Below are 72089 nucleotides of genomic sequence, written 5' to 3' on the forward strand. Positions count from 1 at the left end.
TTCTCCATGGAAAACTCCATCTGCAAAACAAAACATCCCTATTTACAAACTACAGCCACAACTTACTAACAATTCAACACGCACTTCTGTAGCAATCCAAAACGCAAATCAGCAGCAAAGGTGAATAAAACACCTAAACAATAACTAGAACTGAATACCGATGGAGTTGGGATGGGATCTAATTATCTCATTAACCACTGCCATCGGTTTGAACATCTACCAATTAATGTAGATACGGATGAAGAGAATGGACTTTTATCATCCCCTACACCTTCGACGGAGAAAAAGGATCACTAAGATATCTTCCTCTGATAAGAACGATTAATATTTTAATAATACTTTCTTAATTTAATACCTATATATGTCAGATAAAATAAACAAGTGGAGCTGTCGTGGACTAAAGGCACATTTTAAGGAAATTCTCCTCATGTTGTCAAAATATAATCTCTCCTTGATGTGATTTAGTGGAACATTTTTAAGAAAATGACTAGACATCCTTTAAAAGTTACTTAATGTATAATTTCATTAACAAGAAGACTGTAGAAAGAGCTTCTGGTGTAGCGTCAGTTTGAATGAATAATGCATACCCATATCTTTTCCGCACCTGTAACGTAATAAAACGTATTAACGTCTGATGGCCCTTTCACGCTTCCGTAGAATCAACAACTATTACACGAGATTCATTTTGAAATTATCTCTGAAATGTCTAAGTCTTGGGAAATATCTGACATCAGAGACATATACTGACACTTTCAGACAACATCAAAAACGACCTTTTAAACGATTAGACGAAGTTCAAAAAAATCTCCATATACACTTGCTCCGTTACAGACCCATGTGGGATTTGTGTTTGTTCTGTGTTCAGATATTTTCTTCGTAGATGAAAAGCTGACATGTCGTGCTAAAGCCCAGGTATTTCAAATCGTCAGAAAGTGATAAAAATTTACTCCCATTAACAAAAATGGGGAACGATGGCCTAGTGAATAAGGTGTCGGCCGCTCAGTCCAGAGGTCGTGGATTCTAGCCCCACTGGAGTAACGACCATGACTTCTCAAATGATGCCAGTACTTGTTTTTCCAGGAAACGGACTCGAGAGTGGTTACAATAAGTTTAAAGCCTTCATCACAATCGAGCTAAAACAAAGTACTATAAACTAAAACAAAAAAAAAATGATGTCCACGTGCATACATTTAGCGGAATGAACCCTGCGCGTGACCCCTGGCTATTGACTAATGCAAACGCGTCTTTCGTTTTCAAGCTTAGCCTGTCTACTTTCATTTCTTTATTTCCGGGAAAATCTGAGGGTCGAGTGACGTCATTTTTCTGTGTTGTCAAAAACACACTTATGCCTGGCGAGATTGCATGAAAATGCCCGGAGTCCTAAGAATATTAGGAAAATCATTTTTTTTACTAAAACTGAGTGTATTTTTTTTCGTCATTTCAACGTGTTTGTACGAAAACAGATGTTTGAGACAAAATAGCTATAAAAATGCATTTTCGGAAACGGGTATATCATTTCCTGAATAAAAATTCAACTCTGTGGTTTCAGTCATTATGAAAATGTTTATATCTTTTTACTTTCACACACAAAAAATGTATTGAAAGCTAACCTTGGGAGCTTTCATCCATCTACTGTGGACTTCATCAGCCAACTGACATTGACTGAGGATTAAGATTAACATCACCCGAGGGTGTGAGCGATGTTCATCCTACCAATCCTCCCATACATGAAAGGAAAGAGTGAACATCTGAAGAGAATTTTCAATAAACACAAGATAAATGTGTGTTTCAAACCACTCTCAGACAAATCCTTGTAAAACCAAAGGATAAAACGAGTAAACAAGAAATCAGTGGCCAAATTTACCATATAAAATGTGAAGGACATGAAAAGTTTCAATGTAACAAGGACTACATACGTGAAACGGAAAGAACACTGAGAGCGAGATTCATGAAACATAGGTGGACGGACAGCTCAGTGGTTTGCACACTGGCCTTCCAATCCGTTCAATCCCCGGCAGCTACTCGGGAATTTTCAGAAACGCTTTTCAGTGTTTCCCACCCAACTAGAGGTGCACTGGTCAGGAACCCGGGCAATTCTTGCGTGTATCAGTGCTATACACTGGGCACGTTAAAGAACCAGGCTGGCTATTCGCAACGAGCTAGGCTAAGTTAGCCGGACAAGCCTGTGTCTGATTTCCGATCTCTCTGTCGTGAGGGCTTTGTCTCACTCTGTCCCTCTGAATTATGCGCCCTGTGTGGCTGCATTTGAACTATGTAAAGCGCCTTTGAACGTGAAATTGACCATGAAAAGGGCGTTATATAAATCTGGTATAATAATAATAACTAGAGCTATCACTAAAGGTGATGAATGTAACCCCCGCATGCATTGACACAGTACATTGCAATTTGATGCACACACGATTGCATAATTATGTGGACTGTATGTATACAGTATAGTAACAAAAAACAAAGTCCCATAACTATGCAGAATATTTATCTAAAAGAACGTAACATGCACCATGCACAACTAGGGTTGGTACTGATCAGTTGTGTGAAGCTTTATTAAATTGTGTGCAAGTGTTCGGAAGATTAGGTGTGCACAAGATTGCATATGCAGACTGTATGTACATAGTATTTTAAGAAGAAACAAAGGCCTATAACTTTGCAATTTTTGTCGTTGAAAGAACCTAACATGCGCCATGCACAACTACCGTTGTTACTGATCACTTTTTTGAAGTTTATTAAATTATGTCAAGGGGATGAGGAGAGATGGTGCGCACAAGATTGTGTCTATGTATATAGTATAGTAACAAAAAACAAAGTCCCGTAACACTGCAAATCTTTTTTCTGAAAGAACCTAACATGTCCCATGCACAACTACTGTTGCTACTGATCACTTGTGTGAAGTTTCATTAAATTGTATCAAGGGGATGAGGCGAGATGGTGCGCACAAGATTGTGTCTACAGACAACCTGAAACCAGTATATCACCCCCCCCCCCCCCTCCCCACTTACAACATCGCTCACACCCTCGGGTGGTGTTAATCTTAATCCTCAGTCAATGTAAAGAAAGCATCTACATATACTCCACGTACTAGAGAATTTTGAAAGCTGAATTTGAAACAGTTCACTTAAGATAATATTGCTTTCTTCCTGAGTCTGCAATACTGTTAATATTTCGTTTTTAAGGGGGTTTATTAGAAATGTGGCTCAGTGTACGTTCAATTGGTGGTAAAATCGTTAGATTCTGCTAGCATATTGAATAAAATTATATAATCAACCTGAAGCACTGAAAGGTTGTCGATAAATAGGCAGCAACGAGACTAAATGTCATTTGTCCGTCATAGCTCTACATTGCTTGCCTAGTTGGGTTTAACATTGCACCAACGAATCTATAGAGCATATGACGACTTTCAGCTTCGATGGCTGACGATGACCTCAGGCGCCTCTCTGTGCATTATATTTGTGCGTTTTCTGCTTAGTACGATAATGGCACGTAACACAGCTTATCGTAGTTTTCAGCCAATTTTAACAGCTTTGATTTGGCCTTAGTAAACATATTTTCCAAAATGGAACAGCAAGACTTATATTGAAATCTGAAACAATGAAAAACGCTATATAAGCAACTGCTTTTAATATTTACACTAACAGTTGGTGAGTGTGTTAGATTGTACGGCGAATCAAAACAAAAAAATGGCCATATATTGCCCTAAACAAGTTGTTTTTAAAACGTAAATTGTAAAGCATTTGTAACACGACATATCTCTAAAAACGATGGTCGGCGAATTGTAATTCAAGATATTTAAGAAGTGTATGAAGTTTTCATATCCTTTGTATTATTCTATCACCTATCTAACAGTTTTAAAATAGCAAAACTAAACATCACATTTTAACAATTGAAATGGTTCTCTTTTAATTTTCACAAAGATTTCGTAATCACACCCTTATTAGTGTGATACGCAGACTGTATCAGCTTTTTCTGTAAATTGATATATGTTGATATTTGAACAGGTTTTTATTATATTTATTAAATTTACCTATCGTTTTTTAGATATATCAATATTCTTCTAAATATTCTGAGTGAAACGTAGCTGTACTAACGGTACCCTTGATCAGCGGTCACCTCCGTTCAACTGTCATTTTGTGTACGCCCCTGATAGAGTTTCCACTATTTCATCACTTTATTCAGCGGTCTCCTCCCATCCGCGGTCAGCGGACATCTGGATTGCCTCCCGACTACCGTTTTAGACCCATTTCAGCGGCTATGTTTCTTCGAAAACCAATTTTCAGGCTAGAAACGCCGAAGATACCCGATTTTTGAGAAACACGTTATTGCTAAGTTTCGCGTGACCTCACGACAAAAACGACAAAATGGCATGAGAAAATTCTCAATTCAAACTGATAACCAAAGGTGTGATCATCTTCTGTTACGATCAAATGGCCAGTAATTATCGGTAAACAACGTGTCACCTCGTGTCAATTTTGTTCTCAGTTAAAGGTAATACCCGATCTTAAATATGTATCATAACATTTGTGATTTTTTTAAATATTTCTTTCGTCAGAAAACTATGAAATTTATTTTGTTTGAAAGAAATATAAACCACTCGATCTTTTACGGAACGTAACGGCAATCTTAGATTTTAGCGTAGATAATAAGCACGGAGAGTAGCTTTCCTTCATCAAAATGGCAAAAATCGTAAACAAACTTGTTTCGAAGTTGGAAAATAGTCTCTGACAATTTTTGTTGTGAAAATCACGCCGGAGTTGATTGCTAAGAAGGCCATTTTTATTGCGAAGGCAAATGCCTGTCAATGTATCCTTGTAAAAATTGAGAGTAAAAAAGAGTTAATCTGAACATTTTACATTTCAAAATACTTGAATCATAAAGTACACTAGTAAGGTTTTAAAGAACAGTTACATATTTCCAGTGTGATATCTTATCCCGCCTCCTACAAGTGTCTTACATTTCTATTGGTCAATAGACGTCACATGGAGACAGGGTAAATTCCATATCCTGCAAGTACATTTCAGATATGAATTTTGATTAAAACAAAATGGCTGTCGCATCTCTGGCGTAATTGGATCAAGTCAGATTATTAAACAGCTCCAGCTATAGATATCGTTTATTGCGTAAAAAGGTTAGCCGTACAGAGGAACAATAACTCCTGTTTCAAGTTAAATCACTTTAATACAAAGGAATTAATATATCAATTTTGTTACATAGCAGTTTGTTGAAGGATAATTTAATCTAACTGCAAGATAAAGGATATAACAGGAAACGGGATGAAAGCCAAATTTTCAAGAGATACCTGACATTGTGAATTCTGATGATTTTCGAAAGGATAAAACAGAATATATCTAAACCAGTTTATAACCTGAATAAATGAGCTTTTGTGTTTTGTGATTCAGCCAAAATGCTGATCATTGTGCATTTTATAGCTGGTGTTAATCAACTGTAAACAATATAACCAAATGATGACCAAACAAATGATTGCAGAATTCGAGTGTGCACTGTAAGTAAATTAATGAGTTAATGAAACACAATAAATATACCTAGCTGATTTTCGATATATCAGCATTATGTGTTGCTGAAATGATATATTTCATAATTCAATGTTTTACAAATGGAAAAATACATACACTCTTTCCAAGTTTGTGTCTGCTGTATTCTCAGTAGATTCCAGAATACGTCGTCCTTTCGATTGAGGTTCAATCCATCAGCCGGTATGAGATCAGGATATTCCTTATTCGGCCCGGCACCCCCAAAGTGCTTCAAGACGAAAATGGTTGCTTGTTGAAATATTGTATATAGGTAGTTGAGTTAATATACAGTCAATTGCCAAAATATAGATCATACTTTCATCTACGAGAAAGAAGGTAAGCTGTTACTCGTACTTTTGTATGAAATAAGATATAATTTTTTAAATGACTCTTGAACTGAATCATTCCGTCATCGGCCTTGATCAAAATATATTGAGGTAATTCAAGTTAAAATCAAGATCACTGACGAATGAGTAAGGCAAATGTATGTTATTACATTAAACCACGTGCATTACTGACGCACAAGTTTTAATACAAAGATTATAAGAATTAATTTTGAGCAGATTGCTTTGTGTTTATATTTCCGTTCCACGTTCAGCTACTGTTCGTGCTTTTATCCAAGGCTTGCATTTCTCTGAAACTGCCTTCTTTTTAGGGAACAAAATAAATCTTCTCCCTTTTAGTCTTTCCGGGTACCGCTAGTCCTCGTTAACACCCAAGTTTGTGTATCAAACTTACAGGAATTAATCAGTAACGGTTTTTAAGCCAAAGCGTGTGAGAATGAATGGCTTGTTAGCAACAAGCGAAGTGCACTGAATAATCCGCGATATCTTATCATGCTTATTGGTCAATACAATAGATAACAATTAGTTTGATTGACAGCACGGATCCATCCATACGTACTTGTGATATAAGATCAGCAACAGTAATAAAAAGCTATTGGAACAAATAAATAAATTGCTTTATAGATCTGTTGAAAATGTTATCTTGATTTAAGAACGCAACATTTTCCGGCCAGCAATATCCAGCGAAAGTGTCTACAGTTTTTCACTCTTTCTTTGAGAACGCCAACATTTTGCGCTAATTTCTACCGTTAAGTTTAATATCATGTACATATCCTTGAGCAAACTAATTAAGTCACGTTGACAAATTTCTTTGTGCAATCTTTTACACAGTTTGGTAAGTATTTCACAGAAAAAACATTTGATATACTTTCTAACTAGTCCATCGCAACTGTACATGAATCCGCCATTTTGAAAGAAGCTTGTGGGAAGCAGCAACAGTAACTAAGGGACGGAAATTATTGGTAATAATGTAATCTCCTTTAATTCCCTTACAATAAAAGACACCATAATAAATGTAGCGATAAAGAGGTAAGTGCTGCTTGGTTAAAAGGAAACACGTGCATATTTTGCGGTCTCCGTGCGAAGCAAAATATTAAATAAAATGCAAATAAGCATGCCAGTATACCAGTTACCAGTTCGACATTTTTTTTTTTTTTATTTTACATATAAGTTAGGCAATCTTTTAATATCCGTGCTAACATCCGAATTATTCTTTGAATATTAATTAAAAGGAATGATATCATGATAATTACGCATATTCACTTGCACTCTTAATTTATAATTAAACGTGCATACAATGTATTTTATTTTATTTATGCTCCAGGCGTTTGACTATTCAAAATGCTAAAGTTATAAATGGTTAAGAAGGAATTAATATTAAATACCGATACTATCTTTTCGGGGGATAAAATCTACAGTAGGCCGAATAATGCTTAAAACTTAAAAAGCTTTAAAATTTAAAAACCGTATACGCTAATTAAGTTCGGATGTGCCCGATTTAATAATTATTGGTGAAGGGTACACGCCTCCAAAATTAAAATAAAAAGGCACATTACTTCTGAAGTGGTTGTAGTTTTTTCATATTTTTGATTCCCTAAAGGTTTTAGAGTACAGACTATACTCAGTTAAACAATTTTGTCTCTTGTTCATTTTTTTCTGGCTGTTATGATAGATTAATATTGAAACACACTTCACAAATTAAAGTCTATCGAATAGTGACAATAATCTGAGATTTGTTTTTATTTTAATTCCTGTACATATAATACTATATTGTTATACTAAACACTACAATGAAGACATAACAAAATACCAAATGTCAAATCTCAAAGACCATATTTACAATAAGCATTAACACAAAATCATTAGTGAAAGAACATTATAGAGGTTTGTCTTATTACATATGAGAAATACGTACACAGAAATATCGCGAAGATGGTGTCATAGATTTTTTAATCTTGAAATTTAAAACATTTGTAAACTACATATAAATAAGAGAAAGTACTTTTTCAATCAAGGACTGCAAAACCTTTTAGAGTAAAAAGCAAACGTTTTATCCTTTGGAGATGTTTCCATTATTACTACGTAACGTCAGTAGATTTGTTTTCGTATATATAAGGCAAAAGTTTTGCATTGATACTAAAATACACAGTTTAAGCTTATCAGAACTGATAGTTTTCTGAAAATTACATTAATATGATAACCAGATACCTTATGACAAGACGTAATTCACATAGATACCATTCTCAATAACATAAAATTATGCTTAACTGAGGTCTTCTGACAGATCATAGATACTATGTTACTACAGGATCTCGAATAAATGCAGGGATCATTAACAAATACATTGAAATTCACATAAACACTGATATATTCAACATCATTAGATTAGACGAAGGTTAGCAACATCTTATGGGATATATATTTCTCACAAAAGCTTAGAATATGGCTTTCCCTGCTGGATATTGATCATTGTTATGTTATTCATACAGATGATACAGGGAAAATTTAGTAAAGATAATTGGTAAGGGTAGATTCCTTGGAAGCACAGATCACTACATACACAGCCTCAGAGCCACGCATTTGCACAATAATAAGATAGTAATAACACTCAAACAATTAATGTAATGATTATTCCAATTCTTCCTAACAGTTTAAGAATGATTTGTAGAACACGGTCACAGGCGAAGAATAACATTTCATGATTCCTAGATTTGCAGATTCATATAGTCTGTGTTTCCAGGACTGACCATACCTGAAAAAATGAAAATATTCAGTTAAAAGTATGATATATTGTATCAGCATAATATAATTATCATTGGTTGCCTGTCATATAATCGATAGTATAACTGTTATTCAACGCTACGTTATCGTATTCATGTTTACACAGCATCTAACTAATCCAACAACGTTTGTAAATACCACCACCACATGACAGACTGCACCACAGCATCTAAGCAAATGTAGTGACAAGTGACAAAATACAAGATGGGCCTGCGACCTCTATGTAACAAGTTCGGTGCTCTGCACAAACACCACTAGTGACAATAGATATGAAGAACACATAAAACATTCAAGAATATTTCTAGATATAAGTATATGTAAAACTGGCGACCACTGGACGGGGCCAATATTAGCACAAGAGGGTACAGAATCCCTCAGTAATGCTACAATATCACAATGAAAACTTTGTGGCTTGTAGTTTTGGAGAAGATTGTTTCAAAGTGTTTCCTTTTTGTCGCCATAGCAACCAGACTTCGGCAAGAAATGAATTTTTTAACAACTTCAGTATATGACAACCCAAAAACATTCCTGTAAGGCAGTTTAGGAGCAGACATCAACCGATCGTAAATGCTCATCATTAGTGCTATGTAGTATATTCTAAGGCGTGTTTCGGTATTTTGATTAAATTGAGGTTATGATATAAGTGTTTTAATCAACTTTCTTATAGGATCCATTAATAATATGGAAAGGTGCTTTGTAAAGATAGAGGCGATACTTACTTTTAGGTGCACTGACGGAAGCTGTATGATACAGGTGTTCAGAGGCTACAAATATATATTAAACTTTATCATTAAAACATATTTTATAAACTGATTTAATAAATGCAGACTGAACACACAAAATTCCATAATATGATTCAAAGGCGTCAGTAAAGGGATTTCAATACAATCAGTACAGGAATATTATGTTATCAGTGTATGATCATGAAAACTATTACTAAACTATAAAATGAGCACAGTTTTTACTGTATTGTTTAGGCCTTAAAATGTGTTATACAATGCAAGTATGTCATACTTACCACCTTGAGTTCTATCAAGAATCTCATAAGCGGAATTATCTGCTTCAGAAACTGAAATAAACACACGAATTTAAACTGATCCAGTAATGTAGTCATCAATCAATAGATAGTTTTTACCCAAACGCTTTTCTCCGAGCAAGACAATAATGAATTGTTTTTCAGCAATACAGTATAACAAACTAAGGAAATTACGATATAAAATTAGAAAAGACAAATCTGCAAATATAAGATTATAATAGCTTTTCATGTAATCTTGCGGGGTGGGATGATATATTATCTGTGACAACCCGTTGGTTGAAATATATATAACGCTCGTACATCCTTAACAAAGGTAGTATCGTTGCCGTTTTAGTGAATTTCCTTTGCTATTTATCAATTAAACAGTTTTCACTTTCGTAGATCGAGCACAGGCTTAATTCTATGTTATCCGGGTAAATGATGGCACGTTATTACTGCCGGATGGCAGACGTTCAGAACTACAGACGTACTTATTTGCTGATTCCATTTAAGTATATCTGACGATAAAACGTCAAAAATAGTTTTCTAAACGTGTAGATTTCATATAGAAAACTCGGCGTTGAGTTATATTATCACTTCAATATGTGTCTTCGCGATACACGGCTTAAACCCGTTGATCCTTGTTTCATTTGCCAGCGTCTAGGAACAAAAGTATATTATGTGTAAGTGTAAACAAGTGTATGATAAACGGATAATTTTTAGCTATACATCGAGAAGTATGTGCTCATAAGTTCGCAGATCATTATTTCGCTCCGAAAAACTCACGCAATATTCCCGCTCCAGAACTTATGGACATTTCCAACGAAGCCCATAACCAGTAAATTTCTCTCATAATACATACCACGAAAATTTTCGTATACATGTTTGTCTCTTGCATGTTCATCGTCGTTCTGCTGTTCAGAAGGTTTTCCCGTGCGCCTAAGCATAGACAAAGATTGCAAGTTTCAACACAGGACATTTGCGATGATAATCAGCTAATGAAAGCCAACTTTTATCAGCTAATACAGATATTTAAATGGCCTTTAATATATTGATGGTAAGATGTATAGCAATAGAACAGATGAGTCATTTGAAAAGTCCTTAGAAGCATTTTACAAATGAGCTGCATTTTGAGGAAACCAACATAGTGCGTTTGCGACCAGCATTGATCCAGACCAGCCTGTACTTCCGCGCAGTCTGGTCAGGACATATGATGTTTGCTAATGGTTTCTCTAATTGCATTAAGTTTTGAAAGCGGACAGCATGGATCCTGAGCCGACTGCGCGGATGCGCTTTCTGGTCTGGATCTATGCTGGTCGCAAACGCATTATGTTGGTTTTCTCATGGCGCAGCTCATTTAAACTCACATTACACACTACCCTGAACTAACTTGGAATTCAGCGATGATCAATATCAACAAGGCGCTTTTAAACCAAATTCAAACAAATGTAAAAGTGTTCGCAGAACTTACCTTCGTTTGACGGTGAATACTGCAAGCACAATCCCAATAATGATAACAACCAAAGCACCTGAAACACCTCCCGCGATAGGACCAATAGAGGGTGGAGTAGTAGACGTTTGACCTACAAAAACAAAGGCCCCATGTAATAAAGCAAAGCATCCATAATAACACATATAAACTACTTTATTAAAAGTCCATTTGTAATGATGTTTGCCAGAAACTTTAAAATAATTGAAAATAGTATTGATATTAAAACATTTTAAACACTGCAAAGCCATTTTTTCATTCATTTGACATCATAGCAAATCACAACAAGAGGGTCACTGACCCTTAATCGCTCACCTGTGTACAAGGCTTCAGGTGTATAAGTACAGAGTTAGGTTTCTTCTATGTTAGCCTTTATTATAAACATGTCACACACACTTTTGAACATAGGGCAATAATTTGTAAAATTAAGGTAGATATTTCAAATCTGATATCACACACCAAATATCAAGGCTCTAGCTATTATTGATTCAGAGAAGAAAAGTGACCACGCCCCACTGGCAGCCATGTATTTTGACGAAACGGAATAATTTGAACAATCTTGTTAGAGGGTCACATGAGAATCAGCTGTGTAAAATTATTTTAAAATCGGGCTTGCAGTTTCAAACAAGAAGTTTTTTTCTTAATTTCCACTAAATACATTCAGGGAAAAATGACCACGCCCACTAGATCTGCCGGCCATGTATTTTGATGAATCAAAATAATTTAAACAATCTTGGTAGAGGGTTACACAAGGACCATTTGTGGAAAATTATTCTAAAATCGGGCCAGCAGTTTCACAAAAGAAGATTTTTAAAGTTTCCAGTATATACCTACAGGGAAAAGTGACCACGCCCTCTGGCCGCCATGTTTTTTGATAAATTGAAATAATTTGAGCAATCTTGGTAGAGGGTCATACAAGAACCATTTGTGTAAAATTATTTTAAAATCGGGCTTGCAGTTTCTAACTAGAAGACTTTTAAAATTTCCATTAAATACATATAGGAAAGAGGCATCACGCCCTCTGGCGACCATGATTTTTGACGACTCAAAATAATTTGAACAATATTGGTAGAGGGTCACACAAGGATCATTTGTGTAAAATTATTCTTAAATCGGGCAAGCAGTTTCATACGAGAATATTTTTAAATTTCCCACTGTTCACATATAGGGAAGAGTGACCCTCTAGCGGCCATGATTTTTGACGAATCAAAATAATTTGAACAATCTTGGTAGAAAGTGACATAATGACCATTTGTGTGAAACTATTTCAAAATCGTACCATCGGTTTAGGAGGAGATGTCATTTGAAATTTTATCTATTTTTAGCTCTGGCAGCCCCTATGTGCAACCAAGCGGAACCGTTTGAACAACTTTGGTAGAGGACCACCCAAGAAACATCATGGCCAAAATTCATCAAAATACATATATTGGTTTTGGAGGAGATGTCGTTTAAACATAAGTGTTGACGACAAACGTACGAATTGACGGACGCACGCACGGACGCACGACGGACGCCGACACAGCGTGATCACAATACTTCACCATGAGCACTATGTGCTCAGGTGAGCTAAAACTATACTCAAAGATTAATTCATGACACTGTTTTTGTTGCAGAATAGTCAGATCAATGCAACCAACAAAGAAACAACAGCAGATGAAGTTGCACTTACGGAAACACTACAGCAAGCACTTTGTTTTATTCATACCTTATTCATAACCAAGGGCTTCTTTTGCTCGTTGTGGATAAATTTGGAATATATAAAAAATAAATACAGACAAAGTTATATAAGTTCAAGACATGTTTCTGGTGTATTTCAATTTTTCTCCCTTTAACTTTATCTCTAAATCAGGTTACTTTAAATTCTTTCTTGTGGATTTCGAGCAGTATTGTAATTGTTTTAAGTACAACAATTTGAAAAGTTCTTTAAGAAGTAGTTGATTATTCAAGCGTAGTATCGTTTAATACCCCAGTCACACAAACGGCGTCGATAGCTACGTCTAGCTACGAATAGAAACGTAGTAATCCGTATCGATCCGTACTTGAGCCGTACGGATTGATACGGTTTGATACGGATTACTACTTTAAGGTACAGATGGATACGAATTTTTACGTTTCTATCCGTGGCTAGACGTAATTCTCCGCGCCGTATGTGTGACTGGGGTATAACATGATTAACATACTTCCTCTTACTTTCATCTTTAATTGGGTAAAACAATTAATTGTTTAATTTAGATAGACTGGGCTAGACCCTAAGTCACAAGAACATTCAATCCGAGTACAATGAACGTTTCATGGAAAATGTGTGATTCGATTGTTTAATTCGTTTTGTGTGTTAAATTTCATATTATAGTTTATACTAGCCTTCGATTAACATGACATAGCTGTAATGTTAACAATAATATATATCATTTAGGCTTAAATTGCTGTCATATCTGTTGTTATCGATTATAAAGGGTTGCTGTCATATCTGATAAACATGTTGTTATCGCATACAAAGGGTTGCTATCATTATCTATTAAAAATATTGTTATCGCATATAAAGGGTAGCTATCATATCTGATAAACATGTTGTTATCGCATACAAAGGAAAGACATAATGTTTATATTGAAGGTGCAATCCTGCTTTCGTTTTTCATTTTTCACTTAATCAGCAATTCACAACTGCTCCACATATATATATTATATTCTATACCAGACGATTCGGCTTTGGTTCGAATTTCGTTGTTAACTAAACGGTAGTAGTTGTAAACCGTTACAATTGCCTGTCTGTATGGAATGAATAAGCAAAAATTTAGAACAACTATAAATCTTGTTCGTGTACAAAGTGGTATATATTTGAACTAGTGCTCATCGAAACTGCACAACAAATATTTATCTAAATTAGTTACAGGCACAACTATTATATGGTTTATTAGTACAGTAGCTCGATCTGGGATTCGGTTATTCGGCTAGAGTGCCGAGTGCGATCCGACCTTGCAAAATCCACGACAGCCGAATACAAAATCCAGATCTGGTTACTGTTATAATGATCCTTTTCTTATATACCTTGACCTTTTTGGGTTTTTTTATTGAACGAAATCTTATAACGAGATTTTATGTGTGCTATTTATAGAACTGTGCCAGGTTATGCATGTTAATGCAACAAGTCAGGCAGGTTACTATACGGAAAGTACAACACGGAATTTAAAAGGTACAATACGCTGGTTTTTTCTGCCTGTTCATATTGAATTTTGAAATACAAGCCAATCGTCTTACAGACTTTATATAGATATATAATAAAACAACATATTATACAAGATACAAAAACCACCGGGTTCTAGATAACAGTTAAAAGTAACACGATGCGTTCGGTTAAGTGGACTTAACATGGGACTGTTGAACCGTCCAAATACGTTAAAAATACAGGTTTATTTACAATCTACTTTGAACACTGTATGGTAACTACAACGGCAGCCGTGTGTTTGGATTTGTCCAATATGGCCACTCAAAGCAAGAAACACTGAAACATCATGCAAGTTCTTAACGATATTTGATACGTCTTTCTACGTTCGTTATCAAACTTTGTTCAGTAACCCTGGTAATGTCTAAATAAGTAATCACCGGACTGACAAGGCGATCAAAATCGTATTTAGCATAATTATATTTTATAAACGCATGGAAATTATTTTCAATGTGCGTCAGATGTTCCAAAATTTCATTTTTATTATCTATAAAATCAAACTATTTGGACTAAATGGATGTAAATATACTTTAAGATAATCTCTAGTTTAAGTATGCATAATCTGTGATATGTACAAAGCACCTAAAATTCAAAAGGACACAAAGCGTGTAATGCCGTGAAAACATAAATGCAACGGTTTGGATGACAAGTGTACACCGGTTTGGATGATTTAATTTCTTTGGATGTTTGCGGTTTAAACTTACACATTTAACTGCGCTAGTTTTAGAATAATGTTTGTTTCTATGAAATGTTTTCATATTTTGCGATGGTACATGTTTAAATATGTCTTCCGGATAACCAAGCATGTCCTTCAAGCATTTATTTCAGATTACTTTAATTGTATAATTTATGCTTATAAAATAGGGATGTATAATTCAAAGAAAAAACACTCATATGTTGATCAATATGAATGAAATATTTTCTAGTGTATTTAATCAAACTGATGTTACTGCCAACAATTTTGAAACCAGTCTTTTCAAAAATTGTCGAAAGGAGTATAAAACATATCTTGCTGATGAGCAGAAAAAAAAATGTATTAAAACTGAGCAAGTGATCGATGCATGCTGATGAGTGTTTCAATTCGCTACACACTGACATACACCTCACAAGCAATATTTGCTTTTAAATTAGCACTAGCCAAAATGAAAACACTCGTGGAAGGCATAGCTACATGATCTGCCGGAAATACGTTAAGCGGCAGGTTTAATATATAGTCTTTGCTATACAGGGCTAACATCTTATCGCCTTTCAGTATGTACTAATAGGTTTATACCCCAGTGGTGGTTTCGCTACTGACAGTTCAAAAGCGACGCCCAGATGTTTGTTTGTTTATTTTTGTTCTACGTTACATATACATGTACGTTACAATAAGTGTTTATATCCGGGTAAACTTTAATTATGTACACATCAATGCATACACAGCTGTAGGCTTTCGTGTTTTTCTCCTATATGCATATGATTTCGTTTCTCAATCGAAGCAGTGAAATCACCTTTGGGAGAAGAATGGCCACGAAAAGCAATTGTCAGCACTATTCATCTTTGTGGGAAATGCAAACACTTAGACCTAGCACTACGTAATATAGGCCGTACGTGCAAGAATACAAAATACTGTTAATTATACATGTTAGTTTGTTAATTAGTAGGGCCCCATTGAAAGCTTTGTGTCCTATGTTTCAAAACAGAGCTTTTAAAAGGAAATGATTCATTTGCTTATTTACTTGCTTACTAATATACTGATTTCTAATTTCACCACTGATTATATAAATTTAGATGAAAAAGGGAAAATATTAAGCTTGATAGAGAGTAATACAGATCGAGTATTCAAATGCCATGTCACTAAAGAAAGTTAACTGAATGAATCAGTGACATAAACACGTACAACAGGGCCAAGCATTTTGGTAAGACGTATGTTTTAGTTGTAGAAATTTCCCCTCCTCTGCAGCTAAATAAGATACCTACTTGCATACATGAACTTGACCATAACTTGTTAAGTCGAGTAAAAAAAGCGATATTATTTCTTTGAAATCCTGACGCATGTGCACTGCATGTCGGATAATCAGAGTGAACAAGTGTCATTCTTAAAAATGACATGTGAGGTACCTGCTTATATACCAAAGCTACAACAGTATTTGTTAGCTCAAGGAAGCGGAATTAATCTGCAAAGAAGGTAAAGTCGTACTTGCAGATCCTAACTTAGCACGTTTGATCATCACAGATAATTCATTCCTACTTTTGATTATTGAGATTCCGGCGTACATGTACGTACAAAAAGAGGTACACAATTCAATTTTAGTGAATCGGGAAAAGAGTCATACCTTTGTAAAAAGGCATACTATGATTATGGAACATGTGATCATCACATTGAGCAACATAGTTTGAATAAATTTCCACTAGTCATTACTAATATAACATCTTACAAATAATTAATAAAGAGTACGCCGAAGTCGACGAACGGATACGTGCAATAAATCATCTTGTGGAACTAACTGATGTGTTGCTTTTTAGTTGGTAGGTGAAAGGACAAACGTTTTTGGCATATTTTCTATGAAATTACTAATTCCTCTTCTTAACAAGCAATCGCCAAATAATATGATGAAAAAATGAACATTTATTTTAGAAGAATTTAAATCAAATCACATTCGAGACAGTAGATGTAACCCAGGGTTTCAAAAACGAACGACTTGAATATCTACTTAATGTCCCCGGAAATAAATTCGTTATTAAACGTAACATAACTAGTAGCATCATTGATCTTAAACGTTGCCACTGACGCGAAAAGCATATGCAGCTGAAACAAATATGTTGCGCAAAACTAGGGATTATTTTGTAAAGCATGAAAAGAAAAGACGAAATTCAGAAGTCCTGTAACACTTATTTGTAGATAGCAGAATTTTGATTTCTAAAGATCATGACCTAGCTGTAGATTTGTCTATATATCGCTAAGCCAAAGCCCAGGTCAGCACCATTTGCATCTTTAAGTAAAATGTCTTAATTTTTGTCAATGTAAAAATAAAAAAAATAAAAAATAGAAAATCAGATTTTCAAGGACAAATAATTCAGGATTAACGCAAGAGAACTGTGAATTTTAATTCATATTTCCGTCATCATTTACAGTCTGTATGCAAAGTTGAAAGAAATCCGGTCCATGGAGAGACCAGCATTTTGAGGTATAATATTGTCACGTCATAGTCAAGGACATTTGCCACAGTGTCTACACTGACATGGGGCAAACTATTTTACAGAATTCTGAGTGAATTTCTTCTTTAACCTGTGTTTACTGACAGCGAATCAAATCAAAAACAGAACTATAAAATGAACAAGATCATAGGTATCCAGCCTTGTTGATAAATTCTGCCCTTGAAATTAAGATAAAACTGAAAAATTCATTTTCAATGGTAGATAAATCAAGAACTGTTTAAAACATATTTCCATTTTAAACTTAATTCTCAGTCAGTACACAGAGTTTAAAGAAATTCTATCTGTAGAAAATATCTGCCTATATACATATTAGAGATAGACCCTAAAATTTTCATTGATAGAAATACGTTAAATAAAGTATAGAAATTGATTTCCAAGTCCTTGAAATTAACAAAAATGATTTCACAAATGTGCAATGTATGATAATTTTGCTAATATTAATAACAGAAATTTTAAGATTTAATTCAAAGTTGTGATCCGCAAAAAATGTCAACTCTTGCCTTGGGCTAGTACTTTAAAGCAGAGATATCTATTAGTTTACTTCCCTTGCAATTACACAATAGAGTAGAAAACGAAAACGGTTTAAGACACATTATTATACATTTTTGCACAACAAAATCGTTTAGGATTTATTAATATGTGTTTGATTTACCCCTGAACCACTGGTTCCTATGATTTTGTCAACTTAATTATGGTAAAAATTAACTTTTAACAAGCCGATAATAAAATGAAATACCATTAAGTATTTTATAGTGCAGATAATACAGTTTTGCTTGTATCGAAGTGTCACAATAGAAGCACTTTTGTATACAGAACACCTGGTAGGATTAGTAAGGTGCAATTATATTGATCTCTTTTTCCTATGCCTATACATATAGAAAACTGTCGGATGTGTCTTAAATATTACCTCCCTTTACTTATTTTCGTTGTGCAACCAAGGAATCTTTGAATTAGGATGATACACACCATTTAAGAACTTACCTTTTGGTTCAGAAATATCTCAGTATCTATTAATTGCAAATGTAGAACTAGAATTGTATTATAATCAAATGATAAGATGCAATTTTTGAAGACTTTCGTATCACAGAGGAGTAAAATATCATAACAGATAATATATCACTATCAGAACATATAGTACAATAAATAGAGAGAGAGAGAGAGAGAGAGAGGGGGGGGGAGGGGAGAGAGAGAGAGAGAGAGAGAGAGAGAGTATTTAATGTAGAAAAAGGATCGTACTGTCTTACCCAAACTGACAGGACACGCCGGATCCTCTTGTGAGCCGCTACACCCATTTATGCATATACCTTTTTCTCGAGAACATTCATAATCAATGCAAAAGCTACTGCATGTTTGATTACAAGAATCACCGAAGAAACCATAGTTACAACCATGCACACACTTTCCGTCAGTAGATGCACAGCGGAGTACATTGCTCTGTGAAACATTGCAATTATCAGAACACGTTTGGTTGCATACTGGACCAAAATGGTTTATTATACAGTCCTTGCAAACGCCTGTTGAAAACTCGCAAGATTCTTTGCAGTTTTTTGGACAACTGTGTTCGCATAACTTTTGGAAATAGCCAGATTTACATTCTTGACATTCGGTGTTTGACGAGCAATGTATACAGTTGTTATTATTAACGCAACATTTGTCTCCAGAATAATTAGTTTTACATCCGTTCATACATGATCCTGATATTTTGTCGCAAGAATTATTTAAGCAATTCCTAGAACAATTTTGATCACAGCTTGAACCATGAAATCCAGGTTTACAACTATCACACTTATTTCCGTCGAAGTTGCCGATACACTGGAAACAATCGCCTGCCTGCATTTTGCACATGTTATCTGCACAAGTATCTGGACAGTGGTATTGACAATTTTCTCCGTATCTTCCATTGACACATTCGGTACAAGTTGTCCCATTAAAATGATTTTCACATCCATCGGAGCAGTCCCCGCTGTCTTTATCACACTTTTTATTTCTACAGTTTGCAGAACAGATCTTGTCACAAAGGTTTCCAAATCTTCCAACAGCACATCCATAGCATTTTGCGCCGGAAATATTTTCATTTACACAGCCTTCAGTGCAGTTACCTGAAAACCTGTGACAGATTCTATTTTTACAGTTATTCGGGCATAATAGTTCACAGAGGTTCCCATATTTTCCAGCTACACACTCTCCACACTTTTCACCAAAGAAGTTAGAAGTACAATTGCATTTGCCTGTTTCTATCAAACAAATATTTTCTTTGCAGCCGAATGAACAGGTTTCTTGACATTGTAGTCCATACTTTCCAGCTGGACATTTTACGCAATTATAGTATGAGGAACAACTAATGCATGCATCTCTGCATTTGTAGGTACAGTCATTTAAAAGGACGTTGGTGTCACTATGAATTCCGTAACCATTATAAAATCCATTTTGACATTGAGTACACTGTTCAAAAGTTGAGCAAGTCAAACAGTTAAGCGGACATGCTTTGTTGCAGGAGTTTTCTATATCATAATAACCATTTTTGCAACCAACGCAGTTGATTTCATCACATTCACATTGTGTAGGACAAATAGAATAGTCACAGGTAGAAGACCCGTCCTTGTCGTAGAATCCTTCCTTACAAGTATCACAATGCAAATTCGAAGAACATGTTTTACAGTTAGGAGGGCATTTCGATGTACAATCCTTACTGTTCCCTAGGTAGAATCCATCATAACACGACTCACAGACATCAGTTTTATCTTCGCAAGACTTGCAATTATATTTGCAGAGTTCATAACATCGAGCGCCTCTGTGGCCATCTATGCATCCATATTTGCATTCGTTAGGAAAGTTGCCAGATGTACAAATCTTGTTAACACAACAAATGCTGCACCCGTCAGTAACACAAGTTTGGTTGAATACTGAAAGAAATCACATTGCGAAAAAGCAGAAGTTCTTTGCCTTTTTAGCTACTTTGTTTAGAGGAGCTTAACGCTTAAAGTAATTTTAGTCGCTAATGTCTTAAAAGGTTTTATCACTTTTTATAAAATGTAGAACATATATAAATCATATATTTTAGGTAAGGTCTTTCAAATATCTAAACAAAGGAATCATACATAGTTACACAGAGAAATAATGGTCGTTTCAGAGAATATAATGTTTATTCGACAATGGTTTGTTGCTAAATATGATAATCTTTACCAAAATGTGTCACTGCAATTTATACCCAATATTCAGTTTTAAACATTTCACAGAATTCTAATATCTCCCTTCAAATTAATGTTTTGCCTTTATATGTACGTTAACGAATTAACCATAGAAACCATGGAAATTAAACGTAAAATTGTAACGAATATACATGTTTAAGAATTTGATACATGGTCCTGTAAAGCACAGAAAAGTGTATAAAATGCAGTTTTGCTTTTGGTTTAGGAAGTTGCCTCTAGCTGTTGGCAAGCAAATCTTGATGATGTACAAATTATATTAGTCCCTTCCGTGTCCAATTTCTTATATTAGTTATACGCTCAATGGTCTAATTGGTCAACAATTCTTAGTAATAAGGACAACAGATGTTTGCTCATGAAAACTAAAACACACCTCTTTGACTGTCTTGTTACTAGTATGTGCACATATACACAAAATGTTTTATTGATATATTGCAAATAATTCTTTCATCTGGTGTGTTTTGTTTATTTATTTATCATATAAGTACACTTTAACAGAATTATGTTTTGATAAACACACGCGTAAACACTTGAAAATGGTAGTATACATGTTCGAACCTATTATCTCCTTCAATTTGTTGGAATTTGGAATATCCACTTCTCAACATAACGACAGTGTGAAGCAGTATCCAGGGTGATCGGCATTTCCCTTTAGCAATGTGATACTGTTCAATTACAAACTAGATTAGGTAATGCACGCCTGGTAAACAACAGAGCTACCTCTTTCAGAGATATATGCTTAATCGCTCTGGCGCAATTTCTGAGCTAGTGCACTTCGCGATAAAAAAACATTAACAAAGGTGAGTGTCATTATATTTTTTGCAATTTTAAAAGTATTGTATCGAATAACAAAAATCGGGCTATGGTTGGCGATGTAGATATGATTTAACTTGACAGAAAACTTAAAGTTTGCTAATTTATTCTTAATTTGTGGTCGTGGTGATGTTTACTAGCAAGCTGATTTAGCAGTGAATTTGGCCGTTTCGTCATGAAATAACTTTCATTGTCAAATATTTGCATTTTAACTAATATTAAAAAGCAAGCCGAGTAGGGGTAGATAGCTGTAAAGTATACAATGCATTTCGAAAACAACATTTACCATAATGGTTTGGGAAAAATATTCACATTTTATCATGAGAGATAGCTCTGTCGTGGAGAAGATAGTCATGTCGTCGAGGAGATAGCTCTGTGTTGCATAAATAGAGAGTTCATTACTTTTATGTTATATTGAAAAGTTTACAATATTTATGTTATTATTATTATTATTATTATACCAGATCTATATAGCGCCCTTTTCATGATCAATATTACGTTCAAAGGCGCTTTACATAGTTCAAATGCAGCCACACAGGGCGCATAATTCATCCTCTACTAGTACAGACACAGAGCGATCTGACCAGAAGGACAGAGTGAGACAAAGCCCCCACGACAGAGAGATCAGAAATCAGATACAGGCTTGTCCGGCTAACTTAGCCTAGCTCGTTGCGAATAGACAGCCTGGTTCTTTAACGTGCCCAGTGTATAGCACTGATACACGCAAGGATTGCCTGGGTTCCTGACCAGTACACCTCTAGTTGGGTGGGAAACACTGAAAAGCGTTTCTGAAAATTCCCGAGAAGCTGCCGGGGATCGAACCCCGGACCTCAGGATTAGAAGGCCAGTGTGCAAACCACTGAGCTATCCGTCGACCTTATGTTGGGTTACACTCTTTTGAAATACTATAAAGTCACTGTTTCATTGGATATACATATGTATGAATATGCTAAGTATTGTTTTGATAAAGATTTTCATCAGGCTATAATTGTAAATTTTGAATAGTTATACATTCTGTTTACTTTTTAGCTCAGCTGCATTCAGGTGAGTTATTGTGATCGCTCTATGTCCGTCGTCTGTCGTCTGCTGTCTGTCAACATTTGGTCTGTGTATGTAAAATTGGCTGTATTTTTCAATTGATCTTGAAATGTTGTCAAAATGTTTGCCTTGTTAAAATCTAGATCAAGCTAGAAATGTGTTATGTGGTGTCAAATCTAGGTCACTAGGTCAAATCAAAGTAAAATCTTATATATGCAATAGGAACTGTATTTTACACTGGATATCTATAAAATTTATAAAGAATTGTTGCCTTGATAAAATCTAGGACAGCTTTGAATATTAGTAATCTGGGATAAAAAACTAGGTCGCTATGTCAAATCAAAGAAAAACCTTGTGTATGCAATAGGGACTGTATTTTACACTGGATCATACATGGAATTCTATAGCAATGTTTGTCTGGATGAAATCTAGGTCAAGTTTGAATATGGGTTATCTGGGATGAAAAACTAGTTCACCTGGTCAAATCAAAGAAAAACCTTTTGTATGCAGTAGGGGCTACATTTTACACTGGATAATGAGGTCAAAAACTAGGTCATCCAGTAAAATTTAAAAAAAAACTTCCTGAATGCAATACGGGCTACATTTTAGGCAGGATGTTTATGAAATTTGATCAAAATGTTTAACTTGATGAAATCTTTTTAAATTGAAAATGCGCGAATTAAAGCCAGCTCGAAACTGTCTTTTTCCCGTTTGCACGCAATTTCATGCTAGCGAATTTAAAAGGTTTTTATATGTCATGAATAAGGAAATGCGATTGCCGGCTCGGGCATGTTTTATTTTCTTCTTAATTTCGCATTTTTATGATGCTAATTAATGCTCTTACTTCATAATATGACAAAGTCTCAATTCTAAAGAAAGATAATTTTACACAAAATCTGAATTCCAGTCCCTTTCGACAAACGCATCTGATTGGTCCAGATAAAAGATAGATTGACTGAAATTAGATAGTCGCGAATATAAGAATTTCAATTAAACAGAAAGTTTTGATCACTTTAGTATTTTTTTAAAGTTATTGCATGCGTAATTGAGGTTGCTAATTAAATGCGTACATTGCTAACACACTAAATGCAATTATGAAGTAACAGCGACTCTAAAACAAACGTACAAACAAACTTGTTGTGTTCTCAGCGAAAAGTAATTATAATATCATAATATTCAGATATATTTTACAAGAGTAAAACGTAGTGTAAACAAGTTTCAGAGCCACTTCCACTGAAGTTGTCGTCTTGGAAAAAAGCACAGGCAACCCTTGCTTTTCACTAGATAAGTTCACGTATTTCATTTTATCTAACTAATTTAATTAACTCAATAATAAAGGAGCACATGCCGATTATAAGAAAATATAGCCCGCCCGCGTAGGTCAATAGTGATTGTGCAGATCTATTGATCATGGGTTTTGATTTTGATACCCTACCCTCCCCCCCCCCCACCTCCGACTATTTCACAGTGTGTCTGAAATCATTTGTCTTCCATCTTTGACACAATGATTAATATGGAGAACTTGATAGTTACTTGCTGAGAACAAGTTAGTACTGGCGCTCATCCAAAAGTTCTGGTTTAAACGGCACTAAATACAAAACAAGCAAAATGAAAGTAAGAAAATATAAGCAATATGTATTATACAGGTGCTGTATAGATATAGAAATGTGATAATTGAATTGTATCTCATAACTGGCCATAACTACTATCCTGTTAATTCAACACTGCTCAAAACTGTAAATGCAACTCATAGCTATCTCCTTGGCGACAGGACTATCTCCTTCACGACAAAGCTGTCTCTCACAATAAAAAGTGAATATTTTTACACCCAAACCATTTTCGGTACATATTTCATTTCCAAATGCATTGTTGACTTTACCGCTATTTACGCCTACTCGGTTTGCTTTACTATCAGTTAAAATGCAAATATTTGACATTGGAAGTACTTGCATTACGAAACGGCCAAATTCACTATTAAATCAGCTTCTGGTCAAATTTCATTAAGACAGAGTGTAAAATGCAGTTCCTATTGCATACATAAGATTTTACTTTGATTTGACCTAGTGACTTAGATTTGACCCCAAATAACATATTTTCTTACTTGACCTAGATTTTAGCAAGGCAATAATTTTGACAACATTTCATGAAGATCAATTTAATAATAATACATCCAAGGTTGCATTCACAGACCAAATGTTGACAGACAGCAGACGACAGACGACGGACGACGGACATAGAGCGATCACAGTAACTCACTTGAACGCAGCTGAGCTAGAAAGTAAACAGAATGTAGAGCTATTCAAAATTTACAATTATAGCCTGATGAAAAATCTTTATCAAAACAATACCTGGCATATTCATTCATATGTATATCCAATCGAACAGTGACTTATATTTTTTCGAAAGAGGGTAACCCAACGTAAATATTGTAAACATTTTAAAAATAACATTAAAATTGTGAACACAAAACTCTTTTAATGCAACACAGTGCTATCTTCTTGACGACATGACTGTCTCCTCCACGACAGAGCTATCTCTCATGATAAAATGTGAATATCTTTACTCCCAAGCCAATTGGTACATATTTAATTCGAAATGCATTGTATACTTACAGCTATCTCATGCCTACTTGGTTTGATTTTTAATATCAGTTAAAATGCAAATATTTGACAATGAAAGTGATTTATGACGAAACGGCCAAATTCACTGCTAAATCAGCTTGATGGTAAACATCACCACGACCACAAATTAAGAATTAATTAGCAAACTTTAAGTTTTCTGTCAAGTTAAATCATATCTACATCGCCTACCATTGCCCGATTTTTGATATTCCAAATAATGCTTGTAAAAATGCCAAAAAATATGATGACACTCGCCTTTGTTGATGTTCTTTTATCGCGACGTGTACTAGCTCGGAAGTTGCGACAGAGGGATTTACCGTATACCTCTGAAAGAGGTAGCTCTGTTGTTTACCAGGCATGTAATGTTGACCTAAAATTACAAGTTGACATCACACGTTTAGTTTGTTTTGTTCAGTAACAGGTATCGTAATAAAGCAGGCATTTATATGATAAGATCACGACAGCTTCTAACAAGCTAATTGTAATATCTTGTTTGATAAATGCATGTATATTGCTAAATACGTTTGACATTAATACAAACCAACTTTTTTAAGCAATTTGTTTTTGTTGTACAGAAAGACTGTGTAGTTTAGACAGCGTGACTCATAGCAAAAACATTTGTATTGCTCCTTTTACTTACCGACCCGGTTCTTTTGCTGTTATATCATCGCCACCTACGTTTATGCTAAGTTGTAGTCAATACAATGGTTATTAAGCGATGCTCTAAACGTATCATATACAAATTGACAGACGCACGTGCCATCACGCAACAAGTCCTTTTTTACAAGAACGTGCGTATCAATAACACAATTTATATAACCTAAAACCAAAATATTTGCCATTTTTTGCGTACGAAATTTTATTCGCATACGTACCACCAAACACGACAAATTTCCCTCCAGAAATACGCTCAATTACCAATAGTGAGAATAACTGAAAAATGAGAAAAAAAAAATAATTAGATAGTCATGTCAATTTAATTATTTTATGACAAGACACTCAGAGCCCACAAAACACTACAAAGATTTCTGAACTGAGATGAGCTTATAATACACATGAACGTGTATTACCGTCTTTTATATAATAAAAATAAGATTAATTTTACATATCAACTGTATTTAATTCTGCAGAAATTACATTTAGAGACGTTTTATTCTAGATTCACGTAGCTTAACTGTATATAAGAGAAGCACTGACAGTTGCTCCTCAAAATGAATATAAAAGATAGATCTATATCTTATTATACGGAACGTGTCACAAAGGCTGTTCAGATGAGTTGTTGTTGTGTGTAAAACATACATCTTTCCTTCAATAACATATACCTCGACTGTCTATTGTCACTGACAGTTTTTTTCGTAAATGATTATTTTCAGACAAATTATAATAGTTTGGCGAATTATATATTTTATGACAATATTATCGAACTATAAAGTTTTGTCTGGACGAATGTAGTCATATATATGTTTCAGCAGCAAACATGAAAATAAGAGTACTTCACAAAATAATAGGTGGAAGAATGAAGAAGGCGGTGGAGGTGACGGAGGAAGAGCAGGCGGGGGAAGAAGGAGGAGAAAGAATGCGGAGTTGGCGGCAGGAGGAGGAGGTGGTTGCACTAGCTCCTTTTTCTTCTTTTACAGACAGTAAATAGTGTAGCCAATGGTTTAAGCATTTCTTTCGGCAAATGAGAGTATGTTGAATGACTTGCCAATCATGAGCACAATAGCCTTTCTTTGTAGACAATTGTTTTAACAAATCAAAAACTGTCATATCACTAGCAAATTAAAAACCTTGCTTTGTTATACTCAATCCTGGGAATTAATTCATTATCATTTAAATGGCAAAGTGTAAAGGTCTGGTAAGTATATTCTAAACGCATTTTACACATGAGTAAAAACACATTCAAGTCAATAGTACTCTTCAAATTTAAACATTTCATTTAATATCGAAATGACTATATACATTCCAATCACAAGGAAATAAATGTTTTTTCTGTATAAGTGTTTTCGTTTCTGGTTTAACTCCGCAAACGTCTAGAAGTGGTCAAACCTTTTCATAAAATACAACATTCGGAAGAAGAAATCATCAGTTTAATGAACGTTTTGTTTTTCTCGGAAATGTATAGCGCTTCACTCTTCTAAGCGTCTATTGGACAACGAGTTTAGAGAGCTTTGATTCAAAAGCAAGAAAGAGGCATAACTCTAAAACGGTTTTTATGAGTGCTATCAAACAATATTAAATATAAAAAATGTGTCACAAACTTGGTCCACAAGGAGATGAAAAACTTGTTGTTTTTGTTGTCATATCCGTATTCATTTCTCCATTTTTTACAGTTTAATGGGAGTCTAACATAATTGGTTTTAATATATAAGTTACGATTAGTTTAAAATTGTTCATATTAATTTTCTGTCAAAAGACAAACTTAAACAAGTAACAACATTTTGGGGTTTGCACTTTTTCTATTCTACATCCCACGCCTCAATGCCAGTCACGGGGAAGACACTATGGTTTTTGGGGTGTTTTTCAGTGTTGTTATTTTTTCTGGTCCTTTGGGATTATGGACTCCATTCAACATATGTGTAATAGAGTTCCGCTTAAGCCTCGTGCTAGGGGGCATGGGGGTGCGTGAGAGGTGTTGCACATTTCATTACCCTTCATGAACAGACACTTTCAAACCGAATCTACTATTATTCTTCTTTTTCACAGATTCAATTTCCTTCGGCAGACAGGTCTTTATCAAATTCAAATACCGCTTTGTGCAGTTCACTGATATATACGGTTGATCTATGACCATGCATTCAGGGTCTACCAGGTACTAAACAAAATATTAGAGATATTGCGCATGCATACGAACAATACACTGATCATGGCAGTACTTTAGTTGCGGGAGTTTCATGAGGGGACATATACGATAAGTAATTTCTAGTATATTTTAGTTAAGAGAATCTGCTTATTCTAAACATATTTCTTCATGTTAAATATATTTCGCTTATTTCATACATGTATATTTATCTTAAGTAAAGGCTGACTCACTATGTATATATTCAACGCTTCGAAGAAACACTATTTGTCATCTGTAAAATTACAAATTATGATTATTTATATCAATTGTTGTATAAGGTCTATATACCCTCTTAGTTCGCTATCAAGGTCGAAATCGGGTATATGTGTTAGTTCAGTACACCGGTACTTCTTGTTTTCTATAACTAAAACATTAAAATCATTCAAATAGATTTAATAAAAGCGTTTCTATCTACAACATGATAAGGTCAAGCTCAAATAGAACAATGATGATATTCTTAAAAAAGAATCCAAAATGACCTCAAATCACATGACACGAGCCTTTTATTCATATTGCTTTTGAAAATTAATATACTGTAATGTATGTGTAATTTAAATCATAAATGCACTGTCACAAATTGACATACGGGCCTTATTTTATCTGTAGTGTAAATGCAGGTATTGCATCATATTTGTAAATTTTTGAGTTATTGAGGTAAATGTCAGATTTCACGCATAAAATACCTCTCATGTTTTTCTGTATTTCATAACTTAAATTTTCATGTAAATTTCATTAAATTCTGTTCAGTAATAAGAAAGTTGATATTTTATAAACTTCAGTAATTCATGTTTTTATCCCCAAAACCACTATAATGGGCCTCAAATTGTCAATTTCAATCCGCGCCAAGTAGTTAGATTTCCCGGCTATATCGTGAATCCCGTGGAAACACAAATAGTCGGAGTCCACGGCTTAGCCGTGAATCCCATGAAATTTAGTATTTGGCGGGACATTACCCTTTAAATAGACTGGACTAGATATGCCTTGCGCACACCACCTTCCGACATTATAGACGAATCTATGTCTGAATTATTTTCTTGCTAGAAATTTATGCTCGATCGAGGTAAGAAATTTATTTGTTAGATTTTTGTATGATTTTTGCATTACGATTTTTATTTGGTAAATTTTTGTGCATTCTACAGAATTCTGTAACATTTACTTTTCGGCATATGATTTTTAGCTAGTTTCGGCATGTTAGGATAATTTATTAAATTTTTCAGACTTTTGTAAATTATTTCGAAGGAGGGGTCTAAACGTTTCGTTTATATAAGATGTTAGATTTATACTGAAATTTGTATCGTGATAATTGTAAAGCACTGTTTCAAAAATTTCTGTCAAACATTTTGTTAATTATGGAACGCCATCACTGCACTGTATTGTTATGTATAAATCTATATGGCAAGTCTAGTACCATGTATGTAATATATTATTGTAATTTGTAATTGGGTGCCAGTCTATAGCACATCTAATTAATGTCCGTTGTAGTGTATGGCATTAGATATTATATGGATGCCAACTATGATATAACGTTTGATTTATATTGAATATTTTGTTAATTTGTAGTTGTAAATAATAGCTGCAGTTTATCATGTCCGTATCTATAATGTTTCATCATATACTTTTCATATCTTTTTCATACTTTGACTTTAGTCTTTTAAGTTAGTAATCTTTGTAATAATGGAAGTAATAAGTGACGTATTTTAATCATGTGACGTTTGAACTTAGTAGCACATGTTTTGTATAAGTAGCACGTATTATTTATGGGAGCCTACGGAGGTATGGTGTACCCAAAGGAGCAGTTTTATGCCCTGACTTATTTGTTTTGCTATGGTGCTTACCATATGTTATATATATTAGCTTCTTCCGCCAGACGATTTTACCTGGTGATGTCATAACCCGGAAGTACAATGCCCGAGGTTCACTTGTCTTCACTCGCCTGGATGTGATATTCCCAGCGCAGAGCTTTCGTCCCATGGTTGTGCCGTAAACCGCAAAGACGATGATTTTTGTTATCCTCTGAAGTCAGCTCAGGGATGCAATCACCTACCACCATAGGGAGCCAACACGGAATCAACGTATTCACGGGTTAAAGGGACTGGAGTTAGAGATACGTTTTGTTTGTGCTACTTAAAGTTCACAATTAAATTAAAGAACTGTGTCACGTCATTTTAGAATGGAACTGTAAGATCTTTTGTATCCGGAGATACTGAACTTTGAGTTTTTTTTCTTTCTTATAATCAGTTGTTGTTTTTTTTTTTTTCATATCATCTATGCATTGTTAATAATCATCTTATGTAAATAAATTTGTAAATATTGTAAAGGGTGTTGATTTGTTCTGATGGTTACTGTCGCCGGTACGGCCTTTCCTGTCACATGCACTGACATTGAAACGATATAACTTATAGTTCAGTCCATTGAAAGGTACATACATTGATTAGCATTTATAAGATCTACAAGTTTATTATTTTTGCATCTTTTTCAGTCTTTGTTTTCTTCCTTTTGCCATGACAAAATAATTTTGGAATGCAAGGTATTAATACAGTGTATATATTATTTGTCTTTAGATTGTTTTTTTAGTAAGTATAGTTGGTGAATATAAACAACCGATTGTGTATTTTATATCCTTGCATTTTTCTTAAAGTATTGGTACATCCTAGCTTGTGCTAAGCGTTTATTTAAAAATACATAGTAGAACAGAACCAATTATCATTATAGTATTTCTGCAAGCGGAAATATCATATCACAGTTTAAAGCATATAATATCATTATCAACTTACCAATAAAATCATAAAACCAAATGCTTAATTAAGCAACTAAGACAGCCGATATCGTTTTCATGTTTTACTTCAACTTGTTATTCTACCATTTCCCTTTCGCTAGAGATTCGCTTGCAAAAAAAGGTGTTCTCATTGTAGATAAACGAACAAACAGGTTTCTATTGTTTAAATATGTCAAATACATCTAAACTATTCTGTCAGAGTTCTGAGAAATTCAGAGTTGCAAGTTTCAATTTCTTTCAAGAGTAATCTTAATCTCAATGAAACCAAACATGTTCTTACTTAACTTGATTGCGTTATATGCTTCGCAATGTTTAACTTGAATACTCTGTTCCTGTGGGTATTGCGAATAATAATAAAAACTGCTGTCAGATATGTAAACATAATGTCGACTAATACAAAAATATATTAAATATTTTATATATTTGTTAACATACCGCTTTGAATATCCGATTCATTTTAAAACACAACTTGCTATCACGGACAAATTCACTTCTATACAAAATAATCCTAAAGAACTAAACTGACAAATGCTTTAATTCAGCAGAAAGTAAATGTTAAAACCAGTGATATTTTAAATATATAACAAACTATGAAGATCAAGTTAAAAGACGACATGCGATTTCGATTTAGTTGAGCAATTTTGAATAGTATCATAATTATTCATTACCCTGGTGGTTCGTAATAGGTTCATAATAGGTGCGCGGCTATTCATTTTTTTAAGGGCTGTCTGGCCATTATTGAATTGTCATATCTATCTTTGTCTCTGATAATGAAGACATGAAGTTCACTAAGTATAAGGCTTGCAGATATTTCTAAAGATCAGTGTACTTTAATGTACGCTTTATTTCAAGATTTTGTTCGCTTTGTATAGCTACAGGTATTTTGCTTAGTGTATAGTTAAGATTACAACTGATATAGCACACTTTTATATGATTCAAATGAATTAAGAAAGTTATCTAATCGCCATTAAAATAATCTACGACAACTGAAAACTTCATATACCATTCATCAACTGAATTTTCAAACGACATATTTAAACAGCAGGAAATAAAAGGTCAAAAATGACATTATTTAAACAAGACATTTACAAATACTTGTTATAGAGACAATATTATGATATCTATGTAGTTGCACACACGTGTGTTATCACATTCATCAGCTTGGGATTTTATTATTGACAAAAGGGTAGGACGATCGTACCAGTCGACGTGAATTCCAAATAATTTTTGTACAAATACAAGAAATATAAAACAGATCGCACCATAAGATGACTCACAAAAGATAATAGGTAAGGGTAGATTTCTCGGAAGCACAGAACACCAAAAACACAGCCCCTGAGCCACGCATTTACATAGTAGGCCCACAAGAAAAAGAAGCTGTAATGGAAAAATATTTCAGACGGGTTGCTTCAAACATCTAACAAGTACATATTAATATAAGCTAACTATTGATAAAGAGGAAGGAAATTGCAAGGGGTGAAATGGGGTCGGAGGGGGGGGGTGGGGGATCCGAAGGGGAAAGTTAAACAAGGACGAATATACAAGGGAATGCCATGTTCTTTAAAAACAGCCGCACTACAACATAAACCACAATAGCGCAGACACTCATGCACCAAAGTTAAACACACAACGACAATCAACTGAATAACATAGAAAAACGAACAAGCAACACATAAGAAAACAGTATAGCACCGTTATAGAATCACACGTTTACAAACGCACTCACACAAGTAGGAAAAACAATCTAGTACCGTCGCGGGATTCGGCTACCAAAACAAAGAGGAGCCACTTTGCGCACTTCATACTTCACAGTTCACATTTCACAAAGTAATTTCATATATATAAAATAAGACATGTCTGAGCTCTGAACTGTGAAGTGTGAACTGTTAACTGTGAAAATGAACTGTGAACATTGAGGTATTAACTGTTAAGTATGAATTGTGAACCGTGAAATATGAAGTGTGAACTGTGAACTGTTTTGAATTTTGAATTCAATAGAGATCAAGGAAATCCCTTATGCATGCAACGGAAAATTCAGTTTTAAATCAAAGAAACATCATTATTAGGACTGTCTAGATAAATCTTAGCCAACTTTGATTATGATTTGATAAGAAAGGATCAAGGTCACAGTTAAATATTGGTCTTTAGTCATGAAGCTTCAAATTGATTTCACTGGGTCATATATTCTCATAACTTAAGCCAACTGGAAGCCAGGTTAATTGAAAAAAAAAAGAATTTAATGTACTCAAATAACCATAACTCTGACTTGGTGCGTTCTGGAATTTATTACCTTTATTTTGACACAATGTCCTAGAGCATGTTTGGATTGACTTTAGATATAAATTATAAACAAATGGGATATGCTTATGAATAATATTTGGACGTCCATTCTCTAACAGGATCTGCATCGGCAGGTGATTAGTTGTCTAGTGACGAGATCTCTGGCGTAACTGTAGCGTCACAAAGGTATCAACAAAGTTTGAAGTCTGAATTATGAGATAAAAATTAACACTTCATTGTTCACACATCTTAATTCAAACATGATAGTTCACTTTTCACAGCTCATAATTCATGTGTGAGCTATGAAGTAACCTCCGAGCTTTCGTACGTTTGCAATTATTCCTATAATCTAGAAATTGCACTGGAAAATCTTTATCTATCTTACTTTATCATTTTATTTTGCCTGAAAAAAATAAAGCTTTCATATATTGTACAACCATGATTGCAGAGTTTGTGTCAGTGGTAGGTATGGATATGACTATTTCGTATAGCAAATGCACAAAATGTGTAACATCAAGTCCACAAAATGTGTAATAATGAGTGCATAAATTCCGTAACTGATACGTATGAGTTGCCTGTTGGATAATCTTCCTAGATTTTGGCATTATCAATATTACACTGAAAGAAATGAAGAATTGTCAGGACAAAATTCAGTTTACGATCGATTTGTATTTTAAGTGGTTTGAGGTACATATGCCCAAACGGCAATTATGTGGTGATACATGCGTATTAGGCTCGTTAGACAGCATGTTTTAACGTGGTTGTTCTAATTTGTCCTTGTTTTGATAAATCGTCTCATCTGACTCTCTCTACAGGCCAGTTTTCAAATTCATTTGTAAGACTCTCTGTTAGAAGTGTTACCAGGCTGAACGTTGAAACTCGATAAGCTCTAAAATTATGAAGGCTCTATGACATACATTCTCCTAGCTGCTTACTTTTCGACAAAGCATCAATTTTAAGAATTAATTTGATTTGTTAGCAGAACAACACATCTATTTTTGCCGACAATTAAACGTACATTACACCATATTTATAACAAAACACCTCAGATTTTAAAAACGCTATTTTGAAAGATTTTCAAGAAATCAGAAAATCTCTTGATAAAAATGGCTAGCTTGATCATATCTTGTAAAACGAGATATTAACAGAATTATAGACTTTAGGAGAAAATGCAAATACAGAAAACCCCGCAAACTATTTCTGAACGTGAGTTGCTTCAAATTCAGTTTTCAAAATACTCATGATATGTTAAGAGTGTAGGTGCTTGGACAATTAATGTGCTATTGCAGTACTTTCCATAAAGATAAATCAAACACTTAATAATTGTCTCAAAACTAAGTATCAACCATCAAGTTCTTTTAGTACGGATTTAGTTTTGGAAGTAAAACATTAAAAATACACACATGTGTTTGCTGTATGTCATCTAAAAGTTCAATCATCATTTCCATTAAAATGGGAGTTTAACATTGCCAAATGCTTAAGTAAGGTGTAGAGAACGGAAATAAATATCCAATATAATAGCTGATTTTTTGATTGATCAAAAGGGACATCAGGCCGCGAGTTGATGGCGAACATATTTTATATCGTCCTTTTTAATATACAGATACAATAGTTTCGCGCTTATCCATTCGATGCAGATGGTTGCACGATCTATTCTACCTTGTTATGAAAGATTATACTTTACAAGTAATAATGTAATAGCCTACGTAATGGTTTCCCCTTACAGTTAAATAGACAATTATAAATGTAGCGTTTGGAAGATAGTTTAATAACAATGACCTAAATGCTGAATTGACAGTCAACGTGAAAAGCAAATCACTAAATACACAAACAGATTAAAGTACTCCAGTTAACAATAAGACTTTCTTGTGTGAGTTGGACAATATCATTGATAAAATTCAAATTATTCTTTATCAAAAATAATAATAATAATTATACATCTTTAACTGCTTATTTCAAATGATAGTCAAGAAGGAAGTTATTATTATTACTGATACTATCTTTACGATGGATACTATCCTCAATAATTCGTATTGTGTTTACAAATTGAAACGCAAAACAATTAGCGGAATGTTTAAAGTTTAAAAACCGGTGTTAGGTTAAGGTCTTTCAGTCTATCGGATTAAAAATCGATCAGGTGACATTGACATTAGGAAATGTGTTGGATAAATGGTAAAGGGATATGCCTCTAGATTTGAATAAATTGTTTTAAGATTTGATTTGCACATTACTCCAGAGGCGTAGTAGTTTTTAATTTTAAAGATACCCTGACTAGTTTACAATTGTTTTACAATACTATTTTATGCATATTGTTCTCTACTCTTCCTTGTTCCTGGTTATTATAGAACAATATTAAGATACACTCCACAAATTAAAGCTCATTCTAATATGGCTAACAATGCTTTAATCATCACAACAATGTTATGTTGACGTCACGTCAACGTGACATTTAGCGCCATGTACGCATCAAGAAATAGCGCTTTCAAATTTCATGAAGTATTTTACTTAATAACATGTTTTAAACGAAATGTCACATTGCACAAATGTTTTGATCAATATTTATACACATACTGAATTAGTTATTCGCTTTCCTGAATAACTCGCAATAATTTTCGCTCGAACTGAATTCTGCCGCAAGACGTATTACCGTTTCCGGTCCTGGCGTGTTTTAACAAATACCTACTATTGGCGCCATGCTTGCGCGAAGAAACAGTTCCATCACATTTGATATAAATTTTACAATAAAAACATATAAGATTCGAAATAATTTATAGCAAAACAATGCTTTATCACTATTTATACACTCGGGCGGTTATACGTCGTCTGAAATAATTCAACTCGGGCTGCGCCCTCGTGCAATTATTACGCCCCACGTATAACCGCCCATCGTGTATAATTTGTGATAAAGCACTGTTTTGCTATAAATTAGTTTTTAATTAAATATATAAGCAACAATGTGATTTTTTGTGTTTTAATTCTCGTATATCTAAAACTATGAAATGTATAATACTATGATCAACACAAATAAAACAACTTTACGTCGAATTTCAAAAAGTATATTTACTACAAACATAATTATATTAATTTTCCAAACGAAAACTAAACCATTTATTAAAAACAACAAGTCTTATTATAAATGAGAATACGTACACAGAAATGAGACAAAGTAAGTGTTATATATCGGTTGAATCGATTGTAAACTACACATCAATTTGAAATATTTCTTTTTTTCAAAAAAGGACTGCAGATCTTTTCATTGCCGATGGCAAATGTCTTCTTTCTATCTTTACCTCCTTTTGGAGATGTATTCATTTTTATTGTGTAACGTCAGTAGATCGTACAAATAATGCAGAATTGATGTTATTAAAATCTTCGTTCGCTTTGTATAATGAAATCGTATTAATTAAATAACCAGATACTAGTACTACATGGCAAAAAATGACTTTTCATAGGTTCCATTCCTTATAACATAAAAATATATTTAAGTACTTTTCTTCTTATAAACCGTGCTTACTAACCGATCTCGATAATAACTTCAAGGTTTATATCCAACTTTGATATGTTAAAACTCATTAGCTGACGGTGAAAAGACACAAGCGATACAATATATAGTGCAATTAAACGTTGTTTTAACTGACCATTTGCGAAAGTGCTCAGAATCTCTTCAAATGTGCACTTCATAAATGAACAATCGTTTTAGTATTGATGAATTCTTTCTTTGAAATGTTTTTTATGCAAATTACACTGGGAATACTTACAAAATAAGCATGAGCAGTCAAACGACAAAATGTAATTTAAATTCAATTAAATCTGTCAAAAGATCCATTGGAAGCATACAATGCATTCAAGAAGAATAATAACAGACTTAAAAGAGTCTATTCATGAGTGGTAATAAGATGAAGACTGACATGGCAATATGGCAATATGTTCAATGCATTTATGCTCTTTTACATACATGTTTTGATATCTATTTAACCATTTTTGTATACATTTTATGCAGAAATCTATCTATCTATCTATCTATCTATAGATGTGCAATTCCTCTTACACCCCATAGCAACCGCCTAAGCAGAATTCTATCAAAGCGGAACTCTATTACACTTATGTTGAATGGACTCCATGATCCCAAAGAATAAGAAAATATAATTGAATCCAAGTACAAGGAGGCTGTCAGGTCCTTTTTCGTGTTGTGTAGAAATCGACCTTGAATGAAGACTGGCATTTCATGATTCTTGGATTTGAAGATTCAAATACTCTGTGTTCCCAGAATTGACCGTACCTGAAATAAGTGATAATATTCAAATGATGTAAAGCTTATAGTACGAAATTTTGCATTAACATAATATATTGTAACCTATACAATGTATATAATTCACATTAACACATATCGGATCCAAATGGATTACCGAGTAAATGAAAGAGATGCCTCTGACTAATGGTAACTTTCATCGTTAAGTAATGAAGTTTATAATATACATGAGCGTGTTTCCCATTCCTGCATACTAGAGGTTTTCCTTGCTTCTCTGGTTGAACGTCTGGCACATGCCACCGATATCTTTAGTTCGTGTACATCATTAAAAGAAGGTGTCAACTAATTAGTGACGTTTCGCGAAAGATCTTCGTGAACCAATCAGAATCGTCCGTAAAAAGCACAACCAAGCCCTTTTTAATATCGAAGCCATTACGAGGAAAAGGTTTTTCTAAAGGTGAATTTCTAAATGATGATTACTGGTCGGAGTAGCATATCATTATTAATCGAATTCATGTTGTATCGTTTTTAGTAATTCTTAGTTTCGATTTTACTTGCATTTTCAGTTTGACGGGCTGTGATTACGAAAACAATAAAATAGCTGAAATCTGTCCCGAAATAATAATCACAAGTGCATGTACTCACTAAAATACGACATAAATAAATTAGTGATTCGTTTCGGGATTATGATGAACTTCGTATACATGAGACTACTGTTTCTGAAGACGCTGTAATCATTTTTATGAAAAGGCTTCCTTAAGCTACTATTTATATTACAGGTTCTTTTTTGTCACTATGCCATATAAGATATAACCCACGATAACATTTACCAGCCATGTGTAAGTGTTTCTCTCTAGCATTTCGTTTACATTGACTTACCAATTAAGGGACAATCACTTTCTGCTGTCCAGGTATTCACAACAACCTTTATGTACAGACTCGTTGGTCATATCACATCGAATAGATAAGCAGTTACAGGATGAGATGAATTAAAGATTTGCTTTAATGAATCCTCCATGGACCTCTGACAGTCAAGCACTCGCGTCTAACGGAAAAGGTCCTGACATATTCCACTCTCACAAAGATATGGGCTCGCGGCCTCTGTGTACGGAGTCAGGTACTCTACCCCTACACGATTGCGCCTTTCATGTTAGTGGCAATATAGATACATTCAACGATGACTTCTGTATGTAATGACATTCTTTAGACATGTAAGACATCATTTGGAGCAACTGACAGACAGTTGCTCACCATGAGGACTACTTTTTCGTTTTGTTGTTACTGTATTTTTGTGGTTTAATTGAGATTATGATGTCAAGAAATATCTTAATTCAGATTATTTAATATATGATATGTGAATGTTTTTTAATGTGTTATATGATATTCTAAATACTATATATATCTTACTGAAGTATTATAGGAGTCGTCCTTTATCATGTGGAAGTGTTTTGTATGAATAAAAGCGATACTTACTTTTTGGTGTGGTGGGAGAAGCTGTTTCATACGTATTTGCTGGTGCTAAAATATATATTCAACTCTAATATTATATCTTTAAAATTGACTGTAATAAATGCAGACTGAATAAACAGAATTTGATAATATGTTTTAAATGCGCATATACTACAATTTCGATATAATCAGTATATTAAAAATAAAATCTGGAAAGTAGATCTCTCGGCCACCTACGCATGGGCGGTAATGAGGCTTGCAGAATTATCGCCTAATGCGCAGGTGCCCTCGGGACGGATATTTCTATCAGACTCGTAAACACATTACAGATATTATTAGTCTGTTAGAATTACTGTATCTAAATTCTAACCTAATCCCAATTGCTACACAGGTGAACAAATCGCATTTTCAAAGCGTTCATTTAATATCCTCGACTGCATGCTTATTAGGCAATGAATGCAACGTTAACGCACACATTAAGGATGTACTAGTTTGTTTTGTTGTTCTCTTTTTTGAAATCTTTATCAGTGTTTAATCTAATGCATGACTTCTGCGTCCGAATATTGACAGGTTTTTTATAAATATATCTACTCACACATCGCAAATATTTTAAGTTTTCGCACGCGAAACATAACTTTTTGTGGTGTAACAGGGTCTAATGTTCTCTCTACTAAATATCAACAACAACAACAGCTACTATTTTATAACTACAATTTAAAAGTGTACTAAGTTCTAAGATAAAATATACATCATTCTTCATAATTCTCTAACATAAACTCTGTTGTTTCAAATAATCTCTAAACTTTAACATTATACTCCATCGTTAATTGCCTCGATCCTAATCTAACTAATCTTTTGCGAGTATCGAACATACATATCTAATCTAACTGAGTACCAGATTTATTCTGAGTTTCTGTCTCAAAACTTCTGCTTATGAAAGAAATGATTCGTGACTTCAGTCATGCGGCGTGATCAAAAGACTGGGTGTTTATAATTACTCTGTCATTTATCCAGTTAGTCAGTTGTCAAAACGATTAGTAATTTTGCTGGACAATGTATTAACTGGGCGAATGTAACCTGTCATTTATTGCACATGACTAATTTCTAGACCGGAAAGCTAAGTGTGAAAAGAAATGCAAAATATATTCTTCAAGTACATGAGTTATTATTGACCAAAAAGCTCTGACCTGAAAAGAATACCTAAAAAGTGTTGTGTAAAATGGATTCTTTAAACCATTATACCACACTCGCCCCTTTCTTGTGAGTTTTTCTTTTAATTATCTAAAAAAGAATATAAATAAAAACAAAAACAAAAATTTGCGTGAGGCAATCAACAAATTAAACATGAGGCAATACACAAAACCGGCTGATAATTAATACGTATACGTACTTAATTTCATATTTAAACTTTTAGCCGTAAGAAGTCTTGAAGTAGAATAGAACAAAATTGAATACACAAGATCAAGAAAATATAAGTTCAACACTTTGTATAATATACGCTATCGATGAATAAGATAAAACATAAAGTATTCGATATATATTGTTTCACAATTCACGTTTTTTAATTCAGTCCTAGAATATTCAATTTGATTTCGTTTTTGTTTCAGTCCTAGATTGATTTCTTGCGTTTTGAAGTCAAAACCCCAATTAATTTCTCTAAAAAATTGATATAAAACACAGCATTACTAGCGAAACACAATTTCACAATATTTTTCCCAACACTTAACAAAATCCATGCAATTTTTCCTCCCTTGCCAACAGGGGTTTGCCTTCAAGATTGTAACTGAAATAAAAAATAATAATTGTTTGTACACAACATAACTGTCAGAAATTTACCTGCCAAAAGGAATATTATCATTAGGAAATACTACAAGTAATAGTTAGACGTGCGTAATATGTTAATTACTGATATATAGATTTATATACGGTCACAAATCTCTAGAAAATACGATTAAATACGCAAAAATAATATTAAAAAGAAAAATTCCGTAACCTCATTTATATTATAATAAAATAATAAAAAATACTACTTTAATTGGTATATACTAAAAATGAAACAATATTCTAGAATCTTATTAAACAATCGGAACGATACTTGTTTTTACGTGTAGAAGATAAAGTGACATCATTCATTCCCGTTCCATGGTTGACATCTCTACACCGCAGTTGCTATAGTCGTATTAGTAAGAGTCGTGACCTTTCAACTTGTCAGTTTTCTCTAAACGGTCATGATATATGTTCGTATGCCACCGCCCATCATATTAAAACATAGCCGTAACTAGTGTGAAAAGGAATGCGAAATATATTCTTCAAGTACATGACTTATTTTTGACCGAAAAGCTATGATCTGAAAAGAATGCCTTAAAAGTATTTGGTATAATGGATTCTTTAAACCATTATACCACACTTTTCTAGTTACTTAAAACAACATCTTATATTTGCAAACGCTTATTCAAACTGCGTAAATTGCTAAATGGTATTTCGGTATCTAGATTTGATATTAGATTGATAGATTGAATTGCAACCGTGAAAGAAATCTTTAATATCACGCCGTAACTTTTTTCTTTCTCAACATTGGCTGATAATTTTTGTTCTGTTGCTGCTCTCTTGGTTTACCAACAAAACACGTCATTTGAAATTTGAACAACAGAGTAAAACGGGTGTCCTGTTTTTGTGCTAACAAATTTTCCGATATGCCCAAATTAAGTAAATCGAGCATAGTATTATGTCGGTATGTTTGTAGAAATGAGCATTCGATCGTTGTAGAGACTTGCATGCACAATGGAATTGATGGGTCCTACAACGTACCGACAAAAATTTAGGTCATATGGGAACCTTCTAGCTTTGATGATGGAGGAAGACCGCAGGTGCCCCTCCGTGCATTATTTCATCATGGGCGGCCACCTAGGTAGAACCACCGACCTTCCGTAAGCCAGATAGATGGCCTCCTCATATGAACCTCGTTTTCATTATCGCAACACGATTCTCCTGAAGTGGTACGCTAAATCTAAAACATCCAGTTAGCATACATGTGTATAAAATATATATCATTAGCTAGACTTTTTGTACTGGTTATAAATATTTATATTTTGTTTAGCTAAGCATGCATTTTGTCTTATATTAAGGATAACATTGTGTAATAGCCGCCATATTTCATATCTTGTTAGTGAATGGTAATATTAAAATGAAATTTGGTCACTTTATAAACATTCAAAATTAAAACCGTTTCACCTGGAGATTTTTCAAATTTTATCATTTTTTGAGGAGATAATCGGTACTGAAGTTAACATTGATGCCTATGGGAAATATATAATTTCTTTCATTATGAGAATCTAAACTTGAGTTTCGAGAACATTTTGCGGTAGAAATCTGCATTATATGATTCTGGTACAAATATCAAAAAGAAATCGAAAATTCCCCGTAGGGAAAAGGGGAAAATCTTTTTTTCTAGTTTTCAGTGGAAACATCTCATGAAAAACTAAAATTATCAGGGGAGGTAATCTAAAGGAATTTTTTTTGAGAACTTCTGTCACTATATAACTTGTCAATATGTACCTTATTTCTATCGTTTGACATTCTTAAAGCTTACATTATCAAATTGCATGTACCCTTTTGGTGAAATTGAGGCCTATTACACCATGTTATTCTTAAACTTGTTGCATAGTACTGTTAATTGCATGTTTAAGTAAACAAAACGTAAACGTAGAAGTGGTACCTATGGCTACGTATTCAACGACAACAATAACAAATCAAGTGCAAAACTGATGTGCATACCGGTTTTCTCACACTAACAATATTTTAACTTAACACCGTACAGTAAATACGGGAACTTTAGACAGTAACATGTTTTGATTGATTAGCTAAAGAAAGGTGATTGTCATTTCTTTTTACTAACACAACCTTTTTATTTAGAATAAAGAATGTCTGCATTATATTAACAGAAAGTTCAGTAACGGCAGATTCCGCAAGGTAAATGCGATTTCGCACGCCTCGGTCAATATGCAAATGAGGTACGTTTGTAAACAGAAGGTGTGTGTCATAAAAAAACTGTAATAACTTCTTTCGGCACAGTTTTTGATATGGATTTGGTGTGACCATTAGACAGAATAAACATTTTTATATCGCTCTGTTTTAAATCATACATTTTGAGGCCTTGATTATTCTTCTTCTTTCTTCTTGTCGTTCGCGACTACACTGTCAGACCAGTAGCCTCGATGAAACTTGTGGTTTGCCGTAGATCCTCAATGTCTCCATACAGTTTCTGGTGGATTGAGGTATCTATCAGCCAAGTCGCAGCTCGCTCCTGGTCATGCCTTTTACATCCCTGAAGTATATGCTCCGTAGTCTGATCTTCTTCCCCACATGGGCAAGCTGTCGATGATGCCAGTCTGTATTTCTTGTACATGTGAGCATTGAGCTTGTTGTGCCCTGAGCGGAGCCTGACCATCTTGTTCAGACCGATCAAGGAGATGAAAAGCATCTTCCTCTATCCTTGGTCTCGTTAGTGCCTTGATGATGGTGACTTTCTCCTTGTAACCCACAGGTTCTGTTGGTTGTTCTGACCGAGCTCCTAGCTTAGCCAGTTTGTCTGCCTCTTCATTGCCTGCAAGTCCGCAATAGGATGGAATCCACTGAAATGCTACTTTGCAGGTTATATTCAGGCTCTGCATTCTCCTGGCTAGCTGCGGAGCTTTATTGTTGATCAGAGCTTCCATGACAGACAGTGCATCTGTGAGAAAGACGACTGAGGAGCTTTCTTCTGCCGAGTCTTCAACCATTGAGACGGCCTTCATGAGTGCTTCAGTCTCTGCTATGTAATTGCTGCAGTGTTTTCCTGTGGCTGCATGTAGTGTTTCTCTCTTGCCAGATGGGTACTGAATGAAAACTCAAAGGTCACTCCAAGGTATTTTGCCTCGTCTGCTTCAATCAGCGAAGTATTTCCCATCTTGATTGTACCCGCCCTCTGCTTTGACAACAGGGAGAATAGTGTCGTGGACGATTTCTCTGTATTGATCGATACACACCAGTCTTCAGCCTAAGCTGAAAGCTTGTTGATGGCTTCTTGCATCCTGTTTGTCGCTGTAGTGGCATGTTCTTCCTTACACCATAACACCAGGTCGTCAGCGTAGACAGCAGCCTTAACTCCATTTTCTTAAAATAGGCAAACGAATTTTATAAAATGTTGAGGGATTCCGAAGTCGTAAAATTCATATAGTCTATTTGTAATTTTGCTCACGAATAATGTATTCTTTCCTATGATCATACCATACCTGTAAATTATCAACAGTAACAAAATTTTCTTTTAATTTGTTCGTTTGAAAATGAAAGATAATGCTCAAATTTGTTGTTTGAATGACTTTTTACAGATCTTGAAGTAAAGTATATTTTTGGGAAACACATCCGAATCTATGCATATTTTGTTCAGATAACTATCAAATAGTCCTAGAAGCGTTATCTGTCACTGGCTTCACTTTTCCAAGTAGGGCCAAATTTATTGGATTAAATATCAGCGTAAACCATGAAGTATGAAAGATAAGCCATAATACGATTGAGGTACTTTGTTATTAAGTTTTCAACAGAAAGTAATATCAAATGCAGTTTGAATTTTAGGTACCATCTCTAGTAAACGTAGTAATTGTTCATATTTTTAATATTCAAATATATAGTGCACCGTTGAGATATGGTCTAGCTTGTATCCGCTCGTATCTTTGTATGTTCGAAACCCCGCACGACGTGTCTGTTTTTATACGAGTAAGCCATCAAGCTGGATTTGTGAACAATTCATGGTATTATCCAAGTACCAGGTCATGGCTAAAGTTCTGTCGGAAGGAGGCACCCGGGGTCTTCCTCCCAACATGAAACACTGTTAAAAGCTGGATAGTTCTTTTGAGACACAAACACGAACTTGTAAAATATTGCAAGTTTATTTTAATTGATCACCTTATATTAAACTTTCTAAACATTTCAGGGTTTACCTGCATATTTTCCATGGCATTAATACACTTGCTTCACTTGCTACTTAAGTTTGCCACCTGGACAGTTTGGTTCTTCTGATACTTTTCTATGCGTAATTTCTTCTATAGAACACTAAAACCAAGGGAGTCTCAATATACACATATCCGTTTGTTTTGTCCTTGTTGTCAGTTTGTGTACTCGTGCGTGCGTGTGTGAGTGTTCTGTTTGTGGCAGGCCTATTCGGCAGTCTGTGTCTCTGGCTGTGTTCGCTGTGCTCTATGATTTCATGAAATTTACACTTACTTTTCACGTTATAGAATATTCTCGGTTAATAAAAACACAAATAATTCAAAAACAAATTTGATAATCTCATTAAAATGATATTGTTGAAATGAAGAACTTTAAATAGCCACCTTATCTCCTTAGAATTAACATTGCTTTTGCATTTTAGCATTTTAATTTTGAATTGTACGTACACTCGTATAGGCGTACGCCCCTGTGCCCAGTTGTTCGAAACTTTAACAGTTGATTAAGCTAACAGTCGATTAAATTTTAAAGTTATATTTCAACATTTTAGAAAAATTAGAAACAACAAACGTATGACTTTAGGATTATGAACTCTAAAATGTCTTTACAGTAAAATTAAAACATCATACTAGTGTTTCCCACCAAGACTTGTATTTTGCATCAAAGTTTAACAGCGATTAGTTAGATAGTCTTTTAAAGTTTCGAACAACTGGGCCCAGGTTGTTATAATCGAAATAGTAAATATGTTCCAATTACCATTTGTGTCTCTTAGTACCGAGATTCTATTCAAAGTAGCTTTGACGGAAGGACCAGTAACAATAACAATACTTTGTCCAAGAACCATGTAAGTATCTCTTTGCATCAGAATGCATGATGTTTAGTTGAGCCAATTCGTCCACACATTATGGCATCAGCAGCAGTTTTGTCAGCACCCATGTAATAATTAGTTATTCCAAGTTATTCACAGTAACATATCTTGTTTTACTTGGCGTTATACGAGAATAATTTGAAAAGTAGTGTCAACAGTCAGGTATTTGCACCATTTGCACATGCACACACAAGTGTGGCATATCAATGGAAAGATAATTGATTTTCCAGTCCAACTGAATGGAATGGCACTAAAATCACGTGCAAAAGCACATTTAATTAGCAGTTAAAATACTTGTAGTATTTCATACTGGCTCAAAAAAATGGCTGAATCTAGCTGCAATTTTCGCGAAGAGCAGAGGGCGTATTATAGGACGCGCGGACTGCTTTGCATCGGTGCAACAGAAATTTAAGCCGACGGGGACAGTGCACTGTCATACCGTAGATTGTCCGATAGGTATGTGTCTTTAAAGATGGAAAACAACACCAAAGATGAGGTCCGTCCTGGGCGCCCTCTGACTTCTTAGTCTAACAAAGACATTGATGCTGTGAAAGCAATAATCGAGAAAGATGCAAGAAGCACAGTGTAACAGAAAGGGGAAATGTCGGGCCTTAATTCGTCAGCGCTGTCCGATTTCAAAAGAACGGCTAATCCTGCGTAAGGTTCGAGCACGCTGGATAACGCATTTATTGACCCTTGAGAAAAAGAAGGTGGGGTTTACTTAGAAAAAGCTTCCGCCTGGCTTGTCAAATACAAAAACGAGAAATATAAGCGTATCAAAGAAATTGCTACACGTGATGAGACGTGGCTGTACCTTTTTGAGCCTGACATAAAGAAAATAATAAAATGCGGATAGTTGAAAATAACGAGAAGCTCGTTATTGCTCGGCGAAACAGAAGTGTCAGGCGGGTTATGTATGCCTTTTTCTTGACTCCGATGAAATTGTGGCGCGAGTTCCCGTCCCTGAACAGAGTAGTGCAATTGGTACATTTTACCAAGAAAATCTCCTCTCTGCCATTTTTGACCACTACACACCACAGCGCCCAAGGACAGGGGCGCGTGGTATCAAGCTGCTACATGACAACGCCCCGGCCCATCGTTCAGCCGTAGGTCAGGAATACCTCAAAGAGAAATATATTGAGATTTTACCACATCCATCGTATAGCCCTGATCTCTCCCCTTGTGACTTTTGGTTCAACCCATAATTAACTCATGCTTAAGGGGGCGCAGCTTTGAAACGCGCAGTGCAGTTGGAAGTGCTCTATACCAATGTATAAACTGTACATCTGAAGAGTGTTTCGAGAATGCATTTTCTGGGTGACTTTTGCGCCTAGAAACTTGTACAGTCAGGAGAGTACTTTGAAGGTCTCACATAGTCATTACTTGGAAAATGACTGAGGTGTGGATAGCCCGCTACTGTTGTCACTACTTTTGAAACGTCCCTCGTATGTTTCGCAATGTTCAAACTAAATAGGCGGTTTATGTGGTTATTGCGCTTTATATGACATGCTGTCAGCTGTGTAAACATAGTCTTTTGCCAATGTAGACTGATAAAAGTTTTTTTTAAAAGAATAATTGGCTGCCTACAATTTTGAAAGAGACATATTCATTTTTGCAGCTACTAATCCTACAAAAGTTAAAATGAAGATCTAAAGTGAACAGCAGGAGCTAAAATATGGAGGCCGATGATATTTCAAACATAATATAAACTACGAAGATCAAATATTTTTACATACATGAATGGTATTGCATTCAGTAAGCAAAAGATAATAGGTAAGGGTAGTTTTCTCGGAAGCACAGAGCACTAAAAACAAGTCTTTCATGTAAGGTTGAAAGGCCATTCAATGGAACAAAATGGAGACTTTGCAATATTTCCAAGTTCAGTAACTTAACATATACTAGTAAATAAACATCGAGAACTAACAGCTGTTGTAACACATAAACACTCCTTATTCAGTTAATATTTATTTATATAATTTGATAAAAAATATTTGTTATATTTACACGTGTATTCCTAGTTATAACAACTTATATTTGATCATAACAATATAAACTGTATTATACTGTTGGTCAAATTAAGGATCAAAATGGAATAATGTATTTATGTTTTATTTAATATATCAATATGATGTCTGTGAAATAAATCACAGAATGCCAGCCGTTTCCGGATGATTGGATCAGTTACCGCGTAAGCGGCTGGTATTCCTCACAGTAAAAAAAATCAAAGCGCTGAAAGGACGGATAGCCAGTGTAAGTGAAATTTCAACCGACACACACGAAGAACCAACATTTCATTGTGCATAGACCGGTCATGATTTAAACAATGTTGGTAGAGAGCTACTAGACAATGCTACAATATCTAAGCTCTGTGAATTGTGGTTCAAGACAAGAAGATTTTTAATTGTTTTCCCTATACAACTCAATGTAAAACTAAGTTTGCCCCAGGGTGAGGCCAATTCTAAACCTAACCCTAACCTTAAACCCTAATCCTAACCCTAGAGCGGAGTTGTTTAAAACAGTCCTCAGATGCTCATATACTCACACAATACCAAAATTATAAAAAAATGAATATGGAACTATTTTTACACGTCCAGAATACTTGTGTGATGCGGTCACATAGAACTAGAAGGAAAACCCAAATGACGCGAGGTTGAAACTTGATAAAACACTCTTTTGGTGAGAGTGAGTATGCTTTAACAATAATCTTTGCTGTTAAAGGATATGCTATAAATGTTTTGGGTCGAAACTTGAATTCTGAATAATACGATCAAAATTGTTCGAGCTTTATGAACATGTCTTAGAATATATTTAAGAAATCTGCGTACAAATACTGCCTGCCTCGCATAAAATTCAGTTATAGATAAGTACTAAAATGATACCTGTATCTCCAAAGTTTGCTTTTTTTCAGGAAATCTCAAGCTTTTCCTCGTATATGACAGCAAGTGGGCCACGTTGGTCCATTATCACTCCCCTGACATTGACTAATTGACAATTAACCATAGATAGCACAGAATAGCTTGGCAGTTTTCTGTGAGATATTTTCAATATTCATTCAAAACAAACAACATTCTTTATACACTAAATAACGATACAGTATAGAATTTATAAGACGAGTTGGAATCATTCTTATTCAACGAGTTTAATAACAAATGTTATATTCTTTAATCACATGCAAGTTTTTTCTGCTGAAACCTTGAAATTTCTTCTTTCTTATTATAGATCATATTAATTCTATCAACGTTTTATATATTTGGAAAATCGCTATTACAAAAGTACAAAAATGATATATATGATTTAGATATCATGTCTTTCTTCTGATGACTTAATAGTTGCATGTTTCATTTTCTTTCATGGAAAAACCCAATAAAAATATTAACATGGCTATGCTGTATGCTTTAAAATGGCCAATAGAAATATGTTATTTGTGTGGGTGAAGCTTTTCATAAAAAATCTGTCAACTATTTAAACATAATGATAAAGTAAGGTTGACATTGAAGCATTATCAAATTGGTAAATTGCTTACCATTTTGAAAGTCCGTTTCATTTTAAAACATAACCTGCTACCACGAATAATATCTAATCCCACAGAAATAATCTGGCATATGTTTAAATTTGAGAGCAGAAAGTGAAATACTGATGGCCATAAAAAAAAATAAAAAAGATTTAAACCTGTAAAATACTATACAACATGCGATATTGTTACATTTGGGCAAGTTTGTTTACTATCATATTCATTACCATAGCCATAAAAACGGACACGGTAAATTCAACTCAACAAAATGAAAAATTCGAAATATTCTTTTTCTCAAAACCGTAAAAACGTAAATAATTATTGTACTCAAACTAACTTATATTAATGAGACAAAAGTAATAACTCAAAATGTACAATCCTGCTTATTCAAAACAATGATGGTCATACAGTGTGTGATGAATAAAAAAAATGAAAATTATCTAATAACTGAGTACCAAGTTCGTTTAGTATGGATTTAGTTTTGAAATAAAACCATTGCATTTTATACACGGTTTCTTTTTTCAATAACCTGAAAGTCGAAACGTCATTCATCTTAAAGGAGTTACTTAAAAGTTTGAACATTTTACCATTCAAAATGCTTTAATGAAGTACCGTAGTAACGTTATAGAGAACAGATATTATGTTTCCAAAATGATAACTTATTTTCTAAATTAAATTAATTAAAAGAAAATTGTCGAGGGCTGTTGTTTCTTGTTCTTTATTAATAAACATATATAATAGTTCCGCGTTCGCCCCTCGATGCCGATAATTGTACAAATTATGCTACAGTTTTAATGTATTTTACGACAACACTTAAGAGTAACATTGGGCCAATTCGTTTCACTCAACCCGGGGCACGCCGGTCACGTGAGCGGCAAGAAAAAAAATCCCGCCGGTTTATTGATAAACGAACGTTTCGGCGTAGGCCGGCCACGTGAGCTGCAAATACAAAAAAATTAAATTGGAAATTTATTATGATTTTCTCTTATTCTGGCATGTTCCAAATAAGTTAGAAGATAGTTCTTGCAGTATGGTTCTACATCTACTGTTACTAACCCAAATTTACTTATGTGTACCCGACTTTATATCGCGAAAATATATGATTTGCCGCTTTGCGTATCTCACAAGACCGGCGCACATCGGCGTACGCCGGATAGACCCGGACAGCGCCTAGCCGGTTGCACTCGCAATAGTGAAACGAATTGGCCCAATGAAATCTCCTGCATATTTGTCTCCCTTTACAGTAAAGAGACCATAATAAAACAAAACAGACGAAAATACCTGTAAACCAGTTACCAATTAGACTTTTTAGGTTTTATGCAATATTTGAATATCCAAATTATTCTTTAAAATATTAATTAAAGGAATCAGAATAAATATATATATCTATAGTGGACGCAACTTGACCCCGAAGGGTGACATTTGTATTATAATACATAATTAGATACAACTTATTATAGAAAAGGGGTGTATGTAAAACGCTTCAGCTCTTTGCATTCAATTTTAAATTGACAGCTACACTAAGCACCCTCTATTTCTACAATGAAATAACCGATATGAATAATCTGCCTAAGTTCAACCATCGCGGTCAAGTTGCGACTACTATACTTGTACTCTTAATCTATGAAAACACATAATCTATATTTTTAAAGCAATTGGCGTTTGATTAATATTCAAAATAATAAGAGTTTTAAATCGATACTATCTTTACGGGCAATACTATTTACAATAGTCTGTACACAGCTTAAAATTTAAAAACAAGCTTGAAAGTTTTAAAACCATTTACGTGAAGGTATTTTAGTTTATTTAGATAAAAATCAATCAGATAATTTAAATTTTAAAATCTTTTAAATTACATGTAACACCATTTTGTAAGATGAATATGCCTGATAAAATAATAAGGGGTATGCATTTTATATCAAAATCAAATGTTTGAAGATTAGCACCATTTACTCCTGAGGTGGTTGTAGATTTAACTTTTAAGCTTTTACAATACACATTGTACATAAGCATAACTTTGACTACTATGCATGTTTCTGGTTATTATGATGGGATATTAAAAGACACTTTTTTTGGTTTCCTACTTCCAGTACATGTTAACTAATATTTAACATTGAATTAAGATATAACACATGCTTAAAGTACAGAGAGCAATTTAGAGACATCAGATGTTTTCAAACGGCGGTGCACATGGAACCTTCAATGATACACGTGTTTTGGCGTGTAATTCCATGGAAAGCGGTGTTTTCGTCCCCGGATAAAGTAATGGGTTTGCCCCAAACAAGAAAACAATGGGCAGAACTAAACAAACTGGTATTTAGAAAGGGGATCTGAGGTTATGGAGCCTGTATATCAACTCCCAAACGACATATGTAATGAATGTAACAAGTTCCTCATCTAAGATGAATGATTGTTTTGCTGAACACGGTCACGTGCGATTATTGGCATTCCGTGATTTTTTAATTTGTAGATTCATATAATCTGCGTTTCCAGAATTGCCCGTACCTGAAAAAATGATAGTATTCAGATAATATATCTATACAGTATGATAAATTTAATATAATATAGTCTATACAGTTTATATGACACATTATCACATATCGAATCAAAATGCAGCAGGGAACATTTCGCGCAAAGATTGATAATTCAAATGTTTATTTTCTCCTAAAACACGTTATTTTATGACATCGAATAGGGTCAAATCGTTTTATCCGATAATACTATCTATAATCAACGTCGCGCAGTTTACGTTGCCTTAACTACTTATCAATGATATCACCGCACGCGTTACGTGCGATTATAATCAGTGACATATATTCGATATTGATTACTGGTAACTTTCATCGTTAATTATCGTGCTTTAGAGCTCCGTCAAAAGACCATGACATATGCTGGTTCATGTATGCGAATAAGTTCTAATGTATGTGAATCTGTTGGCTCACTGTACTGATACTGCAACAAAATTAAAATACTAAAAAGCTTCTTTAATATATATATAAACATTAGTCAAAGTTTCCAAGGCCATTGTAACCATTTTTCGAAAGACCTGTTTATAAATTTTGTTAACCATCACCACAGCTATCTTTAAGTGCTGTGGTTGTTATATTTTCTGGTCCTTTTTGATCATGAACTCTATTCAATCGATGTGTAATAGAGTTCCGCTTAAGCCGGTGCTAGGTGCGTGAGAGGTGTTGCATATTTCATTATCTCTCATGAACAGACTCAATCAAACCGAGTCTGCTATTATTCTGCTTAATTGCATTCTTTGTTTTCAAAAGTATATTTTTACAGATTTTATTTTATTATGAAAAGACCTACTAAAGAGGTCTTTCTTATCATGCCATATAAAATATGAAAAAAAGTTATATTATTTACCCATGCGGAAGCATTTTCTTATATCTTTTCTTTTACAGTGGCATACTTAATTAGGGGCAATCACCTCAACAATTGTAAAAACAGTAAAACTGCCCAGTACCTATGGATCCTTTGCCAGAATCATCGAAAAATAATCTTAGAATGCAAGTACTAAGTAGTGTCTAACAGATGCGTCAATACATTCAATTTATGGAACGTAATTACAGCTGTGGTAGCGTATTCATCAATTTTATGTTTACACATCAATAGCATTGTGCAACTATTCAAACAACAAACATCAATCACAAGGTAGATTGCACAACAACACTACGCATCTGCAGAGACAAGTGACAAGATAGGAGATTGGCCTGTGCCCTCCGCGAAAGCAATCCTTTACTGTACCCTAAAACCACTGAGCCTCTCACAGTAGTGACACTAGATATGAAGTAAATGTGAAACATTCAAACTATATGTTTCCATATTAAGTCTATGTAAAACAAGAGACCACTAGCGGGACCAGTATCAGTCCCAGGGTGTAGAGGACCCTTCAACAATGCTACAGTGCAAATATCTAATCTCTGGGCCTTGCGATGTTGGAGAAGAAGCTTTTTAAAGTATTTCCTTTTAGTTGCCATAGCAACCAGAATTCGGCATGAAGCAGTTTAGGAGTGGGCATCAACCGATCGTATAATCCCACCATGCGTACTATGTTTTAAGTATACTTTAAGGCGTATTTGGGTATTTTAATTAAATTGAGGTTATGATATGAAGAAAGACAGGTTTTTTTTATTATATGGAAAACCGTTTTGTAAGGACATGAGTTCTACTTACTTTCAGATGCACTGACAGATGCTGTATCATACGTGTGTTCAGGAGCTACAAATATGTACATATATAACTTTTTCATTATAACATATTTTATTACATTGATTGTAATAAATGTAGACTGAATAGACAAGACTTCATGATATTAAGATTCAAAGGCGCAATTACAAGGATTTCAATACAATCAATATAAGAATAACTGTTATGATCCTAAATAGTATTACCGATTTATTGTTTGCCTTTTAAGGTGTCCTATACTTAGTTAGAAATAGGTGTGATAAAGAGCAATGAAGTTCAAGTATGAAACGCTTACCACCCTGAGTTCTGTCAAGAATATCATAAGCGGAATTATCTGCTTCAGAAACTGAAATAAACACCATTTTTTCTGATCCAGTAATGCAGTCATCATTCAGTATATAGGTGTGCTTTTTACAAAATTGGTTTACTCTTTACGAGAAAATAAGGAATGTTTATTCAGCAATACAGTGTAATCAAATTATAACAGTACGATAGAAATTTATTTATTTTATTTATTTGTATTTTGTTGGGTTTAACGTCAAAGCGACATAATTATAGGTTATATGGCGGGTTTCCAGCTTTGATGGTGGAGGAAGACACCAACGGTAGAAAAACAATTATGTAAATGATATTGATAGCGATTTAATTAATCTTTGGGTGTGAAATATATGATTTATGTCAATCACTTATAGTCATTCATACTTACTTACCTTCGTTTTGTGGGGCTTGATTTACTACCAACGAATGCTCTAATGGAATTTGAAATGACGAATTCTCGGTTTGCCTAAAAAGGATAAAATATCTTTTTGTAAGTTTAAAAGACAGTAATTGTGAAATTCACGAATACGCATATAATCCTTAATACAGGAATCAAAACCAATTGTTCGCTGGACTAAAAAAACAGTAATTCACCAAAGATTTTACAAGCAATACTACGATATAGATCAATAATAACTACATAGTGCAGATAGCGATGGTGATATCAAACAGTGTTCTAATAAACAAACAAGTCATAAGAAAATTGCACTTCTCTAACGAGTCTGATGAGGAAGTCGTCTGCAATCTGACTAAAGTACTTGATCTTCTAAACGAAGATCTGAGAACGACCCATTCACATTCGTCTTCTGTATATTTTGGATTTCCAATATTGCTATTTTTATTTTCGTAAACCTATTTTTGTTTGAACTAATCAGACAACTTGTTCGAATGTCAAAGAGTAAGAAAAATTTGCAGTTAGTCCAGGGCTCGAACCCGGGACCTCTCGTTTACAGAGCAAGTGCCCTACCGACTGAGCTAACCGGCTATCTGACATCTTTCGACATAAAAATTGTTGATATCAAAACACAAAGCTTTTTAAAGCTTGCAGAATGTTGTAAGGTAGCTTTTGATTGGCTAGCGGAAGGGTTGTCAGAACGAGGCCATCAATAGCTCGTTGTCAGATCCTATGCGTAGCGTAATAGGAGATGTACTTTAGTCAGATTGAAGTCGTCTGTTAAAGAGCAAGTCATACTGGTGTTGAATATAAAAACCCTGAATAGATGTCAAGCGTTTTACAAAACACATCAAATATACAACAATGACACATACTGAAACAGTAGTGACCTGTTTACAAATCGAGCCGAACTTAACTTTGTTGGTAAACGGGATCTAATGCATTGAATATGACAGCCCAGTTTAAACACGTTACTTCATATTTATGTTAAAAGTGATATAAATGTCCGTATAGAATCTATGTAGAAGAAACACAACTTTTGATATTTATGTATTTTAGTAAGATGTTCCAGCAAAATATAACAAAACAGTTCACGTTGCAATGGCCCATTCCGATATTCTACCTTTTATTACAAGCAATTTATAAAATATTACCTGTCTGTAGATCGTATTTTGCTTACTATTATCCATAAAATTGAAATACATAATGCAGTAGTAGTCAAGGCCAAGAATGTTGCCAGAACAATAATTGTAGTGGTTGCTTTTGAATTATCATCAGATGGAACTTCCGGTTTCCCTGAATTAGATAACGTACGTACAGACAGGAGATCGTCTGCCATATAAAATCCATAGATCAAATGAATTGAACTGAATGCTTTTGTTTATTTACATACAATTGATAAGATGATAAATAATAGCATCAACTATTCTGTTATCTTAGTAGTAAGAGTAGTAATGTGTTTTTTCTTCCTTAAAATATTGATGTACAGATCAATATAGTTGTACCTTTACTAATCCTGTCTGTGCTGTATTAAAAATAAGTTATATCGTGACATCTGATACATAACATAACATAACTTTATTGGCATTAAATGACATAATACATTTATAGCCTATACATGTGTATAATACAATAAACCTGTAGTGAAGACATGAATTTACATAGAAGAACAAAACTTCACATTGTAAAGAAACATTGTGAAACATGCTATCTCATTGAAAATTGTAGTTTTGCTTAACAATGCTAGTGTATGGCAAACAATACTAATAGACTGTACGGTAAATAATTTTTATGACTGCTCGGTAAACGAAGAGATAAAAAAATACTAGAGATTGCACTGTGACCAATTCTAGAGTTTGTACAGTAAACAATATTAGAGATTGCACAGTGAAAAATTCTAGAAATTGTACGGTAAACAATGCTTAAGATTGCACTGTAAACAATTTTAGAGATTGTACTGTAAACAATATAATAGATTGTACGGTAAACAATTCTAGGGATTACATGGTAAACGACGTTAGAAATTGTATAGTAAACGATGAGAAATTGTATTGTAACCGACGCTAGTGGTTGTCTGGTAAACAGTAACGAAATTCTACGATAAACATGCTAGATATTATACGATCATTAATTAACATCGTTTGAATTACGTTGCTGAAAAGCAATATATATATATATATATATATTTAGCTACATTAGCTATTTTCTTTCTAGATTCACATGTTAATAATTCGATAAATTTGGTTGTGTTTGGCCATCTACAATAATAAGGATTAAAAAATCGCGTTCTTAGATTTCTGTATTTCGGACAGACTAGTAAGAAGTGGTATTCATTTTCTACCATACCCATATTACAATGATAACATAAACGATATTGTCTATCAATGCTGTTATACCTTCCCGTTTCTATCGCCAATTTATGCGAAGATAATCGAAATTGAGAAAGAGCAATTTGATACTTTCTTTCCTTTATACACTCTAAATATTTTTCTAATTCAATATTGTGCTTAAATAAGCTATAAGACGATAATCTACCAGAATTATTAATATTTTCGTACCAAGACTGCTTGTAAATATCAGTAACACGTTGTTTTATCTGTGAATAAGAAATGTCTAATGTTCTTTGATTGATTCACACATAAGAAAGACCTATGTTATCTAAAATTGTTTTAATTTGACTTGCCCAATTCATATTATTATATGAGATATTATTATTTTCATCATTTGCCAGCATTTTATAGATCTTGACAATCAATAGGTTTGATGATTTAAGAATTTTAATCCAGTAATTTAACATTATGTGCTTTCTATAAATTTTCATACGAAATCTTCCTAGCTCTCCAAATAATTCATCCAAATTTGTCGATTTTTTAACACCCAAGATCTTACGTAACAAATTACAATGTATCAGTTCAATATCTTTTGAATCTTGGTTTCCCCATACGGCTGCGCTGTAATTAAGAATCGAGCCAACTAGACTGTCGAATAGACGACATTTTTCACTGGTCATTAATTCTACCTGATTGAATACCACAAATAAATTATGTAAAGCGTAAACGGAGTGTTGTGCAATTCTTTTTTGCGTTCTGTACCACGATCCGTTTTTAAAAAAATGTATTCCAAGATACTAAAATGAATCAACAACTTCTAATATTTTTCCACATAATGTAAAATTATGATGGGTATGTCGGCCTTTTTCAAAAATCATTATCTTTGTTTTATCGGTATTAATTTTTAATCCCCATGTGTGGCAGTAGTTTTCTAGTTCGTTTAGTAAATGTTGTAATACGTCGGGGGTGTGAGCAAATAATACTGCATCGTCTGCAAAAAGAATAATGAATAATTTGAAGTATTTGCTATTACTGAATATAATATGAAATACAATCAGTAATGGATTTTACCTTTTCGAAATTTTTTCATGTAAAAGCCTGTATTATCTTCACCATTTAGGACACGTCACAGCTGATATATTGTAGCATAATTGCAATACACATCGGTATTAAAATTGTGTTTCTAATAAATGTACTCATTAGATTAATCCTCAATATCTATGTGAAAATAAGGGATGTGGTGTGTATGATTGCCACACTTTGAGTTGCTCTCAAAAATGACTGAAACAATAAGAATTCTTACGTGATACTGATAGACAAGAGGGCCATGATGGCCCTATATCGCTCACCTGTTATCACTGCACTTCAGGACAAGAAGATCCTCAAAATAAATATCTAAGTCCAAAGGACAGTAACAACAAAGGGAAGAAATTTAACCAAAAACAAAAAAAAAATTCTTACAAGGTACAGATATATCAAAATACACCTAAAAATTGCAGGTACCATCCATATTGTACCACAGAAAAGTGGTCTCGGTTTTTCCAATAATAAAAAAGTTACTAAAAATAAGCTATCTATAGTAACGTAAAAGGGAAGTAATTAAAAAAAAAATATTGTAAGTGAACAAAAGAAGGATCTGCCCAATAAATCTGTTGACATAAATGAAAATTCAGATCAGTATCTTCATTAGTTACGGAGATATACCCATTTTAATTTGAAATAAAGGGAGGTAATTTGATATAAAATCAGTCCATAGTTATCTACCCTGATTGGCTCAGTCCAACTAATGACAATAATAAAATTTCAAGTAAGTCCTATAAGTACTTACTGATATAAATCCATTTTGATTACAATCAGGGGAGGTAATCAGATATGAAATAACTCTGAACCCACGCTTAGATCTGATTTGTCATGGAATCCAAGAATTATTGTTGTTGAAGTTATTTTGGAAATTTGTATCAAATAAAACCATAAATGAAGTCTCTATATGGCTGCAAAAGCCAATATAGCCAATTTTGGATCTTTAAGGGGCCATAACTCTGGAATCCATGATAAAATCTCGCCAGTTCAAGAAAGGAACCAAGATCTTGTGGTGATACAAGTTGTGTGCAAGTTTGGTTAAAATCGAATCATAAATGAAGCTGCTATTGTGCAGACAAGGTCAAAATAGATAATTTTGGCCCTTTCAGGGGCCATAACTCTGGAACTCATTATAGGATCTGGCCGGTTCAACTAAGGAATCAAGATCTTATGGTGACACAAGTTTTGTACAAGTTTGATTAAATTCAAATCATAAATGAAGCTGCTATTGTGCAGACAAGGTCAAAATAGCTAATTCTGGCCCTTTCTGGGGCCATAACTCTGGAACCCATAATGGAATCTCGCCAGTTCAAGAAAGGAACCAAGATCTTATGGTGATACAAGTTGTGTGCAAGTTTGGTTAAAATAAAATCATAAATGAAGCTGCTATTGTGCAGACAAGGTCAAAATAGCTAATTTTGGACCTTTCAGGGGCCATAACTCTGGAACCCATAATGGAATCTGGCCAGTTCAAAAAAGGACTCAAGATCTTATGGTGATACAAGTTGTGTGCCAGTTTGGTAAAAATCAAATCGTAAATAAAGCTGCTATTGTGCAGACAAGGTCAAAATAGCTAATTTTGGCCCTTTCAGGGGCCATAACTCTAGAACCTATAACGGGATCTGGCCAGTTCAAGAAAGGAACCGAGATCTTATGGTGATACAAGTTGTGTGCAAGTTTGGTTAAAATAAAATCATAAATGAAACCACTATCGTGCAGACAAGAAATTGTTGACGGACGCACGGACGGACGTTCTAACGAAACGGTATTTATGCGACACCCCCATTGTTCTCTCTATGTTCTATCAGTCACATAAAAAGAAAAAGGTCACATAAACAGAACGGAATGAATGACATCAAAGAGAAAGTACCGTTATGAAGTCACTTAACCATCATTTCGCGGGCACGGACGGACGCACTGACGACGGACGAAGGGTGATCACAAAAGCTCACCTTGTCACTATGTGACAGGTGAGCTAATAAAACGACAGTAACAAAATATTCTCTTATTGTTTAAACTGATGAGTTGTAAGCTACAATATAGAAGATCCATTTTTAGAAAATCAAATTGGAAGGTAGAAATAGCAAAATTGTTTAATTAGGTCATGAGTCATCATAAACCTGTCAATATTTGTCATTAGTTATCTCTCCATTCTGCATTGTTTTTAAAAGTATCTTAGTAGGACATTGTAGTGTGTAACTTACTTCACATTCCACATGAATATTTGTACTTTAAACTGCATCGTTGAGCTCACTGAAATCGCGTAAGATTTTTTCTTGTTTTAGTTTATTGTCTGTAATTAAAGGTAACCCCGCTTATAAGTTCTACAATCTTACACAGTAGAGACAAACCAAGTGTACTTTATACAATATATTGTCAGAATGAAAACTTGATACGGAATACTAACTTTCAAGTCCAGATATAGACAAGGGCGGACAACTCAAATGGTACATGCATTTTCATTTGAAAACTTTAAACGGCCATAACATTCTTTTTTATTTTTAAGTCAATGACTTTGCTTTTTTATATGTTATATCTCCGATATAATTTAACCTTGAGGCTGAAATTAAAAGTTAAATTATCATTGTATTCACTGAAGCGTGGCCATCCGCTCAGTTTCAGCTTTATAGGAGCCTGCGTCGTCATTCCGAAATGTTTGCCTGAAGGTGATTGAAACCTTTATGATACACAAATATTACAATAAAACTTTAAAATGAATACATGGTCTATTTCAAATTGAACAGCGGAGTCAGGTTAACTTGAAACCGATATATACACAAAACTTTTATGTATTTTCCTTGCATGAGCGAAACATATGAAGTGTTCAGTTTGAAAAAAAGCATTATCATGTATATAAAATAAACTGAAAAAGTATGAAGGGCATTTTATTGATATAAACAAGTGATGAATCATACAAATTGCTGTGGTCAAAGTATAACGATACTTGACACACGCATTTTCTATCAATATGTATGTACTTTCTTGTATTTTATAAAAGGATTTTACTCCAAAATAATGCTCTTTTTTATATTATAATATCTGAACTTAGTGATTTTTACTTACATGATTATCGGAGCAATGTTTGTCAATGTTTTTACTGAAATTATTGTTTGTTTGTCTTTACTAACTGATTAGCGGAAAAGGTGTGATAATCTCTCATTTAATATTATTGAATGTCGTTAACTCACGTTTTACATAGACATAGTCTTGTGCTACCCTAAAATCCTAGAAAAAAATTAAATCGTTAGATATATCTTTTTTTCAGTAAGGTATAATGCGGAGTACGTCATTTTCCCCTTGTAGCCGTTTAGTAGGTTGGCTCGGCCGTTATATTTTGACCCGTTAATTTTGTACTTGAAAATCTAAGATAGATATTGTTCATGGTCAATAAGACATCATGCCAAATACGTAATAGATTTTCCTGTTTTGCCGTTTGATAGACTCAGAGCAGGTCGGTTCTGTTGCTATATTTTGGCTCGTTATTTTGTACTTACAAGCCCAAGGTTGGGAATTTTTTGACATATCTTTTACACAAGAATCCTGAAGAAGCTGACAAACGTAGGATTGAATATTAACTGGACACATTGTATGTTTTACCAAAAGAAAACTTCTGAGCCTCTGCAGTGTCCGGCACATTCAAAAAGAAAAGATTTCGGTGCTGGGCTAGCCTGGCTTCCTGGCTTCAGGGTTATTTTTTATACAAATACTACAAGCAAAATAAGAAACTCTTAAGCCTCTGAAATAGCACATTTTTTCTGATGGCTGAACCATACACAACCTATGTTCGGAGCCAGGGACAATAAAATTGTCAATGTAGAAACAACCTGCTGAAGTTACTTCCCTCTTAATGAACAAACTTATATGTATGTAAATAAGAACAAACATAGGGACGGGAGCCAGTCTAGTGCTGGGTATAAATATGTTACAGACAATATTGCACAATTTAATGATTTAAACGCATTTCCGTTTAAGTGAATGTTGCCAAGCTGGTCCAAGATGATGATATAGCTCAAACGCTAGTTTCTCATAGTGTATCGTGGTACAAAACATGCGATAATAAAATAAGCAATCTCAGGCTTGAAAACCTAAGGAAACGAAAATCAGAATGTGATGCTGAAAGATCCGTGAAAACCAGAAGGTCTTTAGGTAGTGTTGCTGTTGTCGAATCGACTATTCAGGTTGATTTGGTGCGTCATAACCTAGGAGTGATTTTGTTGGTGCTAGCCGGTCGTTTTGCGCATGCGCAGTGGTACAGAGTATGCCATTTGTAGTAGAAAGAATAAGAAAATTTCTATCTAGTTTTACACCCTTTTTAACAGCAGGTTCAGTGATAATCTCAGTCCTAGCATTCTTTACATTAATGGCCACAGGACAATAATGGCGTTGTCTGCAATTCGTCCTTAATTCTTTCACAAAGCTTGGCAGAAAGTAGAGTGTCCGGCGTCGCGGAGTATTGTTTTCTAAACTTTTTGGATGAATCGAACCAGTACTAATGTAAATAAAATCTAGAAAGTAGATCCCTCGGAAGCACCGAGAACAAGGCAAACAGTGAAAATTGCAGACTCGGTTTGATTGAGTCTGTTCATGAGCAGTAATGGAAAATGCAACACTGCCCACGCCCCTAGCACCGGCTAAAGCAGAAAGAGAAATGGTGTAGTTTAAACGTTAAGGATTTTGATTATCTCATAATTGGAAGACGTCTGATCGGCTAGGGTTTGGTACGAGGGGAGTCATTTTCCAGGATCTGTATCACCCATTTTCCATCCAAAAAGTTTTGAACCGGGAATTAGGGGTCGAACCAAGGTACAGATGGATGAGATCTCAAATTCAGAATCCTCTTTCGGTGCGTATCGTGCCATTGTTTTGGTCTGTGTCAGACTGAAATAGGTCGGTCAACATGGGGAAAGGCTGTGATGGGTATAAATAAATATACAAATAAAATAAATGTTTTGCAAATTTGCAATTGTTGCTTTTATTGACACAAGTTGTCTACAATATATGATAATTTTATGCTACCGATGATTTTGAGAAGTAATCTTTTCAATAACTTCCATGTGGATTTAATAAATTTGGATTTTGTCTGATTTCCTTGAATTGTTGATTTTCCGTGTGTGATAATAATTTATTATCGCAGTTACCTACTACACTCCATAAGTATAAGCTGGGGGAGTGTTGTCGAATCGACTATTTAGGTTGTTTTGGTGCGTCATAACCTAGGAGTGATTTAGTTGGTGCTAGCCGGCCACTTTGCGCATGCGCAGTGGTACAGAATACGCCATTTGTAGTAGAAAGAAGAAGACTTCAAATTTAGAAAACTTGGAATACCTGCTGTTCAGGTCCATACCACTCGCTGAAAGATCGCATTATTGGGGTTATTCCTGACATTAAGGCGTACAAAAATGGTCGTAAAATTATGCTTGCTTTTGAAGATGATGTAAGTGATGCCCTGAAACCCGTAACAGAAAAAGATTGTGATTCAGATGCCTTGCATCTCATGAATGCTGCCAAAATAATACGCAAAGATATTTCAAACCTTCGGCGGAAATTTTGGGGTTGGGTGTCAGGAGGATGCTATACCTTTGTCAGTACTTACTCTCATGAATGCTATACTTCATGGCCCAAAATACTAGAAGATCTTGATGAGAATAACAAAAACAGATGTACAGATTTATCTCGTTCTCATTTATTGATTTATTACACATTAAAAGTGATAAATAAGAAAAGTGAAATTAAGGGTTTCAGGCATACAAAGGAACGAGAGACACTACAAATCCATGCAGAAACTAAAAACAGCACTGCTGCTATTGGTAATATTGACGACAACCCATGTTCTACGACATCAAAGGATTCCTTTCATTGTGCGGCTATTTCCCTGATGCAACATCCTTCAGTTTACGACCAAGGTGTTAGACATACCGTATAACAGGCTTTTTACTTCTGTAAAAATTCACGGATTTGGGGTAAAACACATGATTTTATTTTATAGGATTTTAAAATTTAAGAAATCACAAGATCTACCAATTTACTTGGCTTTATGTGCATAGATACTACTCTAGATTTACCGAAAACAATATTGCAATTGCATGATTCGTACACAGTTCTACTTCCAGCAGCGTTGAAAAATAATGACCCCGTTGTTCCGAACATTAGATGACTTATTACTTATCAAAGACCGCTTTGAAGACAACAAAAAGTCAATTCAGGACCCCCTAAATAACAACAAATTTGCTATATTTTCTAGACAGAAAACATTAAGCCAAAGAAAAACGCAAATGACTATTTTGAAACAGGACTGTAACCTGTTTTCCAGATCAAACATCGCTTGTCAGTCCAGGGACGGTGATCTTTGTTAGTTTTCCAAGCACGAAAACCATCCATGGTCACCTTATATTTCAAAACTTGGGAGAAATGAGGTCCGGTGCAAAATGCGACTTGCTACGGTGTTTAGGGGAATTAATTAGTTGTGCAGGAGAAGACTTTGTAAAAGCAACAAATCAAATATTTGATGGCGCATTTCCTGTGCAGATGATAAAGCCACTGGACTAAAAAAACTTCCAGGGAGTACATAAACAATAGATTTATGCCCTACATTTACAGGGAAACTCTAAAGATTAAAAGATTGACATTATGTGGGACAGATACTTCGAAAATATTTTGAAAGCCTCTGTAAGTGATAATCGTAGTCACGGTACATGGCGCCAAGTTTTGCTATCCGCTAAATAACCTGGCAATTGGCTGTCGTTTCTCAGAGTACATGAAAAGAGTTATTTTTACTACTCTCAGAGCGAACAGAGTTGTTTATTGCACTCACGGCGAGCTAGTCTTGTGTTCCAGAAATGATCAAGACACTGACAGATTTGAATCATGTACACATGAGGAGGCCTCTCTATAATAATGGTCGATTTGCTTGACACTGTAAGATCAGGACACAATAACATCACAATCAGAACTGCTGATACTTATGATGTTATTGTAGTGTCGTTTCGTAACGATCTGCAGTTACCAAAGGTGTGGATTGCATTTGGTGTTGGAAAACATTTCAGGTATATACCCGCTCATGAGATTGCACGATCTTTGGATCCAACCAAGCCGGTAACTCTTCGAATATTTCACGCCAACACTTGATGTGACGACGTGACGTGGTGTCGTTTTTCTATGTCAAAGGAAAAAAAAAAGCATTTGACACTTGGAGTGTGTTTCCAGAAGTTATTGGTGCATTTTTTTTTTCTCTGACGACAGTTTTATAACGGTTGGAAGAACAGTTTATGGATGCAATTGTAATATTTAATGTCCTCAACTACAACCGAATGAGCCCTATTGCAACTGTAAACGAGGCAAAAGAGAATATCTGTTATCTCGTCGGAGGAGGTCATTGCAAGATATACCTCCCACACAGGCTGCGCTTCAGCAGCATATCTTGATAACAAGTTTTCAAGCTGGAAAATTGTGTGGTCAAGATTTAGAAAAGAAGCCAATGCTACAAAGTCCATTACAACGGGGATAGAAATATGGCAATGGAAAATAGGAACCAGTATGGACATTGTTACCTCAGGTGCAATTTTTATACGCTCGTTAGAAAAACGGGTCGTATTATGAGAACGCCCCTGTCGGGCCGGCGGTTGGGCGGGCGGGTGTCGTCCACAGACTTGTTCCGGAGCATATCTTCTTCTTGTATGGAGGGATTTTGATGAAACTGGACACAATTGTTTACCATCTTGAGACGGGGTGCCATGCGCAAGAACCAGGCTTTTTTCAAGATTTACTTCCCTAAATTGTTACTATAAATGACTTATATTGTAACTTTTTTAAAATTGATCCTAGGGAAAAAGCAAGACCACATTTCTGTGGTACAACATATATGTTACTTTCAGATTTTAGGTGTATTTTAAGGTATATATTTAAGGAGTTTTTTTTCTGGACTTAGAAAAACAAAAGAATTACAATTATTACTAAACAGCCACAAAATTAAAATTCCATTTGCAAATACAGGTGCTAGTGTAAAGAAATTTGCTGTGACGGGCATATATTGTGACATTCTGGCACTCTTGGTATGCTCTGAGTTAATTCCGTGCGGTTGTTTAAAGGAATGTAGAGGGAGATGCAAATGCTCTAAGGCGAGCCTTAAGTGCACTGCGCTTTGCACACGTGGCGGCGGCTGTGACTTAGAACAAATAAATATTCCAAAGTTAGCAGTATACTGGGCACGACTTGGTTGTTTTAGCATAGTTAGTGTTGGCATTTTACATCAGAAGAATGGCCAGGGCAGATAGTGTTTGGCTAGATTGTTTCAATGTCAGTTGTGTTTAGTTGGTAATTCATTTAATGAGATTTATTTATGTTCTTTTGTTGTTTTTAAATATCTTATATGTTTGAAATGTTAAATGGCACTGGTTACAGTATACCCAGGAATTCAAGAATAAAGTGATGACAGAAACTTTACCACAACTAAATTCTTGGGTGGCTATTTATTTCGAGTGCATTTAACAAATTGATAGAAAAATCGTAGTTAAAAGTAAAAAAACAAAACAATAGTAACCACTCAGAAGCGCACCTTTTATACTTTTTACAAGAGCTTATTATCGAGGAATCGAGGACCGTAGCTATATCGCTAATGGCGATGAAAAAATATATGCGAATGTCATATGGAAGCATATGACGCTACCAAGGAAAATAATATCAAAACTCAGTTTGACCGAATCTTTTCAAGACAGGTATAATGTGCGACACTCTCACGTACACCAGAACTGGCTGGTATGGAATTCTATTGCACGGATACCCTGAACTGGCCCCATAATCCAAAAGGACACGAAAACATATTAATACCGAAGTCAAGTACGGAAAGTTTTTTACGACTGCCGCAGTACACTTAGATAATTAATCAAATATATTAGAAGTACCTACTCAATCACGCATTATGATAGGAAACTCAGTTTGACTGATTTATTTCATGCCGATTGTGAAACAAACTTTTCAAATTATATTAATTGCTCTGTTCAATTCATTTCTGATCGAATATATCCTCACGAGTGTACGTAAGGGGAGTTTAATGCTGACCGCTTAGCAAGGGGCTGCTGGAACCATTTTACGTATCATTGGTATGACCTAGCCGTGGAAGGAACCTACGACCTGCAGAAATCGATGCGGCTGATTTACCACTAAGATGTCGAGGCGCTGTGTAGGTGGTGACATTTTAAGGCCTTCATGCGAAAGATTTAAGTTTGATTATAAATGCACGAATACAAGCTGATCAGTTTTTGGCAGTCTCCAAATTGAATGCCCACATCTTAAAAAAGCCGCCCGCTTAGCTCAATAGGTAGAGCGTTGGTCTACGGATTGCGGGTCGCAAGTTAGATCACCGGGCGAGGCGTATGTTCTCTGTGACTATTTTATAAACGCCATTATGTCTGAAATCATTTGTCCTCCACCTCTGATCCATGTGGGGAAGTTGGCAGTTATTTGCGGAGAACAGGTTTGTATTATATAACCAGGATGCTACTTTCTTACTGGATCAACATAAACCTATAGCAGTATGCTCTATTAGTTTTGACTGTAGTCAGTATCAGTATAGATTTATGTTGATCCATTAAGAAAGTAGCATCCTGGTTATAGAATCCAGAAACACTGGTTAGGTTAACTGTCCGCCGTTACATGACTGAAGTATTGTTGAAAAACGGCGTTAAAAAGATAACAATGGCTAAAATAATGGCAAAATAAATAATAATACAATTTTATAGAGCTTTGATATACTTTACTTAAATATACAGTTTTATGGAGTTTTGATATACTTTACACAAAATGTATCTTAGGTTAAAAGAAATGATGTAAATAAACACGTAGAAAACTTTGAATTAAAATTTGTTTTTGGACCTTTTAACAAAAGAGAAAAGAAAATATAACTTAGCACCCTTAGTTCCAATAATTTTTAATCTAATATTGTTCAGTACGCTTTAATTTTTAAAATAAAAAGTAGTTTGCTACGATAGTTCATGTGTATCGAAGGTCACACCTTTCAGAAAACCTGTATTTTTAATAAAATTCACATTTGTTTGCCATGTCGTCACTGTCCACTAAATTGAGTGTTCCATATCCAGAAATGCCAGTCTTACATCGCTGTTGAACAAGTATTCTATCATGCAAGGTTAAGGTACATTTTGTAATTTATAAGCGGGGCTAAGGTACCAAACCTCAATATTAAGAAATAAGCATTGTACCTTTCTGGTCGACTAAGGAAACTATTTGGTTGAATCATTTATGGAAGGAACTGAATATTCTTTGTTGATTTTTTATCATTCACCGGAATTTCAATACGTGATATCGTCTTAAATACTAAGTTATATCTTTTTTTACCACCAATAAACTGTTTTTAAGCGTACATCAAACACACATGAATTTTTCCTACCTGTTTTTGTTGTACTAAACGATTAGAGCGTTTTCATTTTCCACTAAGCTGTATGATTGCAAAGGAAGTAAAGTAATAGATATCTCTGCTTGCTTGTAAATGCTTGCCTAAAGCAAAAGCTGTCATTCTTAGCGGATCCCGGCTTTTATTAAATTTCAAAACAAAACTTCAGTAATTGACAGAAACGAAACGTTCATAAATTGCACAATTTAAAAACTATTTTTTGGTTACTTGAGGGACATAGAAATCGATTCCTATACTTTATTTTATTTCTTTATATTAAATGTCTTTAAAATTTAAGAGTCTATCTTTAGATACAGGAATACTTCTAAACACCTTATAACAAAACACTTAGGTTCATGCAATGGTCTGTGCAATAGACATTGACATATATCCAAAATGTATTTATGGGCATTACGAATATTCAATAGTGAAAAAATATTGAGTTGCTTTATTCTTTTTTGTAATATAAATATTATAACTCAACCGGATCTTCACAGGTGATACTGTACTGTTGATACTGTGACATCACTTGGTAACGACGTCGTTGTTTGTGGAAAATGACGTCGATCTTTGGAAGTTTTGTTTAACTAAAGAGGCCGATAAAGGAGGGTTGTAATTATGAACTACTATTATTATAAATAAATGACTAAATCTTAGCTACATGATTATTAATATTAAGAGCAATTAGCCGCGAATCCCCAAAATAAAGACTCTTACAATTATTACAAATTCTAATATGTATAGCAATGCTCAAGTCGTCACAACGATATTGTGTTGACGTCACGTCAACTTGATATTTAGCGCCACGTATGCATCATGAAACAGCTCTTTCAAATTCGATTTTGATTATTTTACTTAATAGCATGTCACATTGCAAAACTGTCTTGATTAATTTACAAATTTAAGTCGCACTGAAAACAAGTAGTTTTACTGCATTTAGGACTTTAAAATGCCTGTAACAGACTGACTTTTCAGAGTTTACAAAAAAAAGTGTGTAATAAGGCTTAATGTTTATGTATTTTGATAGAAATACTAATTATAACACTTATTATATACCAACCTCATCTCATCTTTTTAATATCTGAAAAGAGTTCATGCTATGTTATAGCGAACATCAAAACATGCAGTTTTTAAATCCTATTCCAATTCGTTACAGATTCTTTACCAAATAACACATTTTAGTCATTTATATCTACAAACTAGGACGTACCTGAAAATACAGTAAAATAATGTGGGTTTTTTTTTTGCTTTTTTTTAAGTGAGAAAAAACTATGTGTGTAAAAGTTTGATTCGCTCGTAGTGGTTTAAATACTGAGTTAACATCTATATAAACCTTTAACTGTGTTATTTAATTTGCATACTTTTGGGATATTAAATTTTGTCGTGCCAGCATTGCGGTGAAATGGGCACGGTAGTCATAATGCTGTTTCATGTACATACGTGCGTTAATGCGTGTGTCCGTACAATTTTGTCCGGACAATGCATGGAGCAGATTTTTTTTTTCAATTTGATATAAATGTTGCCCTTTATGCGACTGAGTGTCGCGGACAAATCTAATATCCCTGTGTAGAAGGATAAGGTCACTCGTTGAGAATATGGTCTTGTTAATTTCATAATTAATAAATATTGCTTGAAAATATTTTCAATAAAAGCGCATTCAGTCATGAATTATGATGTAAAATCATGTTTAGTCAACATATATCTTATGACATTTTCCACTTTACATGTTCTATTTAGACATTCATTTAAAAAAGTAACAGGTTCAAACCGCAAACATACCTTTCTAGATCCTTTTCAGAAACTAATATGTAGAGTCAAATTCCTGTATAAAATGCATGTTAAATTGGCTTTTACACTATTTTTATATAAAGTTTAGTAATTCAGTAAAAAGTGTTATATGACGTACACCAATGACTATTTACATAAACTGACTTACCTAAATCCAGAACACACACCGGGTAATCTTTAGAGCTAACACACCCTTCTTTACATATTCCACTATCCTGTTTACAAATATTGCCAATACAAAGGTTGCTGCATGTTTTGTTACACGTAATTCCATAGAATCCATCTTTACAACCAAATGTACACGCCCCGTCAGTTGATGCACAATCACGTGTGTCTGCGCTGCTTGAAGCAATGCAGTTTTCAGAGCATGTTCTGTTGCAGAAAGGTCCAAAGTGATTTACAGTGCAGTTGCGGCAAACGCCTGTCGAAATTTCACAGGAACCAAGACAGCGAACTGAGCAGGATTTATTGCATAAATGACCAAAATAACCAGATTTACATTTTTTGCATTCAGTGTTCGAAGCGCAATTTACACAGTTTCCGCTGGGCACACAACACATGTCACCTGAGTAGTTATCTGTACAACCATAATCACAAACACCCGTACCGATACCACATGTGGTATTGTAGCAATGAGTAGAACATCTATCAATGCAATTCTGCCCGTGGAAGCCAGGTTGGCAATTTTCACAGTAGTCCCCATCAAAATTGCCGGTACAGCTGAGGCACTTTCCAATCTCTTTCTCACATAAAGCATTTTCACATTTTAATGAACAATCTTTGTCACATGCTACTCCATACTTTCCTTGTATACAGGTGTCACACATTGGACCTTTAAAGTTGCCTTGACAACCCCAAGAACAGAATCCAGTTGTTCGGTTACACGTATTAGTTTTGCAGTGTGTAGGACAAATTTTGTCACAAAGTATACCGTGCATCCCAACTATACAGGTATTACACTTTGCGCCAATTATTGTGTTAGTGATACAACCTTTACTACAATATCCTGCTGTTTTGTTACACATAGCGTTTTTGCAGTGTTCTGGACATGTCTCGTTACAAAAGGTTCCATATTTTCCGTTAACGCAATCCGTACATTTGCCACCATCAAAGTTTAACGAGCAAGAACAATTACCAGACGCAATATGGCACTTTTAATCTTTGCAACCGATGGAGCAATTATTCTGACAATTAAGGCCATATTTTCCTTTAGAGCATTGCAAGCAATTATTGTATGATTGACATTCTGTGCAGTTGTCTCTGCATGTTAATGTGCAATTATTGAACAACTGTTTAACATCATTGTCAAATTCATGCCCGTTATAAAATCCACGTTTACACTCATTGCATTTTTCCCGAGAGGAACAGGTCATACAGTTAGACGGACATTCTTTACTACAGTTATTGCCTGTGTCGTAGAAACCGTTTTTACATGTGATACATGTCCTACCACTGCAGTTACAGTTCTCTGGACAAAAAGCGTGCGGACATGTTGTCGAACCATCTCTGTTATAATAACCGTCGTTACAAGTCGTACACAATAAGTTAGAAGTACACGCTTTACAGTTTGTTGGACATTTTGATGTACAATCTTTATTTGGTCCAAGGTAGAAGCCATCATAACATTCATCACAAAATGAATTACTCCTGTCGCATTTTGTACAGTTGTGATTACAAAGCTCATAGCATCTTACACTTCTGTGTCCATCAATGCAACCGTGTATGCAATTGTTCCAAAAGTCTTCGGCATCATGACATTTGCCAGCCACACAGCAGTTACAGTTGTCGAACCATTTTGGATCCAATACCTCATCTAAAGTAACAGTAAGGTTTGAAACATGCTTTTATAAAGGATGAAACGAATGTCAATTTTCACCGTTACTATTTAACATGAATAAGAATTACATGATAACTTACAATATTATGTAAGAACGCGAATTGAAGAAAAAGGAATATTTCATGTAATATTGGCACACACTGATACTGCAGGACTTTAAACTACGGCAATCTATGAAAGATCGGTGGTGACTTCACACTTCAACTTACGTCTTAAAACGTAACACTTCAAACTACATACTTTATACTTCACACTTCATGCTTCTCACTTCACACTTCATTCTTCACAATTCAGACTTCAGACTTTCATCCTGCACTATATAGATTAAACATCACGTGATTTGACGTCATCTGCTTATAATAATAAATAAATGTGTATTGGCATATATGTGTTCGCCATTTTTTATTTGAGTTTTAAGTATTATTGATAGTGTACATTCTTTATATTCTAGGAAAATAAAAGGCTTCTCAACTTTAGATTATATCACTTGTTGATATTCGAAAAAAAATCGTCTTGAGAAAAAC

General features: G+C 34.5%; 2 protein-coding genes across 3 annotated transcripts; both read right to left on the reverse strand.

The window, feature by feature from the left end:
• Positions 1–7609: 7609 nt before the first annotated feature.
• On the reverse strand, positions 7610–31487 carry LOC123527760 (multiple epidermal growth factor-like domains protein 10). 2 transcript variants are annotated; one of them, XM_045307422.2, is made up of 8 exons: positions 31316–31477; positions 26141–26198; positions 18832–20490; positions 11152–11263; positions 10543–10619; positions 9684–9734; positions 9385–9429; positions 7610–8636 (listed from the first exon to the last, which is right to left on the reverse strand). In XM_045307422.2, the coding sequence occupies exons 1-8, from the start codon at positions 31334–31336 to the stop codon at positions 8590–8592; spliced, it is 2070 nt and encodes a 689-aa protein (XP_045163357.2). In that variant the 5' UTR covers positions 31337–31477; the 3' UTR covers positions 7610–8589. The 2 variants fall into 2 exon arrangements, with proteins under 2 accessions (XP_045163357.2, XP_053379791.1); XM_053523816.1 differs by lacking the exon at positions 18832–20490 and having other exon boundaries at positions 31316–31487.
• A 19810-nt stretch (positions 31488–51297) lies between these two features.
• Positions 51298–55467, reverse strand: LOC128548227 (uncharacterized). Its single transcript, XM_053522691.1, has 5 exons — positions 55283–55467; positions 54127–54200; positions 53712–53762; positions 53405–53449; positions 51298–51724 (listed from the first exon to the last, which is right to left on the reverse strand). Exons 1-5 carry the CDS (start codon positions 55465–55467, stop codon positions 51648–51650), a joined length of 432 nt encoding a protein of 143 aa, XP_053378666.1. The 3' UTR covers positions 51298–51647.
• Positions 55468–72089: the final 16622 nt, after the last annotated feature.

Source organism: Mercenaria mercenaria, chromosome 14 (assembly GCF_021730395.1).
Source record: "Mercenaria mercenaria strain notata chromosome 14, MADL_Memer_1, whole genome shotgun sequence".
NCBI classification, from domain to species: domain Eukaryota; kingdom Metazoa; phylum Mollusca; class Bivalvia; order Venerida; family Veneridae; genus Mercenaria; species Mercenaria mercenaria.

What these genes read in the sequence shown, in the direction of transcription:
- LOC128548227 (XM_053522691.1), bottom strand. Translation starts at nt 55,467, where the DNA reads ATGGCAGACGATCTCCTGTCTGTACGTACGTTATCTAATTCAGGGAAA. An exon ending in TCAAGCCCCACAAAACGAAG is followed by an intron (nt 53,763 to 54,126) that starts GTAAGTAAGTAT and finishes TGTTTATTTCAG; the next exon opens with TTTCTGAAGCAGATAATTCC. An exon ending in TCTTGACAGAACTCAGGGTG is followed by an intron (nt 53,450 to 53,711) that starts GTAAGCGTTTCA and finishes ACATATTTGTAG; the next exon opens with CTCCTGAACACACGTATGAT.
- LOC123527760 (XM_045307422.2), bottom strand. Translation starts at nt 31,336, where the DNA reads ATGAATCGGATATTCAAAGCG. An exon ending in TGTATACGAAAATTTTCGTG is followed by an intron (nt 9,735 to 10,542) that starts GTATGTATTATG and finishes TGTTTATTTCAG; the next exon opens with TTTCTGAAGCAGATAATTCC. An exon ending in TTCCGTCAGTGCACCTAAAA is followed by an intron (nt 8,637 to 9,384) that starts GTAAGTATCGCC and finishes TCATTTTTTCAG; the next exon opens with GTATGGTCAGTCCTGGAAAC.